The following is a 72,089-nucleotide window of genomic DNA, read 5'->3' on the forward strand; positions in this document are numbered from 1 at the left end:
AATATGTTAATTGTGTTATACTTTTTTATTTCTATTAACTTTTAATTGTTGTCTGTTATGTTTGTGGCAATAGACTGTGGTATTTTAATTACATTAATAAATATTTGTTTTCATTAATAATTGAAATTGTCAAAATGATGTAATTTGTTTCATTTTTGTTAAAATTTAGACATATATAATTTTATATTTAGAATTTTATATTGGGGTATTTTATATTTAATAGAGTTTTTAAAATATGTTATTTGTTTGAAGTGAGCTATTCTCTTTCTACTGTTGCACAGACTGGAATGGGAATAGTTAATTTTACCCCTTTGGTGTCCAATGCTTTCCTTACGCCTGAACTGAATGAAGAGAGAAAATTACATTTTACCCCTCCTGAGCCCAACGCTTTCCCTGCTGTTGCAAAGACTGGAGTTGGAATAGTAAATTGCACCCCTCCTGAGTTCAACGCTTCCCCTACTGTTGCACAGATTGGAGTGGGAAAAGTAATTTCAACCCTCCTGAGTCCAACACTTTCCCAACTGTTGCACAGACCGGAGTGGGAATAGTAAATTGTAACCCTCCTGAGTTCAACGCTTTCCCTACGATTGCACAGATTGGAGTGGGAATAGTAAATTCAACCCTCCTGAGTCTAACACTTTCCCTACTGTTGCACAGACCGGAGTGGGAATAGTAAATTGTATCCCTCCTGAGTCCAACGCTTTTCCTACACAGACTGGAGTGGGAGTAGTAAATTGTACCCCTCCTGAGTGCAACACTTTCCCTACTGTTGTATAGATTGGAGTGGAAATAGTTTATTTATTACTCCTTGGGTTTAATGGTTTTATTAAAATTGTTTAAATACATATTAATGTTATGTGCTTGTGTATTTAATGTTATATTTTGAATATATAAGTTTATGTAATCGTTAAGATAGATTTAGTAAAACGTATTTTCGTTTATTATTTACATTTTATGTATAATTAAATTGCAACTATTTTAAATGTTTTTTCAGTACATTTGTTACATTTTGTACTTTTTTTGTATGTGTGTGTAAATATACATATATGTATATATATACACATATATACACATATATATATAAATGTATAAATATGCTTGTTATTTTAGTAAATTTCAAAACAAAATAGAAAATTATAAATTAAACAAAATATGTTTTTAAACAGTTTTACATGATATATGTGCATATAAACATGCACACACACATATATGTGTGTGTGTGTTTGTTTAAATTAGTGTATTTGATATATATGTTTAAATATTACCTAAATATATTTAAGTTATATTATATTAATTTTAAATGTTAAAATATTTAAGATTTACTTATTTTAACTATGTTTAAGTTAATTAATGATATTTTTGTATATATGTTTTCAATATTAGTGTACAACATAATTTTTTTTGTTACTTACCTGTATATGTATAGGAAAACGATATTTTTGTACTCAATATTTTTGACACAATATTTCTGGTTTGGATATTATGTCAGTGAACCCAGAAAATGTGTCTTTTCAGCCAACATTTGAGTTTTGGAAGGCCTTATGTGTAAGAAATCATTGTGGCATCCATACGAGTCACACGATCCTGGACTCACCCAGTCTGGGATTGGTAGATTTCCCTAGGTCACTGCGGAGCCCAGGCCCACAATCCACAGCTGGCCACTTTGGGGTCTTTCCTTTTGAGGGCACTGAGCCAACTCACACAAGTGGGGTACCATCTAGATTGGAACAAATATGGGAACGCATGGTGGTAGAAAATGTGTGTATCCATCCATATCTCGGAGCTTTCTTTCACAGAAATCTGAGGAAGATGCATATTTTCTAGCACATTTTGAGGTTTGAAGGGCATTTTGGTTAAGAAAAGGTAGGGGTATACAAGCCTAACCTCCGTAGACTCTGCAGGGTGTCTTAGTGTCAGAGAGGCCAGAATTGTTTCCTGAGTGACAGCTGAGTCCATACCCAAAATCCATAGCTACCCACATTGCAAAAAAAAGAGTTGGTTTTGAGTGGGAAAGTTTGATCTGTCCATATTCGGTTTGGTGCTTTTCCTTTCAAGGGTGCCGGGACAACCAACACAATTGGGGTACCAATTATATTGGGACAAGTCTGGAACTTTCTATTTCAGAAATGTGATGAAGATCAGCTTTTTTTGCTAAAGTTTGAGGTTTGAAGGGCATTGAGGGTAAGAAGATATAGACGGATCCATGCATGGTCTCTCCTGGGTATCTGTTATGTTATGCTGATTTGTACAGTGCAGCTTATCACCTATAAGGGTATCCAGACACTTGGAGCAGGAGTCTAGGTCCAGCTGTGCTCTTAGTTGAACAGCCAGGTCTTCAGTTACTTGTGAAAGTTGAGAAGTGGAGTGGCAGTCCTGATGTGTAGAGGGAGTTCATTCCATCTTTTGGGAGGGGTGAAGGAGAATGCACGCCCTTCTGTCTTTGCTTTTGTCGATGCCAGGGATTCACGGGAGAGAGATGGAGGTGAAGCATAGCTGTCTGGAGGGTTAGTAGAGTTGGAGTTGTTCGTTGATGTAGGCTGGCCTTGCATTTGCAGGATTTTGTAGGCGTTGATGTGCAGCTTGAATTTGCAGTGTTTCTGGATAGGTAGACAGTGCAGTTCTGTGCGGGAAGAAGTGATACAAGCGCTTCTGTGGATGTCCAGGATGAGTCTGGCGGCATTTTTTGGATGGCTTGGAATCTTTGCATTTGTAGTTTTTTTAAATGCTTTCTGGTATCTAGTTTTAAAAAAATGTCTGGGTTTAATAGGTTTCTCTTTGTGGTGGCAGACGTAAGGCCCAAAATACACAGCTATCTAAATTGCAAAAATGGCTGGTTTTGAGTGGAAAACATTTTCTGTCCAGTTTAGCATTTTAGTGCCTTTCCTTTCACCAGCTCTGGGACCAATGGTTGAACATCTGTGGAGTCCTTAATCTTCTGAAACTTTCTCTCACAGAAATGTGAGGAAGATGCCTGTTTTTATCCTAAAATTTGAGGTTTGAATACATTTCATTGTGAGTGAGAAAAGTTAGAGGGATTCATGCAAACCAGACCACCCTGGACTCCCATGGGTATCTAGGTTTCATAAAAGTATGGTGTGGTAGGTTTCCCTTGGTGGGCTGAGGTAGGGCTCATAATCCACAGCTATCCACATAGTAAAAAAGTTATTTTTTTCACTGTGCGAAATGTGCTGTCTCCAGGTCCGATTTTAGGGTGTTTTGTGTCACAGGACTTAGGTCCAGCCGCACAAGGGGGGTACCATTTTTTGGGGGAGACATGCGAAAACCCAGAATAATAGAACATTTTCTATTACCAATGGATTGCTCTGCATTTTCGGCTTCCAAATATAAGCCAGTGTGCAAGATGTAAACAAGCTTGTAAAATGCCATCTGAATAACAGTAGTATGGGTAACCCCAAATTCATAGGTGTACAAATAACTACTGTATCTAATCTCAGGATCTTGTGCACACTGCAGAAATAGATAGGTTTTCTTCAAACACATTTTCATTCATCAGATTTTACCATAGGAATTGCTCCATGGCCAGCACATAATGAAAAATGTATAGAAGTGGCAGCTCAGTTGTTGATTCTGGGTGTTGCTTGCTTTGGAAAACCTAAAACCACTATGTATAGAAGTGTCTGACTAACATAGAGCAATATTGGTTTTGTAAATCGGTCATTGTGACAAAAAAGAAATATGAAAACTAGGCTGCGGCAAACATTTTAATTACACCAGAGTAATTTGCGTAATTTGGGGAATTTTGTATGATGCTTGCTACGTGAAATTCCCTAAATTATGCCATTACACCACTTTTTGTAATTATGTGGCATTTGTGGAAAATATTTACAGTAAAAGGTACAGTAAGTAGCTGTTGTTCTTGATACTTTTGTTAGATGCGTCCTTGTGCCAAACATTGACGTGAAGATGCATTTGACACTGAAATATGGCACAAAATGATGCATTGCCAAAATATGCAGGAGTTGGAATCACAACTGGAAAAAAATAAAACAGTGGAAAGTTCTATGAATGGATGTCCTCAGCCTTTGACATATTAATCCCCAAAACAACTTTGAAACAATGCAAAAGGAAGAAGAAGGCACCTTTCATGAATGAAGAGCTGAAAAAAATGAAAGGACAACTATCAACAGCTAAAGAGTCCAATAACCCATAAGACAAAGTATGTCTACACAGGCACAAAAGAATGCATAAATCATACATAAAGAAGGCCAAGAAAATCCTCAACTCAAGCACTATTGACAATGCCAAATGCCCATGGAAGGAAATCCATAACCTTTTATCAGGGTTTGGCAATCCAGATAGCTGTCAAACTTCCACACCACTTTCAGAAGAGTTCTGCAATAAACTAGTAACACATTATTTAAACAAAGCATATAAAATGATTTGGATTTGTATCTAACAGCCAAGATAAACTACTACTCCCATAACGTTCTGCCAACAACATTCAAGACAGTTACTCAACTCCTATCTACGTCAGATTTCCATGAAATTGCAACCTCAGAATTTGAAGACCTGCTAAAACTAGCAGTCTAGGTATCTTCCCTTCGGACCGCTGCCATCCACACATTTTCAAAAAGATCCTTCACTCAATATTGCATCTATTCCATTCAGAAATATTATCAATAACTCGTTAAAAAAAGTCAATTTCCCAGACATATAAAGGAAGACATACATATTCTCACTACTTAAGAAGAATAAGTTGGACCCTCAAGACCCCAACAAGTGCAACTCAATCTCCATGTACCTTTCCTTATCAAACTTATGGAAGGAGAATCAGGGAGAGGAACATAATATGCCCTAATTGCAATTTTGGAAGACCTAAAAAACATTATTTGACAAACTTGTTGCTGCATTACTACTCCTGTACCTTTCAGCAACTTTTCACATAATACATCATGGTATATTACTTATTAGGGCCTGATTCCGATGCGGTTAACAAGGCCTCCTAACGGTATTTGCTCTGTCCAAGTCGGATCAAGAATGTGTCTTTCCGACCGACATGGAAAGGTTTCCGACTGGCTGAGTATGAGGCGAATTAGGCATTAAGAATATCCCAATCTGAACCGACGGCATTTGGAGTGACCGAGCCGTACAGAGCAGAATCGTACATCTCTACGAACCGCATTTCCGAATGACTAAGTATGATGCTCGATTTGGACAACCTTTCTGAATCGTGCTGTCCGACTTGAATCGACAGTCAGAATTTGACTTTGGGGGCCCGTAGTGGCCCCTGCTGGTACGGAGCCTTCCCAATCGGGCCCGTGGGGATACCCATGGGTGCCCCCTTACCAGCCATGCACAGTGTAGCAGGCACCAGAGGGTGCCCGACACGAGGGCCTGATTTTCCCCAGTCACCTCTCTCTTCAATGGGAGCCTATGCATTCAGTTGGAACAAAAGCTCCCATTGAAGTCAATGGGAGTCCAACCAAATCTTATCTGGATGCATCGTACTCGGTCGGTTGGACTCTCCCGAACCAAATCGCTCAGAAACCAGTCGCAAACCCATTCGGTTGGGAATCTTTCTAAACTGCATCAGAATTGGGACCTTAGACTGAAAACATTGCTTTATAATCTGGACTCCCACGAAGAGCAAAAGTCACACAGATGATGGACAGAATGCAGAGCAAATCAAACAATCACCCGCAGTCAATAGATCTGAGTTAAATCCATCATTCTTTGCTCACCATTCCACCCCAGTTTAAACCCAGCCATATGCAAATCAGTCTTGATCCTGTGCCTGATGGGAACAGTCCAGACTGAAATACCATCCTGGCATCAGTCAGGCTAGCTTGAATTCAGTGACACAGTGAACCCAGGACCCACGTCTGGGCATACCCGGCACACTTAGGGTGAGAAAGCAAAAGTCACACAGATGATGGATGGAATGCAGAGCAAATAAAACATTCACTCCTAGTCAATAGATCTGGGTTAATTCCATCGTTCTTGTGCTCACCATGCCATTCCAGTTTAGACACAATCATATGCAAATCAGTCTTGACCCTGTACTTCATGGGAACAGTCCAGCCTCAGCCTCCAAGCCAGGTCCTCCCTGGACCGGAAACAAGCATCCTGGGACTGGTTTTGGGGCATCACCCCTCATCAACCAGGCTAGCTTGAATCCAGTGACACAGTGAGCCCGGGACCCACAGATGGGCATACCCGGCGCACTTCGGGCAAGAAAGCAAAAGACACACAAATGATGAACAGAATGCCGAGCAAATGAAACATTCACCCCCAGTCAATAGATTTGGCTTAAATCCATTGTTCTTTTGCTCAACATGCCACCCCAGTTTAGACCCAGCCTACACAGAGCAGCAGGGGGTTTAGGTTTCTAACCTCCTGGTGCAATGACAAAGCTTAATGCACAATACAAATTAGAAATCCAGTTGGACTGCAACCCATACACAGCCCACTCTGCAGAACTGTGCATGAGGTGTTTTCTGATTACGATTAGTCCCACTAGATAGGTTCAGTGATACAGTGGAACTCCAAACTCTCTCTCGGAAATGAACAGCACACTCAAAATTATACTAATAAATGGGATATAATTTGAAAGGTTGATTTCTAAACCCCAAGTCTAGTTCATAAAATATGAATGATAACCCCACAGAGTGCAAATATTATTGTAGCAATGCATGACATGGCCAGTGTAAACAATATGAGCATTCCTAACTTGGTTAGCAAATATACTTTTGCTGATTCTAAGCAATATGCTTAAATTTAGTGAAAGCAGTAAATCGCTAGCTTATAAATCAAGCTTCTTAAAATGGATCATGCAGCATAACTTGTATTGATATAGCTTCTCTATCACAGTTTTTTGTACTGGAATGATAAGCTATGCAAGACTGAAGGCCACTTTTCTGCACTACTCCCATACCCTCCTTTGGCTGAGGATGGTTGCTGCGGCAAACCGGTGTGATATCTAGATGGATAATCCTAGTTCCAAACTTCTCCAATTTATGGTCAGATACCTGGGGTTTCATAGTATCTATTGGAAGATTTTATCTTTTGTGTATATAAGACAACAATGCTTGTGGACACTAAAGTATCAACAATAACCAGTAAATAGGACAATAAATTTGTCACCTCAATTCACATGTAGATGAAATGTTTTTAAAACTAAAAACAATAAAAGCATGTCAGCCTATACTGTATGCAGCTATGATGTAATTGTAGAGTGCATAACAAAAATAATAAAATATTTCGGCCTAGAAAGGAAGCAGACATGACGCTAACATTTCTGTGTGTATCTAAACCTTCACCTTTTCTATTAAAAGAGTTACAAGAATCTGTAAGCAGGCACATAATGAAAGTAAAAGAATCATAATCAGGTATTGTCACAGTATTCACAACAGTTGGTATAGATAGCTTCACCAATTTTTTCCTAAACAACAAAGCATACTAGATTCACACACCGTCTTTCTCTTTAAAGCCTGACAGCTTAAAAACAGAAGTTCCACAAGGATCTATCGATTCAGCTCTATACTTTAACAAGTACTTGAAACCACTACTAAGGTGCCGATTCCGATCCTGGGAAAATTTCCCCTGTACGAATCGTATCCGGATTTTTTTCCGTACGAATCGTACAAGTAGCATACAAACTGCCAAGTACGATTCGCATGGGAAAAACTCCATACGAATTACATCCGGAACATTTCCCCACACATCCTCGGGTCAGAAAATGTGTCCGACACATCCCCGGACGGTTCACCGTACGATTCAGAAAAATGAAGTCCGACCGCGCAAGTACGATCACTCCCGTCCTTTCGATTTTACAACTGTATGGAGAAAACACCGTACAGACCGAACTCCTATAGCAACCATAGAGACATGTGCCCGCATACGCGCCGAACACCCCACCCCAGACCCCGTATGTACGCGCAGAACATCCCCCCAGCCCTCGTATGTACGCACCGAACCCAGGGAGGGAGAGGGGGAGAGAGAGGGACGGAGACAGAGGTGGACACAGGGAGACAGACAGAGGGAGGGAAGAGGCTGACAGAGGGAGGGAGAATGGGAGACAGAGGGAGACGGACAGAGGGAGGAGGCTGACAGGGGGAGGGAGAAAGGGAGACAGAGGGAGATGGACAGTGGGAGGAGGGTGACAGAGGGAGGGAGAAAGGGAGACGGGACAGTGGGAGGAGGCTGACAGAGGGAGGGAGAAAGGGAGACGGGACAGTGGGAGTAGGCTGACAGAGGGAGGGAGAAAGGGAGACAGAGGTAGATGGACAGAGGGAGGAGGCTGACAGGGGGAGGGAGAAAGGGAGACAGAGGGAGACGGACAGTGGGAGGAGGGTGACAGAGGGAGGGAGAAAGGGAGACGGGACAGTGGGAGGAGGCTGACATAGGGAGGGAGAAAGGGAGACAGAGGGAGACGGACAGAGGAAGGAGGCTGATAGGGGGAGGGAGAAAGGGAGACAGAGGGAGACGGGACAGTGGGAGGAGGCTGACAGAGGGAGGGAGAAAGGGAGACAGAGGGAGACGGACAGTGGGAGGAGGGTGACAGAGGGAAGGAGAAAGGGAGACGGACAGTGGGAGGAGGCAGACAGAAGGAGGGAGAAAGGGAGACAGAGGGAGAACAAATAACCCTTGGGTGGTGTGGCCATGTCCGCTCGTCAGCGGGTGGACTGTGTGCATGTAGACAAGGTTTGGCAGTGCGTGAACCCCCCCCTTCAACCTTTGATAAACACTGGGCCATGTGTCAATCTGTGTACGAGTACATCCGTGCTGCAGGCACAAACATAACCTTACACCCAGTATACCCACCCACTGTGTTTGTCAGAACCCTGTCACAAATGCTTAAGTTACCTACCTGCATTCTCAAATAGCATGGAAAAAACACCATTTGGCCACGTACAGTGCAACACGTAAGGCGGCTCTGCATGGCTTGCTACGCCCGCTCACTACACTGCTGACTGCGTTCCCAAAAGATGCATCAACTAAGATTGTGTCACACATAGGTAAAGTGTCGAAAGCTGTGGCCAAGGGACATACCCATGCACAAGTGCACTGTGAGAGGAATGCTAGCCAAATCCAACCACCCAGAGGAACAGTGCCAACTCAAAAATGAATGAAACATGGATGTCGCATGTAACACAATTAACACTGTCTCTCTCACACACAGGTCAACGTCGTCGATCTCCCCCCAACACTGGGGGGGAAGACTCACAGGACCAGGCTCTGCGTGAAGAGGACCCCACCGGCAGCGACGACTCTCACCACTCCGTGGATGACCCAGACCAACCTGGCCCCTCTGGTGTCCAACCACCTGCAGCACCTGCGTCAGGTACAACTGTGCCAACCACCACCCCCATGCCTGCCACATCCCAGGAGACACCCAGGAGCCCTGCCCGCACACAACAACACAGCCAGTCTGTCCAGGAGGGACAAGGTTCTCCGGGCACCCAGGAGGAGGCAGGCCACACCGCAAATGCCATCCCTCAGGGGTCCCGGAGACCCGATGTGCCCACAACGGCAGGCCAGGCGCAAGTGGGCAGGGGTGGTGGGAGTGGAAGACGACGGAGGTGCGAACCTGACCAGTTGGCTCAGGAACCGGTAATGTCACACGTCAGCAACATCCTGGACACATACTGGCGTGACGCCAGGGGCATGGTCCAGATTGCATCCACCCTCACAGACATCAAGGGGACCCTCGAGGAGATGAAGACCCTGCAGGCCGAGCAACATGCCTGTCAACAGCGACACCAAGGACGGATGGAGGCAAGACAGGCTGAGCTCGTGGCGGTGCAAACGGACATGACCCGTGTACTCCGTCGGATTGCCGAAAACATGGGCAACCCTCCCTGTGCCACCAGGCGAAGAACATCACCACCCACAGGGAGGGATCAGGAGGAGGAGGATTCATCTGACGGAGCATCACAAGCATCGTCACGGCCTGCTTCTGAGGGTCCCCGCAGGAGGGTGGGTCGTCCACGCAAAAGACCGTGAGAGTCAGCGGAACATCACCATCTCCCAGGTCACCTGGCCTGGCACCTGGCCCTCTGGCTCAACAGCAGCACATCAGCAAATGACATTCCCTGCCACATGGCCTTGCTGGTCACTGTCTGACCAATGTTGACAAAGACTGTGGCATAGACTCTGATGACTTTCAATGGCAAGGATACCAACTCCCCCTGTGAACTTTGGATTCTACACTCCCGCCAAGCACCTCTTGTCATCCCCCCCAAACACGTGCACCACCACAAATAAAATTCATCACAATCACGAGATAATGCCATCATTTTGCATTATTCCACTACATGTGTGTGTTGTAAAGTCAAACCATGCCTGATTTCAGAAGTTAATCCAACCATCCATACCCTGGGGTCTGAGTCTGGCACAGGACACACATGGGTCACAATGTATCATCCAATACAGACATGGAGCACCATACTCACCCGTGATGGGCCCAACCAGCTGAGGGGGTGCCCGCACAACTGTGCCTACAGACCTATTTAGAAGAGCAACAGTCATGCGCAGAGGTCAGGGATCATGTGGAGTGTCCTGGGGTGGGAGTCCCAGGTATGTGTAGACACGTGGCAGAACCATGTCCTGCATGCTTGAGTCAGGTGGATGTGGAGAATGGTGGGCCGGCCAAGGTTGGATGCATGGAGATGGCACAATGGGGTGTTGGATCACAGTGCCACAAGGTTGTGTTGTGGTTGTGGGCTGCATCCTGAGTGTGTGCATGGATTGAGAAGGTCATCCTGCAGCTGGCAGTGATCCATTCCCCCCATCTCTGTTGGACGTTGATGTGGCCTGGTCGCCGGATGTAGAAGCAGAGCTGTGCAGATGCACCCTGGATGTGGACAAGTATCATGGGAGTTGTAAAGCACATGTCCGTAGAGTGCAGGGTAGGATTAGACACGGATGTCGTAGTTGACCTGGGGGATGGTCTCCATCTTGCCTTGAGGTGGATGGAACTGGGGATCTTGTGCATAATGCAGAGTGTGCTGCAGCATGAGGCACAGATGCTGCTGAACAGCATAGCACATGTCAGCAAGCAATCCATGATGGACACCAGCTCGTTTGTGTGGACACTGGGTGCCCTTGCTGCAGGGCCTGGAGCAGCATGCGCCATGTCAAGAAAACAATGCCACAAGTAGCACACAAAGACAAGGATCTCAGGAAGGAACTATGCAAAAGGTGTATGTCAAGGAAGGAATGTCTGGTTCAACATGGCACACACACACACAATGGATTCACATGCAGCACAGTGGCCGTCGTGGATACTGACATGCCACAATACCTACACAGCCATGGACATCATGCACAATACAGATTCTAATCCCTGACAAACAGCTTGCATCTTGCTACTCTACACATAGACTCATATGCACCAGCTCTGAGAACAATGCCAGACATGCCGCATGCACAGTGGCAACAGACAACCATTGACAGAGATGAGGCACCTTGGAGGCAGGGGGACACCTTTATTACTCATGTGTGTCGGAATGCTAATGCAACTCTGTCAACACATACAGAGGTCATGTGGATGAACACGTGGGACCAACACTGGCACCCCCCTTTGCACCACAGATGCTGGAAATCCATAGAACTGGCACACAAGTGACGGGTTACAACTAAACACCCCCTGCTGCTCAAGGAGAGGCTGCTATACACCATTGAGCCCCTAATGGGGAATTCACACACCATGTCAACCCGGTGCAACCCGTATGTTTCCGAGGGCAGTGTTACACACATTGATGGCTTCATCACAATCCACAATACCATTACAGATGACTGTCACCAAGTCTGACCATCAATTCAGGTGAATTCAGCTCCATGTCATGTGCCCCATGTTGATTCTACATGTATGTAAAGTATCCAAACATGAACAGGAGCAGTGCACACACATTCAAAACAAATACCACTCCCAAAAAGCCGTGCTGCATCCCTTACCCTAAGGAGATTTTCAAACTTGTCCGTGCATGTAACGCTGATTCAGCACATGTTGCTGTGTTCATGAGGAATAGCAGGAGCACAACAATGCCACTAGCAGACAGCATGCGCAAGTACCTGTGGATGAGAGACACACCAGAGGTCAGCCAAAAGAAGCACATCCGCATGCATGTGCATGTACTCGACACGTATAAGGTTGTCAACATGCTAGGTGACAATGATGACTCTGGAAAAACATTCTTCCATTGCACCATCACTCGAGTGACACATCCAAACACACCTCTGACTCACTTGGCAGACATGCAGATGGACACACACATTGCAACACATGCCACACATGGCCCAATGCGTGCACACTCAGACACTGGAACTCACCACTAAGCAAAGAAGTTGCGTATGAGCTGACTCTAGATGTCCTCTACCGCCTCCTCCTCCTCCACATCACTTGCCTCGTGACCAAGCCCTTTATCCTCCACGGGTGGATGGTCCTGCTCATCTGGATCCAGGATGAGTGGCACAGCTTTCTCCACTGCCATGTTGGGCAGCATGCAGCACAGGAGGAAGATCTTGCAGGCCTTCACCGGTGTATATGGGAGTGCGCCACCGGTCTTGTGGAGGCAACGGAATCGACTCTTCAGGAGGCCAAACGTTCTCTCTATCACTCGCCTGGTCCGCCCATGGGCGTTGTTGTAGCGGTGATCGGCAGCCGTGCTGGGGTTGCGGAGAGGCGTGATCAGCCATGGCATGTTGGGATAGCCAGCGTCCCCTACATGGAAACATCATGGACAACAGTGGGTCAGGAGAAGCAGTAAGACAGGAAGATGACGTTAAATACAGGACTGCCAGAGTACACCCACCAACAATACATGCTCGTTTGTTGCGCAGCTGCAGCATCATTTCAGGCACCCTGCTACGCCTCATGATGTAGGCATCGCGTGCTGATCCTGGAAAACGAGCACAGACATGTGAAATCACCATGTTGGCAAGACACACCACAAGGGCATTAATGGAGTGGTAATGCTTGCGGTTCCTATACGATACCTCCTGTGCCTGTGGTGGTACCAAAGCCACATGTGTTCCATCTGTGGACCCAATGACATGGGGCATCCCTCCCAGGGCATAGAACTCACGCTTGACACCTGTCAACTGCTCAGGAGTTGGGAATTTTATGAACTCATCCAGGTGATCCAACATGGCCTCTAAAAAATCATGCAGAACACGGCTGAACATGGTTTGGGACATGCCACCAACATGGGCAATGGTATGTTGAAAGGTACCCGTGGCAAAAAAATGTAGGGCTGCCATCACCTTCATCTTGGGTGTCAGTGCAGTAGGATACCTGTGTAGCGGTTGGAGGTGTGGTGCCAGCCGTGTCGTCAAGTCCTCAATCAAATGTTGGGGGAAGCGGTAGCGGCGTCTACAGTCATGTTCCCTCAGGTCAGCCAAGTCCGGAATTGGTCGAGGGAGAGGCGGAGCCCTGCAGTGAATTAGAAGGGACAACGAAGAGTGAGTACAGTACACCACCAATGTCAATGTACTGAGCACATGTTCAACAGGCAATACACATATGCTACATACAGAGTCAGGTCTGTGCAATATGCCCTGGACACGTAAGCCATCTACAAAGGTTGATTCTCAACCTTAATATGCCATGCCATGAAACTAACTGTGGGCCAGTGTAAGTGAACAGGCAGACGCATTGCAGGAGTTACAGACATCCACACATGTGCAGAAGAAGGATGTTTATTGTACAGACAGGTTGCGGAACACTAGAGGCACAGGTCACATGTCATAGAAGAAGGACAGACCACACACCTTGCCATGAAGGATTACATGTCAAGACTGATCACACATACATTGAGAGTATGCAGATATGTCCTTGTTTTGAAACTCCGTGTCGATGCATACATACACACCTTACGTCGGATTACACATGTGGGCTGGTGTGCGTAACAGTGTGCCATGGCCATCTACACACAGACACATGTTGGTTGCAGCAACTGCAGATGCATTTGACCAAACACCTACAGCAAACCTATGGGAACACATGACACACACATGACATAGTTACAGCGCGCAACGCGGGCATTCACATGTCAGGGGTAATATTCCGTGTACCTGGCATCAGGGGACAGTTGCGGGTGTCGGTGACTGTGCCATGCCAGTGACGCATGGCTCAACAAGTCTGTACTACATGCACACATGTCAAAGGAGTGAAGGGGATGTGTGGCACATAGGGCACCATCACACATGACATGTGTACACAGCTCATCATACTTTTATTAGCTTCACACCTCAGGAGTATAGTGCCACATCACAGCCTGACCCACCTGTGCCCGACACAGGTAGTACTGCACAGACAATGCCTTGATGTCCAGCCTTGGCCAAGTATAACAGCTCAATTCCTTTCTGTGTGCCGCCTGTCACCACTGTCAGGTGTGAAACGCACCGTACATACGCTCTGAGGGCGTGTGTAGGGTCCCTATCAGTATGGGAGTGCTGGCGTATGCGTACGCCACAGTGATACGGACCGTACACGCGTGTGTAGGGTCACTATCAGTATGGGAGTGCTGGTGTATGCGTACACCACAGTGATACGGACCGTACACGCGTGTGTAGGGTCCCTATCAGTATTGGAGTGCTGGCGTATGCGTACGCCACAGTGATATGGACCGTACACGCGTGAGTAGGGTCCCTATCACTATGGGAGTGCTGGCGTATGCGTACGCCATAGTGATATGGACCGTACACGCATGTGTAGGGTCCCTATCAGTATGGGAGTGCTGGCGAATGCGTACGCCACAGTGATACGGACCGTACACGCGTGTGTAGGGTCCCTATCACTATGGGAGTGCCGGCGTATGCGTACGCCACAGTGATACGGACCGTACACTCGTGTGTAGGGTCCCTATCACTATGGGAGTGCTGGCGTATGCGTACGCCATAGTGATACAGACCGACCCTACACACGCGTGTACGGTCCGTATCACTGTGGCGTACGCATACGCCAGCACTCCCATAGTGATAGGGACCCTACACACGCGTGTACGGTCCGTATCACTGTGGCGTACGCATACGCCAGCACTCCCATACTGATAGGGACCCTACACACGCGTGTACGGTCCGTATCACTGCCTTTGGGATGCCCTAGGGCCATGGAACGGACCGTACCTGTGTGTAAATATTGAAATAACATAGGGGACACATGAGGGACAAGTATAAGGGCCTAAATGTATGCTGGTTGTCATGGAGACCCAGTTTAAAGTTTGAATTATTGCATCAGGTGGCCAGCAGAAGTCGGTTGGAAACAATATACTTTGTTGCAAAGTGGTTGTTGACTTGGCATCATGCTCAATTTTTAAACCATGCAAAGCCACTCACTGGGGTAGGTTTAAAGGGATTGGAGGAAACGTAGGATGCTAATGTGACTGACCAATCACTCTGTACTCCTGTAAATGAAACAGGCCAGCAAGGCAGATATAAGGCAGCGAGGTCCCATGAGAGAGCACTTGCCTGCACATCCTTTCATTCCACAACACTGCTGCTGCTCGTGATTCCTCTGGCACCATGTCCAGGTCTGTGGAGAGGGCCCAGCCATTCACCATGGAGAAAAATATGGTGTTGGTGGATGTGATCCTCCCACAGTACACCATGCTGTATGGTCGACCAGGGGAGCAGGTGAGTGCAGACTCCACTAGCTTAGACTGTGCCCCTTTTTTGTGACTGTGACTTCTGGCATTGTGTCCCTGTGTGACAGACATGCAATGTTGTTTCGAGTGGGTCCCAGGGTGGGGAAGGCCTCATGTCTCCCATGCAGAGCATGCTGTGGTTCCTGTGTGCACTCCTCACTTGCATTGTGCTTACTGTGACAATCAATGCATGGTGCATGCCACATTCTGCCTGGCTACTCCTCCTGGGAATGTTGTTGCTACAGTCCTGATGTGATTCTGTGGTCCCCCCAGTGTGACAGGTGACAGTACCCATAGATGTGTGTTTGTTTAGTGTACCTGTGCTGTGAGTGTCCAAATGATGTGTTCGTCCCCTGGACATTGGTGTGTGTGTAAGTCCCCTGTCATGTGGGTGAGTGCATATGGGGAGTGTTGCACACCAGCTGCATGAGGGATGGATATAGCCTGCCCATGTGATGTGAGCAGGGAGCAGTGCTGTGTGACTGCCGTGCTGAGTAAGCCCCACACCTGTGACACCCCCCAGTCTAGTGGCACATGGGCAGAGTGAGGTTTGTACTCGCAGTTGGCAATGGCAGGTGATTGTTCTGTGCCTGTGTGTGTCTGTGTACTCTGCTGAGGTAGCGTCAGTGGGCTGGGGCATGTGACTGCTTTGAGGTGCTGTACATAATCCTCGTGTAGCTTGTGATGCACAGTGTGATCCAGGATCATTGATTGTGTAGCACCCCTCATGCCACCTGTGTACTTTCAATGCCACGTAGTGCATTTTGCCTTCCACAGTGGATTATGTCCCTATGACAAATGTGCAATGAGTTGCTTGCATACCATGGCCTATTCAAAGAAGACAAATTGTTAATATGTGTGTCTCTGTGTCATTGCTCAGATAAATTAAAGTATTCTCACTTTTGCATCCTCACAGGAAGGCGTCCATGCCAAGGGGGAGATATGGAAGCAAGCTGTCAGTGCCGTGAGGAATACGGAGGGTCGGAAGCGGCGCCTAGCCCAGCTGAGGAAACGCTGGCAGGATATCCGGTGCTGGACGAGGAGGATTGCACGGGTCCTGCTGGGGGACTCACCTGAGAGCCGGAAGAACCGTGGGCGCCGGCGTCTGACCCACATCCATAAGCGTGTTCTGGCGGTGGTCTTCCCCGACTTGGATAGGCGCTTACAGGAGAAGCAGCAGCAGGAAGGGGGTAGGTACATGTGTGTTTGTTGTGTGTCACCAGCTTTTGGAAGTGCACAGTTGCATGGATACACTGCCAGGGTTTACATGTGCAGTGCATAACCAGTTCCCCAAAGTAAACCGGTGCTGTTCTTCCTCCCTTCCCCTCCTTGCCATGTGTTCCCTGGTCTGTGTGTAGTCACTCTTGCACAAGGTAATCTAGGCTGGCAGTTAATCCAAGTGCCCAATGCTTGCAGCATCATGTGTGGGGGTGGAGTGTAACAGGTTTTGGGACCTTGGCTGTGCCCTGGCCAGTTCAGTCATTGTGGGGTCAATGTCAGTTGGCACTGATGCTGAGTCCCAACATAGGAGTGTGTCTTTAAAGTGTACTGCCTTCCAGCATGCATGTCCAATGTTGTGCCCTCTGACATGATGTCCATGAATGAGAGTAATGCATAGTGCAGGAACGGTTGCTTCAGTTGCAGTCATATCCATCCAGGACCATGGAGGTTTGTGGCCACTACCGTGCCCTGGGGCACCTTTTCCTAGGTATCATGTGTGTCATCCAACTATGTGGACATTCTCTGTGTCTACGGCATAGGTTGGGCTCTGTGGCATTGTACCCTGGCCTCATCTGTATTGACGTAAACTGTGCTACATGTGTCCACTGTACAGTGTGACCCAATTTTGCTTGTGCATACTCACAGTGGGCAGTGCCTGTGTGTCTTGGGACGACAATCTGATGATGGTTGATTGTCAATGATATATGTGGACAGGCGCACCAGGGGTAGTTTGTGTACAATTAGGATTTAGTGCAGGCCATGTGTTTTTATCCCAGAGTAAGAGGTGTAAGTACTTCCTCTGTCTCAATCACATTGTCTCGGGTAGGGGGTGCTTTGTGCGGGAAAGGCCTACATGTCCAAATCTGAAGTCTCCCTGCTAGGTCTGGCCTGTGTGTGATGTTTGTCTGGACATACACTCAAGGTGCAGTGACCCAGTCATGTTGTGCATGTTTTAATGTATTAGCTTTGCAGCATGTGCAAAAAGTTAATAGACATGGTTCCTGCTCATCCCTTTTTTGTCAACGCTGTGTGGTACAGATGCTGTGCACGATTGTCCCCAGAGCCTGGCTCCTCTGTCCTATTTGATATCAAGTAATTTGCTGTTGGGTCATGCTCTCCATTGTTTCTCAGTGGCATGGTGGGTCAACCAGCTGTGTGTTGCAGGGCCTACATATGTACCTTGTGTTGTAGATGTTACTCATGTTGCTTTTCAGGCTATGCACTGTGACCTATGTAGATTTGACTCATGTGACATATGTATACAGGTGTCTGATTATTTCCTGTCTCTTCACCTTGCCCACAGCATCGTCGGGGGACTCCGAGGGAGACACTGGCACGGACCGTGAGGAGGGAGCAGGCACCAGTGGCAGCAGTGCTGTCTTGTCTGGCGCATCGAGTGGCACGGAGGCCGAGGGGAGTGAGGCGGAGGACCTGTCCAGTAACACCACCGACTATGATGCAGACGGGTCCGAGGCTGATCTCCCAGAGGGGGCGGAGGCTGCTCCCACAGCTGACAGCAGCACTCGATCTCTACCCGCCCCCTCGATTCCCATCACCGGCCTTCCACTTGCTCTGGTCCCTTCCCGCCGTGCTAGGTCACCACGTGTCTCCTTCTTGCCAGGAACCGCACCCCCTGCCCCTGTCTCCACTGCTGCCGCGAATGCCGAGTCTGTGGACATCCTGTGCCAGTTGCAGGTTGGTCAAACTGCGATGCTTAATGTCCTCCATGGCCACACACGAGTGCTCACCCAGATGGAGGCATACATTGAGGGCATCTCAGCTGCGCAGTCTGACCAACGCCAGTTGCTGAGGTCCATTGACTCGACACTGACTGCAGCAGTGGGTCTCCTGCAGCGCTACGTCCCCCCCTACCCCTGCACCATCCACACTTCCCACTCCCATGCCTGTCCAAAGCACACCCAGACGTACCCATGCACGCACCCCACCAGACACAGGCACCACACCACCAGGGAAGGCCAAGCGCACACCTCCTGTCACGCACACAGGGTGAAGTAGGCACACCCACTGGGTCGGGGGGCAAACGGAAGACACGCAGCCACAGTGGGAGTCCACATTCATCACAACCCACTACCTCCAAATCCACTCCCCTCAGCTCTCCTGATCAGGATTCCACCAAAGAATCCTTCATGGCCGCTCTGTGCCTGAGCCCCAAAGTGACACCACCCCGCAAGCGGTCAAAGGAGTCCCCGGTCAGGGTGGTTGAGTACCCCCCCTGTCCACACCCTCCCCCAGTAGCGCTGCGACCCATCCCTCCGACCCCCCCCCTCCTTGGGGCCTGTGGTTCCTTCGGGTGCAGGGGAGACGCTGGAGGACCTTGCAACCGTGTGCAGCGCCATTCTCACCTCCACCTTTGGCGCTGCCCCACCCCCTGTGGTGGAGTCCTCCGTCCCTGCACACACAACACCTACCCTTGCCCCTCCTGTCCCTGCGGTGCCTGGTCCTTCCCCCCCACATGATGCCCCCCCGTGGAAGCAAAGGAGGTATGAACTGTGCAGGCAAGCTAGGGGACACGCATCCCTATGTGTCCCCCACCAGGAATTGGACTATGGACTGCCCTATGGGCCTTGTACATATTCAACTTTTAATAACAATTCTTTTTTTAATGCTGAATAAAGCTATGTTTTTTCCCTTTGCACAATACTGCTTTTCTGGTATTGCTGTTGGTGGTGCTGCTCCATGTTTGGGGTGGGGATAATGTGTTAGGTGTCTGGCAAATGTAGTAGTATGCTGCTCATGTGATGGACCCTGGTATCTGTGTGCCATCACAAGGTATTTGCGAAATAACTTTGTTCATGTATGCTCTTACTGCATGGTGACATTGTCCCAAGGTGTGTTCCTTCCTCTGTGGACCCTGACATCTTCCCTGCAGGGTGTTTCCTAAATGTTGTGCTGAGCTGTGTCTACATATCCTTGGTGTGTGACGGATCCGTTCTACTTTGGCCATGCATGCTGGGCAATGTCTCCACCTGCATCATTTGTGGCATCCTTGGTGGTCACTGTACTTGTGTGTGGAGTATATTGAAGTTACTTCATGTGGACATGTTCCTTTTTACAGATTATGCATGTGTGTACTCCCAGCCTCACACACATGTTACGTGTTCTGCAGGGTCTTTGAGCACCTGACTGACAATTGTGGGCATTGTATCTGTGGGTACTGCACCCTTTTCTTTCCATGGGCACTGCTGGGAGGACTCTGCACCCACCCCTCCTATGTCTGGGCACTGCGGGGAGGACTCTGCACCCACCCCTCCTGTGTCTGGGCACTGCTGGGAGGACTCTGCACCCACCCCTCCTGTGTCTGGGCACTGCTGGGAGTGATAGGCACCCACCCCTCCTATGTCTGGGCACTGCTGGGAGGACTCTGCACCCACCCCTCCTATGTCTGGGCACTGCTGGGAGGACTCTGCACCCACCCCTCCTGTGTCTGGGCACTGCTGGGAGGACTCTGCACCCACCCCTCCTATGTCTGGGCACTGCTGGGAGGACTCTGCACCCACCCATCCTGTGTCTAGGCACTGCTGGGAGGCCTCTGCACCCACCCCTCCTGTGTCTGGGCACTGCTGGGAGGACTCCACCCCTCCTGTGTCTGGGCACTGCTGGGAGGACTCTGCACCCACCCCTCCTGTGTCTGGACACTGCTGGGAGTGATAGGCACCCACCCCTCCTATGTCTGGGCACTGCTTGGAGGACTCTGCACCCACCCCTCCTGTGTCTGGGCACTGCTGGGAGTGATAGGCACCCACCCCTCCTGTGTCTGGGCACTGCTGGGAGGACTCTGCACCCACCCCTCCTGTGTCTGGGCACTGCTGGGAGGACTCTGCACCCACCCCTCCTATGTCTGGGCACTGCTGGGAGGACTCTGCACCCACCCCTCCTGTGCCTGGGCATGTACGCTCGGGACATACACGGGTGTGGGTACGCTCCATTCATACACGGGTGGGGGTACGCTCCGTACATACACTGGTGGGGTGTGGGTACGCTCCATTCATACACGGGTGTGGGTACGCTCCGTACATACACTGGTGGGGTGTGGGTACGCTCCATTCATACAGGGGTGTGGGTGCGCTCCATTCATACACGGGTGTGGGTACGCTCCGTACATACACTGGTAGGGAGTGGGTACGCTCCATTCATACACGGGTGGGGGTACGCTCCATTCATACACGGGTGGGGGTACGCTCCGTACATACACTGGTGGGGTGTGGGTACGCTCCATTCATGCACGGGTGTGGGTACGCTCCATTCATACACGGGTGTGGGTGCGCTCCATTCATACACGGGTGGGGGTACGCTCCGTACATACACTGGTGGGGTGTGGGTACGCTCCATTCATACACGGGTGGGGGTACGCTCCGTACATTCCCATACCCACGATCTGCAGGCCTGGGTACGTACCGTACCCATGCCTTAGGAGCGTGTGTACGGGTCGTACCACGCCCACCCCTACGTCACCCCAACAATGGCGGTACGGCCCGTACCCACGTTCTAAAGGCCTGGGTACGGGCCGTACCAGCATTGTTGGGGTGATGTAGGTGTACGCGTGGTACGACCCGTACCCACGCTCTGAAGGGCTGGGTACGGTGCGTACCCCTACGGCACCCCATTGGGGGTCTGCACCGTACCCAGGCCTTCAGAGCGTGGGTACGGGTCGTACCACGCGTACCCCTACATCACCCGAACAATGCTGGTACGGCCCGTACCCAGGCCTTTAGAACGTGGGTACGGGCTGTACCGCCATTGTTGGGGTGACGTAGGGGTGGGCGTGGTACGACCCATACCCACGCTCTTAAGGCGTGGGTACGGTACGTACCGGTATTGTTGTGTTGCCGGTTCACGTCAACATCCACTTCCGTTGTGGCGGACGCTTGCGTTGCTGGACACGCCCCCACCCCCTCGAGGTGACCAGGTCCTGCAGGTCAGGTATGTCCAGGGCATGTGTGATTTGTGACTTGGGTGGGGGTTATGTGTCCTGCCCCTGCCTCCCCCTTTGCCCCTGGGTGTTGTTCTGACCTTCTGCGGCGTCTGCGTCGGTTCCTGTAGAGCAGGTGGACTGCTATGAGTGCTGGGATGACACGTAGGTTCGGGTCCATGGCTGTCTGTCGCGTACAGGTGCTCCTTATGCGCGTCGTCCTGATTTCCCGCCAGTTTTTGGCAGCCGGAGAATTTTATCCGTGCGGGGTGACGTCGGTGCGGATCGTACTTCCTGGTTCGTGAAACCAGGAATATTTAAAAGGCCACGTAAAGCCACCTTATGTGACTTTTCATGGCCTTATAAATATGTGCCCCTTTCACGCAGAAAACTGAATGAGTGGGGCTTTCCTTGGGTGTTGATGTTGGTGTTCCCACGCAACACCCATGGAACCTAACACATTCCCAGATTTACGAGGCATCGTAAAGCTGGGAATGTGTCAGAACCCAATGCCACCCAAAGGGTGGTGTTAGGGAGGCGCAACGAAGAGAAATGAAAACATTTCTGCTCGTGCTTTCATTTTTAGGTCTCGCTTAGGCAGCGCATATGCGCTGTTCTAGGAGATGACCTTTAGAAATTGGTCTGCTCCTTTTCAAGCACACTCGTGCTTGTGCTGGCATCCACCTTGCGGGAGCGAGCAGCGGTGCACGTGCTAATTGAAAACATATGGCTCTCGCACTGCCGCTGCTCGCTCCCACAAGGCGGAGGCCAGCACAAACACGAGTGCTTCAAAACAGCTGCTGCTTGTTTGAGTTCCAGCTGGCAGACACAGCACACCTCCCCCACTTGGGATCAGGTTACTGCAGCCGTGTCATTAAACACAGCACGGGCCGCTCTTTCTTTTTTATCCCCCTCACTCTCTCTTTCACTCACACTCTCTCTCTCTTTCGCTCGCTCGTACTCTCTCTCTCTCTCTTTCGCTCGCACTCTCTCTCACTCTCTCTCTCTTTCGCTTGCACTCTCTCTCTCTTTCAAGGTGGATTACGTTTTTAAAGAAAAAATATATTTATTATACATACAGATAAGGGATTTTTGCCGGACCGTTTGCCCACTGGTCTATTCACTTGTCGATCATACTTCACTTCTGCCCGCCCGAGCATGCAGCATTGGGCAATGATAACCCCACGTCAGCCACGGTGAGGGACAGCAGTTTGTTTCTGGGCTCATGCTCTTCCAGCTACAAAGCGGGCACCTCAGAGCCCGGCTGCTGCTTTGTCCCACAGTTACGTCTTCCGAAAGAACGACCTCAGACTGAAGCTAGTCACTGCCTGCTCCCCAGCTGCTCTTCGCTGCTGCTGCGGCTGTGTGCACTTCCCTATCCCACACAGTTGCTGCTCACCCACCTGGAGACACTCGGCCGTGTGCTGGAACCTCGGCGGCGCAGGAATTCTGGGGCCCAGCAGGTCTGCGCCACCTTTGTCGCCGTCTACAGCTGGTTCGTGCATGGGCCCCACCCGCTCCCGTATTGGTCACTTCCTAACCAGAGCTGGGCTGTTGTGAAAAGCATGTATGCTCTGCACAAGAGCCAATGGGCCATAACCGTCCCGTTTTGTGCCCTTCCCCACACCACTGGCATTTTCATATAGTTTTTGTTTGTTAAGAACCAGGTGGTTGCTGCAAAGATTTTGCGCACTGCACAGGCCTCACACTTTCTTTTTTTCTCCCACGCCAGGGATGCTCAATTATTTATCTATTTTTTTTTATGTTTTCCAGTTCCAAAAACGAATAGACTGCAGCAGTGGTGTGCAAATAACTGGGTGAACACTGACGTCACTGCACCCGCAGAGTAGGTTTCTTCCCATAAGTCGCAGGATCGTTGCAAGAGGCAGAGCCAAGCTCACCTGAATTCAGCCTTGCTGCAGATTCCTCACCGTGCAGTATCCACCGGCAGCAGACGGGATCCGGGCTTTTCTTAGCTCTACAAATACCACCTTGCCACAGGAACAGACACCGCAAAGTCGTCACTGGCGCCTTATAGAGCCCACTATAGCACACTCACACGTCAATCCCCTGTACATTTTTACCATGCACTTTGAGGCATTGAAGGGTGGGCATCAATCGTGGCAGGGTAGTGAAACAATCTAAACTAGGAGCTTTTCAATGTGGCCCAGCCACCCCTAAAACAAGCATTTGCAATGCAATAGGTCTCGCATTTACGAGAGTTTGAGCTATTGGCATTGTGAATGACAATGCCTTTTATTTATGTGTTCTTTTTAAAACAGATTAATAAAAGGCATTGATATTAACAATGCCAATAGTTTAAACTCTCACAAATGCAAGACCTATTGCATTGCAAATGCGTTTAGCGCCTATGCTATAATTTTTTTTTAAAGTGTTAGGAAAGAGCGTGTCCTGCCTGCAAGAGCAGGCAGGACACAGCTACTTGAGAAAATAATTCTCGGAGGCTGTAATTAAAGACAACCGTGTAACAACACACGTAACCGGGTGTGTCGCCATGGGAGGTTACAAAATGAGACAAGGCGGTACTGAGTAGGGACTACTAAGCCTATTGACCTATGAACAGCCACAGTTTACAGTTGACAATGACACAAGCCAATGAAAAATATGGGTAGAGAGTGGGCGGAGCTTCAAGTCCATACCTAAATACAGCCATGGCTCAACCTAAAAAAAATGCAGTTTCCTCGGAGTAGTTACACACAGAATTTGGAGATTTGTTTCTTTTAAGTTCCTTCAGTATGGGACGCTAATGAAACCTTGTGTATCTGCCTTCACTTACCGAGCAGGATCGATGGGGTATCCTGAAACTGGCTTCAAAGAAAGGAGACACCTTTCAAGCAACCAAGAGGCTCGGGAATCCCTTGGACAAGAGATGACATGATGCCAGCAGACTGTCTACTCTGATAGTGTGGGGAAAGAGAAGCCATTCATTCATTTATGAATGGCTCATTTCATATGCAAGCAAAGAATCTTCCGGCTGAAGCGGTTTGCCCTTAGATGTGCTCGTTTTATCCGAAGCCTGAAGACGTAGGGGAAGAGCTGGGGTTTCAGAAACATCATGTATGTGAAGTGATTTGAGTTGTGTGTGTAATGGAAGGGCTGCGCATAGCTTGGAAGGTCTCAGACCTTTGGCATTGAGGGCTGTATTTGGAGTAGGGAGGGAGCTGCGGATCTGTGCTGAGAGGCTTATGTTATCTACTGCAGATTTCAGAGAAGCACATTCCATCTCAAACTGCAAGCTAGGAGAAGTGTGTCACGGGACATACTTTGCTTCACCGGGAAGTCATTTGTTTTTTAGGTCTCGCGAGCCAAAGGCTCGAAGAGACATTTTATATCTGGGCTTTGAAAGTGCTGCCGTGGCCTAAAGCTACAGTGCATGTGCGCGGGCGAGCGCGCCGCGCTTACTTTCACTTTCGCGGCCGCTTTGATCGCGATCGCGATCACTTTCAATTTCGCGCAGACCCAGCCTCCTCTGCCGGCACACCCACAACTGGCAACATTACTAGCGCTTGTTTTGTAATGTCACGCTTCCAGTAAAATGCATCAGTCCGATGAAGGATTTGTTAAACAGGGCGTCTGCAATAGAGCTCTTCAATTGAAGACGTGAAAAACTCCAAGCTCCCACCTACCATAACACATACAGGCACTGTGAGTGCAGCTCGGCCCCGATTCTAGGGCTTAATGACCACCACTGTTTGCCCGCGCCACAGACGAGGTGTATACTGGAGTCTGGGAGCGGACACTGCAGGCCTGCGCCAAGCTTCGCCTTCTGACATCTCTTGTGTGTGAGCTTGTCGTTCCCAACTCGGACTCCGCTTTCAAGCTGCGGATCTTGATGTGCTTGGCTGCTGGTAGGAGCGGGTCTGCTCAGGAGGGTGACAGCATGATGTATAATGTACACCGTAGTTGCAGCAGCACATGCTGCTTCAGCCGAGAACTGTTCCTTTAGATGGATGCCTCGGTGTTTGTGGAGATGTTGTTGATTGCTCCGTGTGAAGATGCGCAGCAGTCGGGACAGCTCCTCGGGGTCTAGTGCGTTGTTCACAGCCAGTCCATCTTGCATCAAGCCGTGCTCTTACACGAATATTTCTTAATGTAGACTTTAGGCTACCACGAGAGGTAAGCCTGTAGTCAAAGGTAAGCCTGTAGTTAAATGTTGGACTGAAACAAAATATTCGGCCGGGCACCAAAATGAAAGTGGCCCCCATTTGGCAGCAGCACATGCTGCTTCAGCCGAGAACTGTTCCTTTAGATGGATGCCTCGGTGTTTGTGGAGATGTTGTTGATTGCTCCGTGTGAAGATGCGCAGCAGTCGGGACAGCTCCTCGGGGTCTAGTGCGTTGTTCACAGCCAGTCCATCTTGCATCAAGCCGTGCTCTTACACGAATATTTCTTAATGTAGACTTTAGGCTACCACGAGAGGTAAGCCTGTAGTCAAAGGTAAGCCTGTAGTTAAATGTTGGACTGAAACAAAATATTCGGCCGGGCACCAAAATGAAAGTGGCCCCCATTTGGCAGCAGCACATGCTGCTTCAGCCGAGAACTGTTCCTTTAGATGGATGCCTCGGTGTTTGTGGAGATGTTGTTGATTGCTCCGTGTGAAGATGCGCAGCAGTCGGGACAGCTCCTCGGGGTCTAGTGCGTTGTTCACAGCCAGTCCATCTTGCATCAAGCCGTGCTCTTACACGAATATTTCTTAATGTAGACTTTAGGCTACCACGAGAGGTAAGCCTGTAGTCAAAGGTAAGCCTGTAGTTAAATGTTGGACTGAAACAAAATATTCGGCCGGGCACCAAAATGAAAGTGGCCCCCATTTGGCAGCAGCACATGCTGCTTCAGCCGAGAACTGTTCCTTTAGATGGATGCCTCGGTGTTTGTGGAGATGTTGTTGATTGCTCCGTGTGAAGATGCGCAGCAGTCGGGACAGCTCCTCGGGGTCTAGTGCGTTGTTCACAGCCAGTCCATCTTGCATCAAGCCGTGCTCTTACACGAATATTTCTTAATGTAGACTTTAGGCTACCACGAGAGGTAAGCCTGTAGTCAAAGGTAAGCCTGTAGTTAAATGTTGGACTGAAACAAAATATTCGGCCGGGCACCAAAATGAAAGTGGCCCCCATTTGGCAGCAGCACATGCTGCTTCAGCCGAGAACTGTTCCTTTAGATGGATGCCTCGGTGTTTGTGGAGATGTTGTTGATTGCTCCGTGTGAAGATGCGCAGCAGTCGGGACAGCTCCTCGGGGTCTAGTGCGTTGTTCACAGCCAGTCCATCTTGCATCAAGCCGTGCTCTTACACGAATATTTCTTAATGTAGACTTTAGGCTACCACGAGAGGTAAGCCTGTAGTCAAAGGTAAGCCTGTAGTTAAATGTTGGACTGAAACAAAATATTCGGCCGGGCACCAAAATGAAAGTGACCCCCATTTGCAAATCAGGCCACTTTTGAACTTGTAAAAATACACGCTGTATGGGTATTTTGTACGGTGTGGGAGACTCCGTGTTTGCTGCAAGCATGTTTGTAGTAACAGGTAAATCGGCATTACAAACCCAGCCCACTTGACCATAAAATAGGCACACAACTAGCTAAAAAAATAAATTCGGCCCACGTCCGGATCTGTCGGCGCAGCCCTTCAGGGGCTGCGTGCTTGCCCTTTAGGCCAGTCCGTTCATGATGTAGGGTGCTGCTGTAGAGTGGAGCTAAAACTTACACTTGAGCCTTGAATCTTTGGTAAAAAGTCTTTGGTTTGAGACATAGTGTATCACTTTTTAGAGAACAGCACGGAGAGCTACACCTTTCTCGATTCCCGCCGAAATAGCCTCTTGCTAGCCCTGGACTTACTGTGGCACTAGATTCAAGTGAGCCTGGCTGATGAGGGGTGAAATCCCGAAACCGGTCCAAAGATGCTCGTTTCTGGTCCAGGGAGGACCTGGCTTGGCAGTTCGGGCTAGACTGTACCCATGAGGAGCAGGGTCATGACTGATTTGCATATGACTGGATCTAAACTGGGGTGTCATGGTGATCAAAAGAATGATGAATTTAACCCAGATCTCTTGACCAGGGGTGAATGTTTGATTTGTTCTCCATTCCGTCCATTTGTGTGTCTTTTGCTTTCTTGCTAGCAGCAACCCCATATGCGGGCACCAAGACGGTTGCCACAGCTACTTGAAAGTACAATCCGACTGAGTATTAGTCTTGCCGGGAGTTAGTCATTCCTGTCGTTCCTACTGTAGGCCTTTTACCCTAGCTAACGGTGAGAAGCGGGGTGGGGCCAGGCCCCCATTGCCAGTGAGTGCATGTTCCCCTTCACCTAACCTGCTACGTACGGTACCTTATAGTTGCCCGATTTGACCATGTTCTACTGTGCAGTGAACTGTGTGGTAGATTGGTCAGCTTGCATTCTTGGAATGGGGTTTATTTAATAAAAAACACAATTCCAAGATTGCCAGCCGGGCGTGAGCATGCTTCTTGATGCAGGCAAATAGCGAGCGAACCTATCACGGAGGGAAACACGAATGTTTATCAGAAGCCCCGCAAATGTCACTGTCGTGTTTTCTCATCGTGTAATAAAGAAACGCCAAGAAGAGCCGTAGGGATGAGCAATGTGAGTCTTTGACGATATCTGGCGATGCAAACTGGGGCGAACGTTGAAATATTATCCTTAAAAGGATTGGCTTTAATGTTATGAGATATGATTCACTGCAGACGTTCACGCATATAAAAAGTGATATTTTCAGGCAGCTTATATCAGCGCCGAAATGTCAAGTCAGAGCTTCTTTTGTGTACCTCCTCTGGATCTTTTATGCTCCTATATTTAAATTACTCACTCCTGCGCTCTCTCTTTCTGTTGTCTTTTTTCTCATCTAGCCAGTCCTCCTCTTCACTAGGTTTCCTACTTATGTTCCACTTTCATTTTCATTGACCGCCATTGTCTCTGTGCCACAAAATGACTACTCCCCCATGTTTTCCCACTGCTCCTCTACATATTGTTGTTTTGCTCCTGAAGCAGGCATACACCAAGGCTTCTTGGCGCTAAGGGATATTTAACAGTACAACAGACTTTACTCACCCCCTCTAAACATTACTAAAAAGCCAGATTTTCAGAGTGTGCTCACTTCTGCCCGGAATTCCTAATTTCACAGCGGAAACTCAGGGTTTCGTTTTTAATCTTCAGCAACTCCACACCTATCGAGTTACTGGTACACCTGGCACTATCATGGGTGGGGTGGGGAGGGTCAAAGTTACCAGTTATATATATGGGCACTAGTAATAAGAAGACTGCCACCCTATAAGATTTTAGTTTACCGAACTTAAGACCAGGGATGGAAAACATCACCTCATTTTAGAAGGCTAAACTATGGGTTATTCCATATTTAAACCTGTGGCATGTATAACTCTGTGTGCCAAGTTCATGGCTTTCAGGCACACGTATTTTATGAATGGATGCCAGAGGAATTTACGAAGCAAGGCTAATATATTGTCATCGTTTTCAGGCCCACAATCAGGTCGATTGCTGCATCTTTGAACCAACTGTAGTTTTCTTTTAGATCTCGCTCAGACGAAGCCAAGTACATGTTATTTCCATAATCTAACTGTGACTAAACTCAGGCCCTTACGGCCACAGTATGAAATGCAGGTTAAGGCAGGACAGGATTATTTCAAGCATTTAGAGATAGAAAAAAATGTGCTTTTAACATTAATTACCAGCACATCAAAGGAAAATGTATGAAAATATGAACAGCCAGATTTTGTACAGATTTAGATGGAGTTTGTGTTTTTTTACATTAACGCGGGTCAAATAGTGATGCATCCTGGTGAATATTCCAGGATAGTAAAGAGAATTTGGTGAGATTTCATTTTCCTGTGTCAAAAATCACCATGCACCACAGAATCAAAGCGACTTCGGGGCAGGTGGGTCATTAAATACAGATCGCGCCACTTGTCCTCATAGCCGCCTACGGCAGCAGCATACCTAAACAAGCATTTGCAATGCAATAGTTCTCGCATTTGCAAAAGTTTAAGCTATTGGCATTGTTCATGACAATGCCTTTTTTATCTATTTTATAAAACAAACACATAAATAAGTGCCATTATCATTTACAATGCCAATAGCTAGTGTTGCATTATTATTAGCAATGCGAACTGCTCACACTTTTATAATGCGAGACCTATTGCATTGCAAATGCTTGTTTAACTTTGGCTGGCAGACCCAGGCTTAGGCCTGGGGAGTCCTGCCCTAGGGTTGGCAAGTTCACTTTGTGGTGGTCCTATTATGGTACGAATCATTCCAGCTCTTTTAGGTAATTTTCATTTTTATTTGCCATAATCTGAGAAGTCCCGGATGTGGGTAATTTGCATATATAAAGTTTCTTGTACAGACTGAATCAATGCTTCAAGTTTGAGTCGTCATTTGTTTTCTTCCACTGGCGGAGTAAGCACCAATGCCGAATGAATATTCGCAGACTGCCAAGTTTCATACCTAGTCCTTGGAGGTAAAGCAGCGTCAGCGCACGAGCAGGACGTTCTTTCTAATGCTCACGAGAGGCTCGTCTAGTGTACAAATGTCAAGTTAGGAATAAGTCACATAGACTACAAAAGAAAAATACGACACTTAAAAACAGAAAAGTGTTGTTAAAAGTGACTTAAGATTATACAAAAAAACAAGTCAACAAGAGCAACTTATGTCCATGCGAACAGGGCTATCAAGCATAACTTTGTGAATATCACAGATACTTCTGTGCAGGTTGAATCCAAAACACATCAATGATAACTCAATCATTATGCAACACAGATCAGCCGAACTGACTTTATTCCAAAGCAAACATAAATTCTGCAAATAACTGTAGATAATGGGCAGTGTTAAGTGAAAGAATAGTAGTAACAGACCCCAGGTGTGTCATCAACCAAGACCAAGGAAATTATGGAAAAAGTGAAAACAAATATTTACAAGAATCAACACAACCCAAAGGTGATTGGCTGATACAAATGTGAGACAGCAGTTTCAGGTAAAGACAGTCATGGATACAATTATTATATTATATTCTTTCACTTAGTACTGCCTATTCTCTACAGTTATTGTCAGAATTTATGTTTGCTTTGGAATAAACTCTCTTCAGCTAAACCTTGTTACATAATGATTGAGTTATCATTGCTCCTTCTAAATGTTTGAAATGCTGCATTGATATGTTTTGGATTCAGCCTGCACAGACATATCTGTGATATTCAGAAATGTATGTTTAAATGAGTTCCATTGGAATGTACTTCTCAAGGAGTAAGATTATGCTAGACACAGTTTTGTAGCATTTAATGTGCGAAATCTAAGAATTTTTAAAAAATAATGATGCCCGCATTAAGTATAAGGCTAAAACAAATGCTAGCAGACTCTAAAGTTAATCCTTTTTTTGCATCAATAAAAAGTTGTTTGCGAGTATAGTCTTCTTAGGTGCAAGAGACTTGAACAAATTCATAGTACGTGCATGATGGCTTTTATGTTTTAGAACATAAAGGCTGCAGGCAATCTTCCAAGATCCCTCAGATTCATAGATGGGTATGTAGACCAGTCGAAATCTTAAATATTTCATTTATACTGCATGGTGCAAACTGGAGCTGATGTAATCTTGAGGTGGCAGCAGAGAGGATTCAGATACCAGGTCCATATATTTATACTTATTTAGTGATCATTCTCCCTCTGGGTAGTAAGTATTGCATTTTTACGTGCCACTCAACTAAACTTAACCAGGGTCTCTAAGTCCAGTAAATGATGAGCTTCAATTAGCTTATTTAATGTTGGGATGTTCAGTTCCATAACCTCGTTTGAGTTTTTTTTAAGTTCCGTATAAATTAGAGATTTTAGAGTTGTTGAATCGGACCCCGCGCAGTCCCAAATGTAGTCAAGTAGAGCTCTGTTGTGATGTGGAGATCTGAAATTCAACTCCAACCTGATAACAGATGTAAGAATTGTCGAGTACTCTGTGTGTCATTTTTTTCAAGATTATTTATGGTCTCGCCATTTAAAACAGGTGAGTCATAAATAGAGCGAATAACTTTACTCTTAATTCCTTTCAAGGTGATGCAATTGCTCTGCCACCAAATAATATAGACTTGGTGGTGGTGACTGATGGGAGCTTCCTGCTCAACAGGTGGTTACACCAAGATAACCCAGTGTCCACTGAGACTCTGAGAGAGTCATATTGATTGACTGTTTCAAGTATGGCTTCACTCAGTACCCAGGCCATATAACAGTGCAGATCATAAACAAAGGACCAGCTGGGCTGACAACGACAGGAGCCTACCTTGCATATGGAGAGAGATGCCCAAAAGGCACAAGGTGCTAATTCTTTGCTTGTAGTTCTTACTATAAATGAAATCTAAATTCTGTTAAGATGCCTTGCTTGAATGAATAAGTCTCACTGATGAACACATTAAAACATCCGCCTACTATTTTTCTAGCTTAATCAGTGGCACGAGCTGAGGGGAAAAAGACTGGGGCAATTAATGACAAACAAAGATTTCACCCATAGAGGGCTTTGGAAGCTTAAGAGTGCAGAACTCAGAAGAAAGTGTGGGCACCCAACCACGGGTACTCCTCTTTTCGATGGAAGAGGGCAGGACAGGGGAAGCTGTAGTAGTCATGGAGAAGGATTCAGCGCCATTCTCCACTGTACTGCATATTCAGTCATAACTCACTTTTATTTGGTTCTGTGGTGCATTTTTTTTTTCTTGTGTGTGTTAAACAATTTGGGAATATCACAATGTAATGTGTCTTGCTTGCTGTTGCCCCTTCACTTGTGACCTCCATTACCTTCAGCTAGGTTTGCGACGGACACATTTCCCATACAGACCTACATCTTTCCTCTCTCTGCACATGTAGAGTTTTGTCAGCAGGATCCTGCCATGGGCGTTTTGCAACACCAGCACAAATTCAGCTACAACCTCCTGTTTGCATCTGAATCGGGGTTTTCACAGGTATCGCAAGTTTTAACCTGCACAACTTTCATTGGGTAAAACTGGTGCAAATCATTGCAGCCAAATATGTCCTCTTTGGAGTTACGGAAACTGCAGAACTTTTAGAACCTGTGCTATTATTGTGGTATGACTCATTCTAAGGACTGAAACTTGGAATAGCGGTAGTAGCGCACCCAGTAAATACCACACCCAACGATATTGCATTTTTCAAAGGTGTGCTGTGATCACCCAGGATTGGCTGTTCACATGACCCTGAAACAGTGGTGACCAGCACCACGAGTCAAGATAACTCTCTAAAGTGGATGTCTTTGCAAACCTTACAATTCCACTGCCTTTGAATCCCACGCACCGCAGGGCATGGAGTTTCTCGTTCACCACAATTTCACGGCACGAACTCCAATTACTGTCCACGATTACCCCGTGCTAATTGTGAATAAAACATGTCACGGCGCTCCAGCATTTGGAAGCGTGGTCTGGTATTCTCAGACGTGCTTGTGGCCCTCTTGTTTTTATTCTAAGAAGCCCCCGCCCTCTCCTTTCTTTCTTTGAAGGTTCAAGCAGGGCTTTATGCGCGAAAAATATGCGCGGGTTGTGCTGTTTCGAAAGTTCATTGTGACTGTGAACATAGCAGGGTCAACATGGAGAGGCAGAGGTGGGGTGTGGGGGCAGAGGTGGAACGGAGCCCTGCTGCTGACAGAAGCTTGGGAGGGAATCAAATAAACCTGCTGGTGGTGGCGACCCTCCCCTGACACCAGACAGAGGAGGTGCCGCAAAGAAAAGCCAAAACCTCACTTGGGAACCTAACAAACATTTTTAGCCTTTTTAATGGCTACACAGTGCCATCAAACAAATGGGTATACCGAGCATTCTTTGTGTCCGAAAAGGGGAAAAAACATGTATTGGAGAGATGGAGTCCAAATGGCACTTTTTGCCCAACGGTTGGGTCCAAGGTTATTTATGCGTCACAAAAAAATTGCGCTAAAGACAATAAACCAATAAATGGCAAAAGGGCTCTTATGCAGCTGACGTGCCACAGCGATGTGCCCTATTTACATTTGCAAGCTGCTGAAGAGGAGGAAAGAAGAAGAGAACACGTTTTGTACTCGAACGAAAGTGGTCGAGCTGTTCAACAACTCATCAGTTCATTGAGTACGAGCGGTGCCAGCCATGCGACACTGAAGCCAGCCTCAAACTATGAGACAGGGCCATTGACATCACTGTAAGGGCTCCATTGTAGGTTTGCCAGGCCGCAATAAAACAGGAGAGATGGGGTGTTGTTGAAAACACTACTTTAAGAATCAAAATACACGCCTCTAAGTATAACGAGCGGCCGTGCAGCCGCGAAAGTGATCGCGATCATACATCAAAGCGGCTGTGCGGCCACGAAAGTGAAAGTAATTGCGGTCAAGCGAGGCGCGTGCACCCGTGCACATGCACTGTAGCTCTAGGCTGGCCTGGTAGCACTTTTTGGAGCCCTCTCAAAAAGTCTCGCCAGACCAGCCCATGCGCTGGGTCAGGCGAGACCTAAACAGAGAGGTGGGTAGAATTTGTGTGAAAACTGCAGGTAGACTGAGCATCCACCGGAAGGAAAATGTTACAATATAAGCAACTGTTAATAGTGATGTAGGTTTACATGCTCTGCCCACTTCTGCTATCTAGTGTAGGGTTCTGATATTTGCAAGTTGTTTTCCTTCAAAGAAGTATTTCAAGTCACGGGATGCACTGCAACGCCTCCCTTATTGGGCAATGTTCTTAGACTGTTTTTTGCACACAAGGTGAGTATGGTGCACTATGTATAATTCAAGTGTAAAATAGGTGCCACGTCGTTTAAAAAAAATTAATATTATGAGGGATACACATGCCCGAGTATGCCCCTTATTCCATTCATTGGCAAAGGAGTACCGCGCGGATTCGGTATTCAGTCCATGCAATGGTGGAGAGCTGCACAAGCTGAAGCGCCACAACGCATGCAAAAGGATGCTACTAAGGGGATTCTTGGGGATATCCAGCTCTCCAAAACCAAACAAACCATGTCTTCTCTCTTTCCTGCTTCCTATCCCTGATCCATAAAACCTTTTAGGGCTTCTTTCCACCTGTTCTTATCCGGTATCTTTAGCAGTGCACAGGTTGTTGGGCCACCCATCACCGATCCACACACACATGCACTTTGACTTGCCAGGCTCCATGAGGGCTGAGGCCACCCAGCAGCCTCCATACTCTCCAGATTGGCAAAGGGATCTCTTCTGTTCTGGTTGGTTACCTGTTTGTTCCATACTTTGCAAGCCAACCTGGTTTACCGGGCACCTGTACTTGGTTTGCAATCCCGTTGAGCAGAGCTCACGGTTCTCTGCTACAGATGCAACTGTAAAAGCTGTACTTAGCCCTCCTTACCAATGGGTTGTTACTTCAGCTATACCTACAGCTTTGGCCAGGAGGTGTCACTGTGACGGCCGTAACGTGGTCTCTTTCTCCATTTGATCAGCCTCTCACCCATGACGAGCAAGTGCCAGTGTAAGAATTGGATTTTTGTTTTTGTTATCCCAAGCACCCAAATGGTTTCTTTTATCTTTGTCTGCTACACGGGCTGTGCCACTCCTGCGAAAAACCCGGATAATTGTGTTGATCTTCACAGTGATTATGCCATACCTGGGCTACTTTAACATCCTATGTATAGGATGCTTCAATAAATTCCTTTACTAACTGTCTAGAGAGCCAGAAACACCCACGCGGTCCCACTCCCGTGCATCCTCTTTGACAGTGCCCGCACTGAAAACCACATCCAGTCTAAACAAGCATTAGCATAGCCAATAGGTCTCGCTTTTGGGACCTTATAAGTATTTAGTTATGCAGCACAATATCCTTGGTGCAACAACATCAACTGTTGCATGGCTAAACACTTATAAGGTCCCAAAGGTGAGACCTATTGGCTATGCCAATGCTTGTTCTATGTGTGCTGCATTCGGCCACACACATAGAAAAAAGACAGCGCCTGAAAGGATTGAATTTGTGCAGGAAGGATCCCTTCCTGCACACAAGAATCATCCCCGCAATGCCTTGCACCATGGTGCAAAGGTGCCTGCATTGGCGCAAGGCAGCCCATTGTGTGCCGGCACAGGGGAAAAGGACCGGAATACACCGTATCATATAGATACAGTGCATTCCTGCCCTTTCCTTTTGCCATAGGACAGTGCAGCAGGGAGGCCTGCAGCGCTGCCCTACGGCAAAAGCCCATAAATAAGGCCCAAAGGGGCATGTGTATCAAGCCTTTTCCCGTTCGCAAACTGGCCGATTCCATTTGTGAACGGGAAAAGGCCTTTTGGGATGTATCACCCCAAAAGGGCATAGCAAAATAGGGAATCGCATAATTTGCGATTCCCTATTTTGCGATTTCATTTAAGGAATCGCAAATTGCTATTCCTTAAATGTGATGCAGGAAGCCCCCAAGTTCTGCGATTTTGGCTTAAGAAATTGCAAATTATCACCAACTTCAAGTTGGTGATAATTTGTGATTTCTTTGAAAAATTTACTTTTTTGCATTTTTCATAGTGACATGTGGCGCACATACATGCCCTTAGGGCATGTATGTGTGCCACATGTGCACACATACATATTTCAGGGGTGCACCAGGGTGTCCTTTTGAGTACCTAATGGGTACTTGCAAATTGCGAATGTCTTCCCATTCATTCACATGGGCCTCTAGGCTCATAGGAATGAATAGGAAGGTATTCCTTAATTGTGAATGGCAATTTGCGATTCGCAATTAAGGAATATTTAGGAATCACAAATCTTATTGCGATTCCTACCTACATAGCATTTTGCCAGTCCTTAATAGCGATTTGCTAAAAATTGCTTTTAAGGACTCGCAAACTGCTACAATGATACCTCTACCCCAAAGTTTCTAAGCAGTTGGAGTCTGGTCATCACTGTGGCTAGTCGCTTACGTCTGCTGCTGGGAAAATCCTTTTATTTTACTTTTATGATCCATCGTGATTGCCACATTTTGGCCACAAGTGACCTGTCCTCAGTTGTACTTGTCACAGCAGAGCAACAACACTGCCTCACTGTGTATCCAGCGGTTGGTTGAAGGATCAACACTGTTCTTGCAGTCACAAAGCCTGTGACCAGTGCAAAGTTCAATTTTCATTGCAGACTTCGAAGCTGATTCGGAGCTGAGTCTTCAAGAACCCCATGGCATCATCAGAGCCAGTAAGCCATGGTGACACTGGCTTTATGCATTTACCCCATGTGACAGCTGTGCACTGCATAACTCTGCTTACATCACCACAGCTACGTGCGAGCATATTGTGCCCGCAATGCCCTGCACCAAATCTAGCTGACAACCATTCAGCGCTCAGGTTGGTTATGTGCCGTCATATTGCATGAACTTCGCAATCACATAGGATATGTTGCCATTTCTTTTACTAATTGCCAATTCATGTACACTCGCCCGTTCCATCATCTGCTTTGCTGCCTTGTATACGTCTGCATGGCAACCTGCAGCTTCACTTTCAAATTGTTTTGCCACCTCAGCATTCTGTAGCAATTGTCTGTTTTGTGTGCTGCTTCAGTGGAAAAGTCAGTTCCCTTTCAATCAGTGTTCTATATTATATCACTACACCGTCTGTTTTCTGGACACTCAGGTATTTACTATTTCATTCATTTTCAATATGCAGCTGGGTCATAATCCACCACCACCATTACTCCAAAATCCAGGAGATTTACCAATGAAATGGATTGATGCTAATTCATTTACTGCCACAAGAAACAAAGGGTGATTGTTGAATGCCATTGGTAGGGAGGTGTAGGAAATATTTTATCATCTACCTCAACAACAAGCGTCTGTTGGAGTAGAAGAATTTTATTAATTTTGTGAAGCTTTAGACAGGTTAAAATCACATTTTACCATTCAGCCAAATGTTGTGAAGGAGCGCTTTATCTTTTACTCAAGACATCAACACGCTGCAGAACCTGTTGAGAGTTATGTTGGTGCACTTCGCATTTTAGCAACAATGTGTGAGTTTGGCATTCTTGCTAATCAATAGTTTAGAGATCAAGTGATCGTGCATTGCTACAATAAGAAAATTTAGGAACAATTATTAAGAAATAAAAATCCCAAAATTGCTGAGATGGTAAAGGTGTTAAAAGGTATTGAGAGATCAGTGCGATCATGCAAGATGCTCAGTGAGGGGAAGGTTCATCATCTTAAGGTTTATTTGGTGTGCAATGTTAACAAAAATACATTAAATAAACAAATTTAAAAAAACAAATACTACAAGGCCAAATGTCTTTGATGTGGATCTGGAGTGCACACTAACAAGTCTTCATGCCCTGCTTAGGCTAAAGAATGTGTCAAGTAAGGGACTTCTGCTTGCTGGGCACAGCGTAGTGTTAATTCCATAGCAGAGAGTAAAACCGACTATGGTCCAATTCTAACAATAGGCCGCGAGGCAAACAGTCATGATGAAATCTTGAGCACCTGTATTGACAATGATCCTTGCAAGACACCTAATTGTAAGTTTTATATTGATGGAGTTAAACCCATCATGTTGATGGATTCAAGAGCACCATACTCTTTAATTTCTGAAGTGTTTTTACGTATTGATTTACGTTGTAGCTTCCATTTTGTAAATGTCTCGCACTATTCTAGGAAAAGTGTACCTTGTCAAAAATGGTCAACATGTTTTAGGATGGAAACATCAAGGGAACCTAGGACTTGCCCTGGATCTGGTTTCTGATATTGCTGTGTACTGCATGACTATTCATGAAGGTATTGATGGTGTTATTTTCCAATACAAAGATGTTTTCAGAAGTGAATTGGGCATGGTTAAAGGTTTTCCTCACAAGATTAAACTTAAAGTAGGGGTGTCTCCTGTTAGACACAAACTCAGGGATGTACCTGTTAGTGTAAGACAGGATCTTAGTTAATTGTTACAACAGTTTTTGGCAGAAGGGGTAATTGAACCCGTTGAGTCATCCGAATGGGTGTCTCTGATTGTTTTGGTTAAGAAAAAGTCTGTCTCTCTTAGGCTGTGGGCTGATTTGAGGTCTCTAGATATTTGAGGTCTCCATATAAACTGATCATTGTTGACTGCCATCCTCTCCCTAAAATACAGGAACTGTTTGCACACTTTCAAGGGTGCAAAATTCTTAACATCATTAGATCTCAAATCAGCATATCAACAGATTCTGTTTGAAGAGGATTGCAGACACCTGACCACATTTATCACACCTGATGGAGCCTTTAGATATGTCTGCATGCCTTTCGACCTAACGTCAGGTGCATCCGTATTTTAAAAACGTATGTTTACTCTCTTTAAGGATATGGATGGAGTTATTACATTTCAAGATGACATTCTTGTTTTTGCTGACACCATTGAATCACATAATTTATGGTTGTCTAAAGTACTACAGGCTTTATAGGAAAAAGGCATGACATTACAAATGGAGAGTGTGTCACTTAGCAAGTGGATTATTTAGGTCACACCATTTTGGCTAAGGGTATTTCACTGAAGCTGTGTTTGGTTTAGGCTATTGAAAAATTACGTACACCGATGGAAAAAGACTAACCAAAATCCTATCTTGGGTTGTGTGAGTTCTACTCCAGATTTTTTAATATGTTTTCTCAAATAGCAATACCTTTGAGAAACTTACTCAAGAAGCGTGTTGAATTCTGTTGGTCTCTGGAACATCAGGAATCATTTAGAAGACTCAGAAATTCAAATGTAAAGGTTTTACCCCTAACCCCTTTTAACCAAAGAATGTGCTGTTATTTGTATGTTGATGCTAGATCTGAAGGTTTGCATACTATGTTTAATCAGAGATCCCAGGGTTTGGAAAACACAATGGATTTTGCTTCAAGACCTCTTTCTTGTTCTGAAGCCAGATATTCTACCTTTGAGAGGGAGGCTTTAGCCTGTATATGAGCAGCCGAACACTTTAAACATACCTATGGGAAGAGAATTTACCATCAAGACAGATCACAAACCTCTTTTGGTGTTACTTAATAATTGAATTCTTTCTAAAACGTATGAATACAATTTTCGAACAGAGTAAATTCGAGGGGTTTGTAATAGTGTTATGAATTGTTTATCTAGATTACTGAATGGTTCTACAGAGTCCTTTTCTACGAGTATTGAAGAATGTGTGATTGCGATTGTGGATGACGTGTTGTCTGTATGTGGCGGTGAGTTATCTAGAGAGGTATGGGTGGAGGGTTGTCAAGAAGATGAGGAGTTAAAAAAGAAGAGAAATTCAGCATCAAAGCATGGCCTCGTAAGAAAAGTTTGACTCCATTGCTGAAGATTGCTTGGAAAGTTAGAGAGTTCCAAAAGATTTTCAGGTTTTATGACCTTATATTCCCAATGTGATCCAGCAAAGAATCCTAATTTTCTGCCTACAGACAGATGCCCTCTAGGACCTTCAAAGATCAAGGAAGTGCTAAATGAGCAGAATACCTTAACAAACAACCCTTATTATCAGAGACAACCACGTCCCAATACAAACTCAACACCCATGCATCTTTTTCAAACAAAACAAACACATAAATGTATGGTTAATGCAAACCTCAATAATTGTATCCACTACTCAGTATCTCCACAGACAAACCTTAGCAGCTCACTATCCGGACGTACCACATAACTCAGTACTCCATGATAACAAATAAGTTAAGTCAAACAACTTCAATAATATTCATTTTCTGTGTAAAAATAACTCTGCTCAGAAGCCCGTGGCCGATGCAATCAAATGTCAGCATGCCGAATACCAAGGATGATAGTCTAAAATCCACCTTATATCTCTTTAGTCCACTCCTGGACCAACCCTGCCTCTTTACATCACTCTTCCAGGTTCCTGTTTGCTTTCAATCTTTGTGTCGTTATCTTCTGCCTTGCTCTTCCTCCATGATTCCACTTTGTATATTTTTTCCTCTCTTGCTCTCTGATGAGGAACAATAAGTGCAGCTCTCCAAAAATAAGTGCTGGTGGCCCCCATAGGTGGCAACCAACAGCTCAAATAAAGCACTGAAATTAAGGCATGACAACTCATGTTACCTGCCCACAGGTAACCCACGTTAAGACTTTCTTTCTACTCTTCAACTTCCTCCATTTGCATCCAACCTCAACATTCCAAAAGCCCTGCATTAAAATAACCTTTTTATAACTAGGGTTTACTCTCTCTCTCTTGCCGTTCTCTTTGAATGATACTCTTGTTACACTCCTTCCTCTGCATGCCTCAGGCCCTCCGAGTTTGCACTGTACTTTCACCTGCCTACTGCCTTGTTCTAAACTATGCTACAGTAAAGTAACTACAACCCTCCTTACAAATCATAAACTCTGCTCCCGAGGAAAGATTCCTGCAAGCCAAAAAACATTGTACCCTATTCACTCATCACGCTGTAATGGCAATGGGTTTGCATCTGGCAAAGAGAGTATCACTTATCCACTGGAAGCAAGAAAGGGGCCTGTGGTTCAAAGATCTATGAGAATGGTTATTAGCAGATGATGTTCATCTGGCCGCTGTCTGAACAGACAATGAAGTACCCGGACTTCAGGGGCATAACAAACACCCCCGCAGCCCCCGCGGTGCGGGGGGGCCCCACTCTCCCGTAAATTAAGGGGGCCCCCTCAGCTCTTTGGTAGAGAGCTGTGAGAGAGAGGCTTGCTCTAAATCAAGCCTCTCTCTCTAACTAAAGCAGCCTGCACGGAGCTCCTGCGCTGACCCAGGACTGAAGACAAACAATGTAACAAGTTACATTGTTTCTCTTCAGCCCCAGAGAGAGCAGGAGGCAGCACAGCATTCCCCACAGGGCACTGCCTCTGAGAAGGGAGAGGACAAGGATGGGGGTGGGGGCCCCAGAGACAGCAGGCAGGAGGCAGCACAGAGGAGAGCTGACAGGGGAATGGATGGGGGTGGGGGCCCCAGAGACAGCATTCACCACAGGGCACTGCTCCTCTGAGGCAGCACAAAGCTGACTTCAGCCAGCAAGTTGGCAGCTCCAGAAACAGGATCTGCTGGGACACATCAGAAGGTGAGAGTTAGAGCTATTGATGTTGTAATGGACAATGTATTTTACCTATGCGTGTTCTGTTTGGAGTGGAGGGAATGTGTGTGGTGTCAATTGGACATATATGGTTTGGATTGGAATTGTTGGTTGTGGAATTGTGTTTCGTGGATTGGATCTGTGTAGTGAAATAATGTGGCATGGTGTGCAGTGCAATTATGTGGTATTGAGTGGAGTGGGATTGTGTGTCTTGGAGTGGGATTATCTGGAATGGTATTTTGTGTTGTGGAGTGGTATGTAGTGAGTTTCCTTATGTGGTGTGCTGTTAAATATTATACCTATATACATATATGTGTGCCTCTGAGCCCATAAATCACCACATTGTTTAGTCTATCAGTCCTTTTTATTGACTGAGAATATCAATCTTATTTATCTTTTTTACATTTGCTTTGAACAGAGTAAACTCTTCATCATTAGACTTCTTTTTATCTTACATTATTCACACGTTTATCCTGTACATCATATTTACACATTTCTACAAAAACATAAACATAAAACAAATAATGTGACGTTTGTGTAACTTAAATCTCCACTGGTTAGTTTTTCTTCACAATACTTTACGAAATTGTCCAATACTTTACATCTTAGGGACCTTAAACAAAATTGTCCTCTAATTTCTTAGCCTTTTTTGTGGAGTGTTATTATGCTGTGTGATAAATTGCGTGGGGATGAATTGTGGAATTCTGTGATGTGTGGAATTATGTGGCATGGTGTGGTGTATAATTATGCGCAGTGGAATTATGCAACATGTTGCAGAGTTGTATTTTGTGGAGGGTAATTATGTGTTTTAGAGTTGAGTGTAAATATGTTGTGTGGAGTGTAATTATGTGGTTGGGAGTGGTATTAAGTTGTGTGGAATGTGATTCTGTGATGTGGAATTATGTGGTATGGAGTGAAGTGGAAATATGTGTATTTTTTGGATTGTAATTATGTGGTATGGAATGTTGTAGGGTTAAATTATTTATAGTTGAATTGTGCAATGTGGATTTATAAGCAGGGGCGTAACACAGGCCCCAGGGGCGTAACACAGGCCCCCACAGCTCCCGTGTTGCGGGGGGGCCCCAGCGCTCCAGAGGCCCCCTCAGCGGTGCCAGCAAGCACCACAAATCCGTGACTCTCTGGGATAGGTAATTAATTAATATAGGTAGGTTATGTAACTTACGCTTGCTCTAGACTTTTCTTTATAAATTAAATGGTTAGATTTAAAAAAATGGTAATGGTGCACACTGCGCAGCGTGCAGATGTCTCCGTCACAGCGTCTGCGCGGTCCTACTCTTCACCCTTAGGGTGGGGCTGGTGACCAATTGTCATGCGCATTGCTGACTGGTGAAGCGAGGATGCATCCCAGAGGCCAGAGTGGAGACAATTGAGAGGTAACGTGCGGCGGCGACTACCTGCCATAATTTAATTATTTCTCTGGCTAGCCTTGTTTGCCCTGTCTTCTGCGGCTCGCGCAGGTGAGTCTGTCTGTTCGCCCAGTCTATGCCACCGCCCCGCAGACAAGTGCACCCCACCCAAAATTAATTGCGACGACCACTTGTGTGCGTAAGGTCTCCAGTTTAGTGTGAAGGCATTTAGTAAAAGAATGGCGCCTTTGGTACATGAAGGTTGTTTGGAAAATATGGGGGGGGGGGTTATGTTACACTTTAAAGATTAAAAGTGCGTATCATCAGTTTCACCTGCGATTTATATTGATTTGCGGATTTTACAGAAAACACAAAAATCGTCATTGAAGTTTGTGGGCGCAAGAAAATATACCCTTCACCTATGAATTTACACCTTAGTCTGTGACTTTGGGAGAAGTTTCCCGGTTTCGCCTGACTTTGTCAAGGCAAAGTGATATCCACTGTGTGTGCCTTTCATCGCTAAAGACCTGCTTGGACGCTCTGCTGCTCGAAGGGGGACGGTTGCTGCACTGCCCTGCTGCGGGACTGCGAGGACCACGGTGCTCAGCGCCTAGCTGACTGGACTCACCTGGTTCCTCTTCCCGCTCCCGCCCCCACCATCTGCATCCATCCACACAGCTCCTCGCGGCCCCCGCTTCGCGGGCGCCGCTCGTTGGTACAACGCCATAAATACCTTGGCAGACAAACATTCTGCGTGTGCCTTTCATCGCTAAAGACCTGCTTGGACGCTCTGCTGCTCGGAGGGGGACGGTTGCTGCACTGCCCTGCTGCGGGACTGCGAGGACCACGGTGCTCAGCGCCTAGCTGACTGGACTCACCTGGTTCCTCTTCCCGCTCCCGCCCCCACCATCTGCATCCATCCACACAGCTCCTCGCGGCCCCCGCTTCGCGGGAGCCGCTCGTTGGTACAACGCCATAAATACCTTGGCAGACAAACATTCTGCGTGTGCCTTTCATCGCTAAAGACCTGCTTGGACGCTCTGCTGATCGAAGGGGGACGGTTGCTGCACTGCCCTGCTGCGGGACTGCGAGGACCACGGTGCTCAGCGCCTAGCTGACTGGACTCACCTGGTTCCTCTTCCCGCTCCCGCCCCCACCATCTGCATCCATCCACACAGCTCCTCGCGGCCCCCGCTTCGCGGGAGCCGTTCGTTGGTACAACGCCATAAATACCTTGGCAGACAAACATTCTGTGTGTGCCTTTCATCGCTAAAGACCTGCTTGGACGCTCTGCTGCTCAAAGGGGGACGGTTGCTGCACTGCCCTGCTGCGGGACTGCGAGGACCACGGTGCTCAGCGCCTAGCTGACTGGACTCACCTGGTTTCTCTTCCCGCTCCCGCCCCCACCATCTGCATCCATCCACACAGCTCCTCGCGGCCCCCGCTTCGCGGGAGCCGCTCGTTGGTACAACGCCATAAATACCTTGGCAGACAAACATTCTGCGTGTGCCTTTCATCGCTAAAGACCTGCTTGGACGCTCTGCTGCTCGAAGGGGGACGGTTGCTGCACTGCCCTGCTGCGGGACTGCGAGGACCACGGTGCTCAGCGCATAGCTGACTGGACTCACCTGGTTCCTCTTCCCGCTCCCGCCCCCTCTCGCCCTTTGGTTCTTCTTGAGACCCCGATAGGACACGCTAGCGGTACGCGCGCGGGACGTAGCTCGGGGCGAAGACCGGGCAAAGAGCGGGCCGTTTGTGGCCGTTCGTGGACGGCCGTGGACGGGACGGGCCACTGCTCTGCCAGGTGTTACCATACATGGACTATATTCATTGTGAGTAGTAGCAAAGTTGCTGATAGGTGGGTCCTGCTTTCTAGTGTTTGATGTTGTTGCTGTGTAAAGTTAACATCTTAGCAATTATTCCCAACTGTGCTCCTTTGTGTATTACATATATTGTCTAGAGTTCCCTACTATCTACTTGGGTAGCCTCCCAATAGTCTGACCCTCAACCACCAGTATGACCTCCCTAAGGTCTGGTAGGAAGGTCGTACAGGCCACTAAAGGGGGTCAAGTATTAGGGATTTTATTACAAGAGCGGCTCGTGTTCTAGAACAGGAGATTATCTTAACCGAGAAAAGATTGTCCCTAGAAATTCAAGAGAAAAGATCATCACTGGGTAATATAATGACGGCTATGTCCCCAGAAAGTAGACTGCCGCAAACTGTTCTCGCTATATCGCCCAGTCCTACTGAAGCGCAGTCGGACCAAACAGATCTGGGCTCAGTGGATATATTACAAGAGCCAACGCCTATCCCCGAACCCAATGCTCATCCCACAACTGCTAGCACCTCCCACTCACAGTCTACCTCTGAGCAATCGTGCACTGTTGCTCAGATTGTGAGTAATAAGTCCAAGCCTACTTTTGGCAAAAGAAAGCGTAGGGGAGTATTTCTCAGGGGTAAATGTGCAAAAAAGTCTAAAATGTTCAAACCGCATAATTCTGTTGTTAATCGAGATGCTCCCTACCCCATTGCACCCAGCAGTACTACTCCTGATATAGGGAGCCCCGGGTCTTTACATACTGCTATCACCCAAACTAATGCAGACCCTTTATCTTCCGGTCTTCTCCAGCACTTAGAGAAACTATTTAAATCTCTTTTATTACCTTTATATGAGAGAGTTAACCGGCTCTCCACCTCACTGGAGAAAATAGAGGGCATGGTGCTTACAAACACGTCCATGTTGGAGAAATTCACACTGTCCCCCATTGGTTCTAAGTCTTTAACAACCCTTGAAATAGTTGATATAACTAGGCCTGATTCCAATATTAAGACCCGTAGGGGTGGAGCTCCACCCAACTTCCCTGCCCGTAATGACCCTGTATTAGAAGCACCTTGTCCCCCTGTTAGTGTAGATGTGCCGACTGATCCAGGGTGTAACAATAATACTACTACTACAGTTACTAACAAGAGTGTTACTATTAACAAGCCTAGTATGGAGAGTGTTGATCTCTTTCAAAAGCTCCCATGCATTAATCTTCCCCCGGAGTCAAAACCATATACCGTTATATTGGTTGGTGTCCCAAGGCCCCCCCAGGTTAAGCTTGAGTCTCACAGTGAGCTGAAAAACAAAGTTATACACTGGCTAAATAGTAACAGGCCACTACCTTCTAGATTAAGTGCTGAGATCATGACTGTCCGCAGGGTGTGCTGGCTGGGAAGTAGAGTTAAGAAAGTGGAGGGTGATTGTGTGATCATTAACTTTCGGGACCCTAGGGTGGTTAGCCATATTTGTTCCTACCCTAATAATTCGAGTGGTACTGGAATATCTACCTTGGACATGTCCTATTTTTATTCAAATCACTCTCCTGTCCTACCTTTTGACATGTCCATTCCCTGGGAAAGGGTCACCAAGAGTTCCCATCGACAGACTGGATGGGATTTCCATCTCCCACTGTCTAATTCTTATGCTCCATTGAATGCTCTAGACGGGGTTGACTGACTCCCATCAACCCCAAATAATAGGGCCAGCTCTGGCGTGGACAACTTGGGACTAGTAGGGAGGGGTGGGATAAGGAGGGCACCTCTGGGTTTGAGCTTATTGCCAGTTACTCCTGCTAGGGTCACACCTAATGGTTCATCTATTACTCACTGTTATTCCGGTATTCCCAAGAGCGTGAACAACGGTATGGGACACACCTTTATTCAACCCGCCACACTAGGAGTTGCTCCCGTACCTTTGCTGCCTAGCCCCACCGGCCCTCCTTTAATATCTATGGTTTCATGGAACATTGCTGGTTTGCGCAGTAAAATAACCCTGGAAGACTGGTCTGCATGGGTGAACACCCAGGACATTCTGGTCTTCCAGGAAACATGGGCAGTGGATCCCATTTACATCTCCGGGTATTTAAACTTTTTCAAGGGTGCTACACGTGGAGCAAAGGGACGCCCATCTGGTGGCCTCTGCATTTGGGTCAAGCAAACCCTTGGGTATAGTATAAGGGAATTGGTCATAGATAGCCCAGATTTATTGATCATCTCATTACAGCTCAACGACGATCCTGAAATCCTGATTGTAAATGTTTATAACAGGGGCCTTCCTGGTGGTCGTGGCACAAATACTTTCTCACAATTGGAAGGGTTTTTGGACACAGTGAATCTGCGCTCCAATGTTTTAATAGTAGGAGACCTAAACTGTTGTTTTGAGCCTCTGCCCATTGCCCCCGAGTCACTCACAGGGGATGTGGATGTAATTTTCAATATTCCACCTCTTGATCTTCCTCCCATTAAGAGGTGGACTGAATCCACTACCCAGTGGATGAGTCTATGTATGGAGCGGGGCTACAGAGCTGCCAATGGACGGACCCCCTCGATAAAGGAGGAAGGGCAACATTCTCTGATGGTCGACGCTGTAAAAGTCGAATCGACTACGCCTTAATCAAAGTGGAGTATTGGTCCATACTATGTGATATGGTGGTCTTAGACCGTCCCGAGAGCGATCATAATCCACTGGTTCTGAACCTATCACTCTGTCCTGCACACAGAAACAAACCCACAGAAATAGCGACCGCCGAAACATTACTAACTAACAATTAACGGCGAGTTCGATGGGATAAGGTAGCTATCGACAGCGTTTTATTATCTGAGATTAGTCAGAAGGTTTCCTGTGCTCTGGTGGATTTACAGCTCCTACAGAGCACAGAAGATACAATTACAGGGGCCACCCAAATACACGATCATTTATTTTCTGATCTTAAGTCCATATTCTCCAAGCCAAGCAAGGCTAAGAAATCTTCTATGTTAAACCCGAAATCTTGGTATAACAAAGCTTGCCGAGCTTCTTATAGCAAATTGAAACTTGCCATTACTACTAAAAACCCGGCTGTTATTAGACAATCTAGAAAAGACTATAGCAAGGCTAAAATAACGGCCAAACGAGATTGGGACAATAACCACTGGAATGACCTCCTGGCTGCTAGCAAAAAAAGGAATTCAACCCTGTTTTGGCATATTGTTAAGTGGGGTAACTCACCCAGTACCCAGGTCCCAACCAACCATGTTCCCCCGGATATCTGGGTCTCGCATTTCGAGTCCCAGTTTTCGGACGGAAACCGGGTTGAGGGGTTTGTCCCCATAGAAAGCAGGGACCTGTCCATTTCCCCTATATTCAACTTTGACTGTGCTGAGGTCACGGCGGCGCTGAGAAAGGTGCCCAGCGGCAAAGCACCCGGAATAGATTGTGTCCCTGCTGATCTTTTTAAATCTGAGCCTGGTATTTGGGTACCTTATATTGCACATCTTGCCAATGCTTTAGCTAGGGGGGCAGCTATCCCTGACTCCTGGAGGGGCGCAGAGATTCTCCCGATTTTTAAGAAAGGTGATCGTTCCTGTCCGGGGAACTATCGCCCTATTAGTCTTATTGATTCTGTTCAAAAGATCATTGCTAGAATGACACTGGCAAGAATCCAGACCTGGATTGATAAGGAGGATATCATCTCTCCCCTACAGGCCGGTTTTAGACCTTGCACCAGTACCATAGACCAGGCATTCAAATTCCAACTGATTGTCTGGAAAACAGTTTATCTGTGTGGTGGTTCCATATATGCTGCCTTTGTAGACCTTCGGTCAGCATTTGACTTGGTCAATAGGACCAAGCTATGGGATGCTTTGGTGGAGCTAGGTATTCCGGGAGATCTCTTGAACATTATCATTAAGTTGTATGACAACAACTTTGCCCAAGTTCGTTGGGGGAAACAGGGTCAGGTCACAAAAAGATTTAGGGTAAACAGGGGTGTCAGGCAGGGGTGCGTACTTGCGCCCACACTATTTTTACTGTTTATCAACAGAGTGGTTCAGTACTTTTCTTCAACCCCTACGGATGCCCCCACGTTGGGTGGTACTAAAATTCCACTCCTTATGTTTGCTGACGATACCCTTCTTCTTTCCCAGACCCTTTCAGGGCTACAGTCAGCTTTGAATGTTTTTTCTAATTTCTGTAATGATTTCGATTTGTCAGTGAATGTATCTAAGACCAAATATATGGTGTTTAACAAAGGGAAATGTGTGAAGGGTCATATATACATGAATAATGATCTGCTTGAAAGAACTAATGTTATGACCTATTTGGGGGTAGTATTCGAAAATAAGCTGGATTGGAGACCGCAAATTGATGTGCTTACCCTTAAATTTTCCCAGCTTTCTGGATGCCTTGTTAAAGATCAGAAATTATCCCAGTCGAAAATAATTGGCCCCCCCATTAAAATATTTAATGTAAGGATAAATTCAGCGATTCTTTATGGAGCCGAACTCTGGGGCTTTGCCAATCTTTCCTCTCTGGTCAAGGCACAACATAAATTCTTCAGATTGCTTACGGGCCTGCCCAGTTCTACCCCATAGAAACCGTTGTTACTGGATCTTGGCTGCCACTCTTTCGATGACATTGCTAGGTTTAAGCCTTTGGCCTATTGGAGGCGACTATGGACAGTACCTGAATTAGACCCCTATGCTAAAGCCTTTCTTGATGTCCGTTCCATCATGGGAGCAGGTAACATTCCCTGGTTCCGACAGGTTAGGCAACTACTGGATTCCATGGGTTTGGGAATTTTGTGGTCAGACCCAGGTAACAACTCTTTTCCCTCTAAAAAAGATTTTAAAAGCCTGTATTGGTCAACGGTACTACAAAGACAACTATCCTCAGTTGCAGCCGATTCTCTGACAGGCAGATTTCTTGTTCAAGAGAAAACCCCACTTCTTGAACCCTATTGGGATACCATCACCAGACCCAAAGACAGGAAACTTTATCACCAGTTTAGAGTTGGTACTTTACCAACTAATCTTTTTACAAAAAAATGGAAGGGTGCATCACGCGATTCCTGTAACTGGTGTATGGATTGTGTTGACTCAGTGGGTCATGTTTTCTTTGTCTGCCCAGCTTACGCTGCTCCACGGGCTAAATGGCTTAAACCCCTATGTCGAACACTTGGAACAAGACAAAGCCTAGAAGCAATTGATATTTTGCGTTTTGATACAAGTGAACTTATCGTAATTGCAGTCGCTAAATTCTTAGCTTGGGCCTGGCTCATTAGAATTAGGAAACACCAAAATTAATGAACCTTGGTTTCTTGTGATTTTATTGTGAATTGCTGTAATAGTTTTAATATTTGTTAGGTTGCATTTTTATTTTGTAAAACGTCCTTTTTGATGAAATCATCGACAATAAAGACTTATGAATGAATCAATCAATCAATCAATCAATGACATTTATAGAGCGCGCTACATACCCGTAGGGTCTCAAGGCGCTGGGGGGGGGGGGGTGCTGCTACTGCTCGAACAGCCAGGTCTTCAGCTTCTTCCTGAAGGAGAGGTGGTCTTGGGTCAGGCGCAGGTCAATCGGGAGGGAGTTCCAGGTCTTGGCGGCCAGGTAGGAGAAGGACCTTCCTCCTGTAGTCGCTCTTCGGATGCGGGGGACGTCGGCGAGGGCGTGGTTGGTTGATCGGAGGTGGCGTTTGGGAGCGTAGAAGTTGACTCGGCTGTTGAGGTAGCTCGGGCCTTGGTCGTGTAGGGCTTTGTGTGCGTGGGTGAGGAGGCGGAAGGTGATTATTTTGTTGACGGGGAGCCAGTGAAGGTCTCTCAGATGTCCGGAGATGTGGCTGGTTCGTGGGATGTCGAGGATGAGTCTGGCTGAGGCGTTCTGGATCCGCTGGAGTCTCTTCTGGAGCTTGGCGGTGGTACCGGCGTAGAGGGCGTTGCCGTAGTCCAGTCGGCTGGTGACGAGGGCCTGGGTGACGGTCTTCCTGGTCTCGGTGGGGATCCACGAGAAGATCTTCCGTAGCATGCGAAGGATGTTGAAGCATGCCGATGAGACGTTGTTGACTTGCCTGGTCATGGAGAGGGAGGAGTCCAGGATGAAGCCCAGGTTGCGTGCATGGTCTGTCGGTTTGGGTGCGGTGCCCAGGGCGGGAGGCCACCAGGAGTCGTCCCAGGCGGAGGGTGAGGAGCCCAGGATGAGGACCTCCGTCTTGTCCGAGTTCAGTTTCAGGCGGCTGGTCGTCATCCATTCGGCTACCTCTTTCATCCCTTCGTGCAGGTTGGCTCTGGCGGCGGCGGGGTCGTTGGTCAGGGAGAGGATCAGCTGGGTGTCGTCGGCGTAGGAGATTATGTTGAGGTTGTGCTGGCGTGCGATGGCCGCGAGGGGGCTCATGTAGACGTTGAAGAGGGTGGGGCTCAGAGAGGATCCTTGAGGGACGCCGCAGATGACTTCGGTGGCCTCTGACTTGTACGGTGATAGACGGACTCTCTGTGTTCTTCCGTTGAGGAAGGAGATGATCCATTCCAGCGCCTTGTCCTGGATTCCGACGTTGCTGAGGCGCTGTACTAGGGTGCGGTGGCAGACAGTGTCGAATGCCGCGGAGAGGTCTAGGAGGATGAGGGCCGCTGTTTCTCCGTTGTCCATCAGGGCTCGGATGTCATCTGTGGCGGCGATGAGGGCGGTCTCGGTGCTGTGATTGGCTCGGAAGCCGGACTGTGAGGGGTCGAGGGATCCATTCGTCTCGAGGAAGGCGGCCATCTGCTTGTTGACGGTCTTCTCGATGACTTTGGCTGGAAACGGGAGGAGCGAGATGGGGCGGTAGTTCTTGAGTTCGGTGGGGTCCGCTGTGGGTTTCTTGAGAAGAGCGCTGAGTTCGGCGTGCTTCCAGCTCTCAGGGAAGGTGGCGGTGTCGAAGGATGTGTTGATGATGTCTCGCAGGTGGGGTGCGATGACAGCGTCAGCCTTGTTGAAGATGTGGTGAGGGCAGGGGTCAGTCGGTGATCCGGAGTGGATGGAGTTCATCGTGCGGGTGGTGTCTTCGGTGCTGATCGGGGTCCAGGCGTGGAGGGTGGTGGTGGGGGGTGGTTGTTCGGTCTTGGTGTTCGTTGGTTGGTTGTTGAAGCTGTTGTGTATGTCCGCGATCTTGTTGTGGAAGTAGGAAGCGAGGGAGTTGCCGAGGTCTTGCGATGGGGTGATGTCGTTGTTTCCTGCGCTGGGGTTGGATAGCTCTTGCACGATGTTGAAGAGTTCCTTGCAGTTGTGTGCGTTGTTGTCCAGCCGGTCCTTGAAAGCAGTTTTCTTGGCGGCGCGGATCAGCTGGTGGTGCTTCCGGGTGGCCAGCTTGAGGGTGGACCTGTTGTCTGGTGTAGGATCCCTTCTCCAGACTTTCTCCAGGGCTCGGCAGTTCTTCTTGGAGCTCTTGAGTTCGTCGGTGAACCACGGGGCTTTCTTGCTGCCGGATCTGCAGGGCGGGGTTCTCAGCGGGGCGAGTTCGTCCGCGCAGTTGCTGATCCACTTCGTGAGGTTGTCGGCGGCCTGGCTGGGGTTCGCTGAGCTGGCGGGAGGGTGCTGGCTCAGGGAAGCGGCGAGCTGGTCTGCTGTGATCTTGTTCCAGCTTCTGCGGGTGGCCTGATGCTGGTGGTGGTGGGTCGTCGTTCTCTTGAAGGTGAAGTGGACGCAGCTGTGGTCCGTCCATTGAAGCTCTGTGGCGTGGCTGAAGTCGATGGCTGTGCTGGAGGAGAAGACTGCGTCGAGTGTGTGTCCGGTGAGGTGGGTGGGGGTGGACACCAGCTGCTTCAGTCCAAGATTGGCGAGGTTGTCGAGCAGGGTGCTGGTGTTGCGGTCGTTGTTGTTCTCCAGGTGGAAGTTGAGGTCCCCCAGGAGGATGTAGTCAGCGGAGGGGAGGGCGTGCGGGTTGACGAAGTCGGCGATGTTCTCGCTGAATTGGGTGCGTGGTCCCGGAGGTCGGTAGATCAGGGTGCCTCTGAGGGTGGTGTTCGGGTTGGTGTGAATCTGGAAATGCAGATGTTCGGCGGTGGTCAGGGTGTTGTCGGTGCTGGTCGTGAGACGGATGGTGTTCCTGTGGATGATGGCGATGCCTCCTCCCATCTGGTTGGCGTTGCGGTCCCTCCGGACGATCTTGTAGCCCTCTGGGATAGCGATGGCGATGTCGGGAGCTGAAGAGGTGTTCATCCAGGTCTCTGTGAGGAAGGCGACGTCCGGGGCAGTGGTGTCTAGGAGGTTCCAGAGCTCGATGGCGTGTCTGTGGACGGAGCGGGTGTTGAGCAGGATGCACTTGAGGTGGGTGCTGCTGGTGTTCGACTTGGCGGGTGCTGGTGCGAGGCAGGTCAGGATGCAGGAGAACTTGCAGGCGTGGCAGCTGAAGGGTCCGTGGGTGCGTCGTGGTGTGGCTTGGTGGCACTCTGGGCGTCGGCCGGTGTTGAGAGCGGTGAGGGTGGCGGCGGAGTACGTCAGACGGGCCGGTCGGGGTCTTCGTGGGCCAGGGGTCCTGGCACTGGGCGCGGTCCAGGCGCGGACGGGCGTAGACGGGCTTGCCTTTTGCGCGCCTTCGGCGCACAATCGGCGCGCCCGCTGCGCGTGACCGCTGCGCGTTCGCACGGTCGCCATTTAAGGCCAAGTGCGCGGGTGGGCGGGGCAGCTGGGAGGCGGGAGCGGGGAGGGAACAGAAGGGAAAAAGGGCGTGGTCAGCGGTGGTGGCGGGAAGCGGGGAGCGGGGAGGGAAGGCGGGGGGCGGCGAGGTAGGCGGGCAGGCAGGAAGGAGGACGAAAGTACGGGCAACAAGTGACCAAAACAACAGGCACTGATGCTTAGACAAGACGCTAACACGGGAGGAAAATACAGTGAAAAAAAACAGTGAAAAAAAACAAGCACAAATGAATTACAGAAACAAAACAAAACAGACGGCAGCGGCGTCAGCCGGTAACGAGGCAGGCAGCGAGGCAGAGGGCAAAGCGATGTGGCACACGCAGCAGCTGGTGGCCGTGCGGCGCGGGGGTGTCCCACAAGTGGGTCACACTCACCTGTGTCGCACGGTCGCCATTTAAGGCCAAGTGCGCGGGTGGGCGGGGCAGCTGGGAGGCGGGAGCGGGGAGGGAACAGAAGGGAAAAAGGGCGTGGTCAGCGGTGGTGGCGGGGAGCGGGGAGGGAAGGCGGGGGGCGGCGAGGTAGGCGGGCAGGCAGGAAGGAGGACGAAAGTACGGGCAACAAGTGACCAAAACAACAGGTACTGATGCTTAGACAAGACGCTAACACGGGAGGAAAATACAGTGAAAAAAAACAGTGAAAAAAAACAAGCACAAGCACAAGCACAAATGAATTACAGAAACAAAACAATGAATGAATGATATCCACTTCCCCCCAAAACTGACCCGATTTCTTGTCACTGATTTCTATTTGTCAAGTGATGTCGGTTCTGAAGGGGCAGGTCCAGCTGAACTGGACATCTGGGTGTGAGTGGGGCAGAGAGGGGGAGGATTGGGGCTGTGGTGGCAGTGGTGCTACATAAATTGCAGCTTGCAGATAAAATGGTTTCTAGCTGAAACAGTTAAAAGTTACTAAAATACAGCAACATGCATTGCTGCACAGTCAAATGCCCTTCGCTAAAATTGACAGGCCATCTTTCAGTTACTCTTTGTTGCTTGGTTGTTAAACTGAGACAGGTGAAACATTTGCCAGAACAGTCTTAAAAGGTGCAAAAATTACAAACAATTAAGTATAAGTATCACAAAATGTGCGGCATTAGACCGCATAATTCGCCTTTTCCTGCTGCATAATTAGGTACCTGCAGCATAATTCTCATGGCACTGCATACCATGTACTTCCCCTCTGTTTACTGCTGTCGCAAACAGCCACCAATCCTACACCATTGATATGAAAGGAAAAAAATAACATTTACAGCCTTTCTATGTTACGAAGCATGTTCTACCAGAGGTTGCACGTGACTTTCGTGGAAACAGGCACCAGCGTGTGTAACTCTCTTCTCTTTCTGGACTTTTTTTTTAACACCAGCACAACCTACCTCTTTTGCGACCTTTGAACTGTGGGGCGCTCCATGCACTTTCCCGCCCTGAAGCCGTCGTACTCCACTCAGTAGCAGTAAAAGGATCAATGTTTCTGGTCCATAAATGGCTCCAAATCCCTGACTCTGTGGGTGTGACAAGATCACCCAGCATCCTGCCCCAAACACCTGCCAGCCGCACAGAGTTCTCCAGGCAGAGAAACCTGCCAGCCCCACAGACCTCTCCGGCCACAGAAACCTGTCAGCCCCACAGACCTCTCCGGGCACAGAAACCTGCCAGCCCTACTGACCTCTCCGGGCACAGAAACCTGCCAGACTCACAGACCTCCCCAAGCAGAGCAACCAGACAGCCCCACAGACCTCCCCAGGCACAGAGACCTGCCAGCCCCAGAGACGTCCCCGAGCACAGAAACCTGCCAGTCCCACAGACCTCCACAGGCACAGAATCTGCCATCTCCACAGACCACTCCAGGCAGAGAAACCTGCCAGCCCCACAGACCTCCCCAAGCACAGAATCTTGCCAGTCCCACAGACCTCCCCAGGCAGAGAAACCTGTCAGTCCCACAGACCTCCACAGGCAGAGAACCCTGCCAGCCCCACAGACCTCCCCAGGCAGAGAAACCTGCTAGACCCACAGACCTCCCCAGGCAGAGAAACCTGCCAGTCCCACAGACCTCTCCGGGCACAGAAACCTGCCAGTCCCACAGACCTCTCTGGGCACAGATACCTGCCAGTCCCACAAACCTCCCCAGGCACAGAAACATGCCAGTCTCACAGACCTCTCTGGGCACAGAAACCTGCCAGTCCCAAAGACCTCCCCAGGCAGAGAAACCTGCCAGTCCCCACAGACCTCCCCGGGCACAGAAAGCAGCCAGTCCCACTGACCTCCCCAAGCACAGACTCCTACCAGTCCCACTGTCCTCTCCAGGCAGAGAAACCTGTTAGCCCCACAGACCTCCCAGGGCACAGAAACCTGCCAGTCCCACTGACCTCCCCAGGCACAGAAACCTGTTAGCCCCACAGACCTCCCAGGGCACAGAAACCTGCCAGTCCCACAGACATCCCCGGGCACAGAAATCTACCAGCCCCACAGACCACACCAAGCAGAAAAACCTGCCAGCCCCACAGACATCCCCAAGCACAGACACCTGCCAGTCCCACAGACCTCCACAGGCACAGAATCTTCCAGCCCCACAGACCTCCCCAGCACAGAAACCTGGCAGTCCCACAGACCTCCACAGGCACAGAATCTGCCAGCCCCACAGACCTCACCTAGCACAGAAACCTGCCAGCCCCACAGACCTCTCCAGGCAGAGAAACCTGCCAGCCCCACAGACCTCCCCAAGCACAGAATCCTGCCAGCCCCACAGACCTCCCCAGGCAGAGAAACGTGCCAGTCCCACAGACCTCCCCAGGCAGAGAAACCTGACAGTGCCATAGACCTCCCCATGCACAAAAAACAGCCAGTCCCACAGATCTCCCCAGGCACAGAAACCTGTTAGCCCCACAGACCTCCCAGGGTACAGAAACCTGCCAGTCCCATAGACCTCCCTTGGGCACAGAAACCTGCCAGCCCCAGAGACCTCCCCAAGCTCAGAAACCTGCCAGTCCCACAGACCTCCACAGGCACAGAATCTGCCATCTCCACAGACCACTCCAGGCAGAGAAACCTGCCAGCCCCACAGACCTCCCCAAGCACAGAATCTTGCCAGTCCCACAGACCTCCCCAGGCAGAGAAACCTGCCAGTCCCACAGACCTCCACAGGCAGAGAAACCTGCCAACCCCACATACCTCCCCAGGCAGAGAAACCTGCTAGACCCACAGACCTCCCCAGGCAGAGAAACCTGCCAGTCCCACAGACCTCTCCGGGCACAGAAACCTGCCAGTCCCACAGACCTCTCTGGGCACAGATACCTGCCAGTCCCACAAACCTCCCCAGGCACAGAAACATGCCAGTCTCACAGACCTCTCTGGGCACAGAAACCTGCCAGTCCCCACAGACCTCCCCGGGCACAGAAACCAGCCAGTCCCACTGACCTCCCCAAGCACAGAATCCTGCCAGACCCACTGACCTCTCCCGGCAGAGAAACCTGTTAGCCCCACAGACCTCCCAGGGCACAGAAACCTGCCAGTCCCACTGACCTCCCCAGGCACAGAAACCTGTTAGCCCCACAGACCTCCCAGGGCACAGAAACCTGCCAGTCCCACAGACCTCCCCGGGCACAGAAACCTACCAGCCCCACAGACCACACCAAGCAGAAAAACCTGCCAGCCCCACAGACATCCCCAAGCACAGACAACTGCCAGTCCCCCCACAGACCTCCACAGGCACAGAATCTGCCAGCCCCACAGACCTCCCCCAGCACAGAAACCTGGCAGTCCCACAGACCTCCACAGGTACAGAATCTGCCAGCCCCACAGACCTCACCAAGCATAGAAACCTGCCATCCCCACAGACCTCCCCAGGCACAGAAACCTGCAGCCCCACAGACCTCACCTAGCACAGAAACCTGCCAGCCCCACAGACCTCTCCAGGCAGAGAAACCTGCCAGCCCCACAGACCTCCCCAAGCACAGAATCCTGCCAGCCCCACAGACCTCCCCAGGCAGAGAAACCTGCCAGTCCCACAGACCTCCCCAGGCAGAGAAACCTGCCAGTGCCAAAGACCTCCCCATGCACAAAAACCAGCCAGTCCCACAGACCTCCCCAGGCACAGAAACCTGTTAGCCCCACAGACCTCCCAGGGTACAGAAACCTGCCAGTCCCACAGACCTCCCCGGGCACAGAAACCTGCCAGCCCCAGAGACCTCCCCGAGCACAGAAACCTGCCAGTCCCACAGACCTCCACAGGCACAGAATCTGCCATCTCCACAGATCACTCCAGGCAGAGAAACCTGCCAGCCCCACAGACCTCCCCAAGCACAGAATCTTGCCAGCCCCACAGACCTCCCCAGGCAGATAAACCTGCCAGTCCCACAGACCTCCACAGGCAGAGAAACCTGCCAGCCACACAGACCTCCCCAGGCACAGAATCCTGCCAGTCCCACAGACCTCCCCAAGCACAGAAACCTGCCAGCCCCACAGACCTCCCCAAGCACAGAAACCTGGCAGTCCCACAGACCTCCCCAGGCAGAGAAACCTGCCAGCCCCACAGACCTCCCCAGGCAGAGAAATCTGCTAGACCCACAGACCTCCCCAGGCAGAGAAACCTGCCAGTCCCACAGACCTCTCCGGGCACAGATACCTGCCAGTCCCACAGACCCCTCTGGGCACAGATACCTGCCAGTCCCACAAACCTCCCCGGGCACAGAAACATGCCAGTCTCACAGACCTCTCTGGGCACAGAAACCTGTCAGTCCCAAAGACCTCCCCAGGCAGAGAAACCTGCCAGTCCCCACAGACCTCCCCGGGCACAGAAACCTGCTAGTCCCACAGACCTCACTGCCGGGGCATATGAGAACGTTTTTCTATTTTTGGGCTGTGGCCAAAATAGAATAATCTTACTATGGGCTAATTATTGTTGCTATGTCAGTGCAAAATGAATTTGTTCTGTTTTTTACCTGGTGTTAAAGTGGATGTCTTATGGCCCGAAGTTGTAGGTCTGTGGTTTTTCTAATGAGATAGGTCCATTACTGAAATAAGAGGCATGTTTGGCATCTTCACAGTGGCGTAAGATAAGCCCCCACAGCCCCCTCGGTGCAGGGTGGGCCCTCAAGCTCCAGGGGACCTCCTCTGCAAAAGTGGTAGGTGGTGGCCCAGGGAGGGGCCCCCTCCGTGTACTTTGCAGGGGGGCCCCCTCAACTTTCGTTACGCCACTGCCGGACTTGAAATGTTTGAAAGAAATGTGCAGAAAAATATGTACTCATCCTGACATTGCTGATTAGTAGTGAGCGTACCTGCCCTCTGAATGTATCTTCACACAAGATGAGCTGTTCCTGCCGCCTATCGTTCCTCAACATAGTGAAACATGGTTGAGTGCTGTGCAATTGATGCTATTCACTATTCCTTATCTAACTTCAGTAATGTTTGATCAACAAAACCAATAAAACAATTTTAAAATAAAAGAAACTGGATTCCCTCCAGGTGTAGATGCCTGTCACTTCTTCACAGCGATGCTAGGCACCTGCCGAGCCCTCTCAGACATCAGGTAAGATGAAAGGAGCGTTATTACAAACACTTGTTGATCCACATTAGAACAGAGGCTGGCCTGAATGCAAGGATGTGCCAGTCTCTTGGCGGCACGGTGGCACAAAGCCCACCACTACCCTGGAAGGTTGCTATCCTCCCCCAGAATCCTTGGCTGCAGCATGATTGTAGGTCCCATTCCTACAGAAAGAGAGTTCTGGAAAATGTGCCTGAGTCCCAAGTCACAGAGTTATTGAGACCCCCTCCATACCTCATGTGACCGAACTCACAGCAAAGAAAGGCTACCTGATGCAAAGAGTCACACATTCAAAGCAGGATGATTGCGTGGAGTTCATTTGTTATGCCAATATATTCATCTAACAGGTCTAGCCAATCAGGGTCTACTTTCCTGTTTCATTTCTCACTCCATGTGTTAAAGGTTGAGGGCTACTCTATTGGTTCCTGCACCCGCATTAGTTCTGGATTATGAAAGCCACCTGGCCAGGACACTACCTTCTCAGGTGGCATGGTTCTTTCAGGCATTGAAAAGCTCCTGCCTACCAAGTGCAGGAGTGGGTCATACTTCCTGTGTAGTCTGATCAATGGCACCTCTTTCAGCAGCGGTCCATGCAGGTAAGAATGGTGGGACAGTGAGACCGAGTTCGGGGGAAATTTAGACAGACGACTATGAGGGAAAATTAATTATTTATTTAATTTTCCCTCGTGGTTGTCTGTCAAATTGCTCCCCCCCCAACACGGCACACCGCTCATACCTGCATGCGCCGCTCCTGACCACTTTAGCCCGTTGGGGAGGCTTATCCACCTGGCCATTACAAAGTTTGATTAGGAACCTAACTGTTGCTTCCCACTCTGCACAGGCCACATGTTGCCTACAGTATCCTGCATGGGCTTACCTGAGCCTTCCTTGTTAGAAATATACTGTTGGGAACCTGGGAGTGTTGACAATGGTAGTTGCCAACTGCCCTAGCTTCTCCAGCTTCCAGGCAATTGGTGCTTAAAACCTCCTTCATTTTTAAATGACAACATTTTTATAGACATTAGGGGCTGATTACGATGCGTCCCATAAAGGCACCAACCTGCAGTTGGAGCCTTTAGGGCTGCATCATAATGAGCCGCTCGGTTTACTTTCCAATTGTCTCATTATGATAGAAGCGGTCGGACAGTAAACCGGCCTGTCATTCCGGCTGACTTCTGACGGGCTCGGAGAACCCGTCCACAGTTAGAATCCAGCTAGTAATCTTAAGGGCGGGCCTTTCCTCCCTTGAGATTTCTCTTTCTGACATGGATTCCATGCCGGCCTGTCTGGCATGGAAACCATGTTAGAAAGTTGTTTGGGAGCCCCCAGCAGGGCCCCTATGGTGCACAGCCTCTGGTTGGAGACCGAGGGGGCACCGATGTTGCCCCTCTGTCAATCCCTGCAACTTGTGGCAGGCACCTTGAGGTGCCTGCCACAGGGTGCAGGGATGAACTGCACCTCCCTTTCCTCAATGGATCTTGTGTTATGGACGGTTTAAGGCCGTAATACGAGCTCCCATCGAGGAAAGGGAGTATGCGACCGAACTGTGTTCGGTCGATGAGTCGGTCGGGACCGCCGATCAAGTGTAGGTCGGTCCCAGGACCGAGTTGGTGTCAGGCAGAAGTAATTCCGCCCGACATCAAAATAATCCCCATAATGTTTCAATCTTAAATATGTGGGATTCGAATTTTTGAGAGCAACAGGAAACTGTTTGCTGAAAGATCTCATATTTAGAAAGGATAGATCTCAGCTCCTATGGGCTGTAAGACACTCCAAATGAGTTGCTGTTTGGACATAACAATTTCTTTACTTTTTTTTTTCTGTCTTTTTCTCCCACATCCTTTTTTGTCAGTAGTTGCATCTTGCTCCAAGGACATCCACAGAGTTCAAAATCCTTGTATTGAGAGCTAAATTGTGGAAATTTAGCTTGTAACTGAACATTATCTGCGCCATCTTGCCTCTCCCCAGCGCCACGCACAGCAAATGCACGGCCGCCATTTTAGGCACCCCACTCTCTCCCCGCTCATTCTCGATCGCCAGCGCTTTCCCCTGGCGCTGCGAGCATCCCCCGCGCGCCGGCCACCCCCGCTCTCTCATACACGGGCCATAAACCCTCTCCTTCTGCGCGACCCTGCCATGGAACCACATCCCACGCCCGACCGACATCCCATACATGGTCATGCATCTCTTTGATAACCCCCTTCCTCTGCGCCCCATTATCCGAACCGGTCCCAGGCCATCACCTAGCCCTGCGGATGCAGTTTATTGCCCCTACAGTAAGGGAAACACCCCACATCAAAGGGATTACAGTGGATCAAAGCCCCTACCCCCTGAGACCCGGCCGGTTGCACACACCCCCGGGAATTGGCGGAATGTCCAGCTGCGTGATAGCCATCTCCTACTGTAGATGGGGTGGGGACTTCCACTGTAGATATGTGTGGGAACGAGTTCGAAGTGGGGATTCCGAAGACGTTCTTTTATACATCAAAGTAATCTCAAGAATGTGCCATGTACAATAAAGTCATAAACCTGTGTATAAGAGGCCAGGCCTCAGAGATGCAGTTATAGCAACTCGTGACGATACCTTGCTGTCTGATCTGATGTGTTCTGCTCCGACGGAATAAAACTTTGTTTCCTGCCTTCCAGTCTCCGGCGCCTGCCTCTGTCATTGCTAAATTATCGAATGGTATGAGAGGCGATTACCGCCGGGCAATACTTGAAGGGTTATCGACTGAAACTGCCGCTACCATTTAACAATTGGCGTCCCAAGCGTGGGGCCCATCAGAGACATGTGGATCCAGTGGGAGAGGTCCTGACGACAGAGTGAACGACTGCAACGATCGGGAGAGCTCCTGCCCAATAGACCCTCGTCTGGCAGCCGATCATCCGAACTTCACTGGTTCCGAGCAGACCTCTCTCGAGTGATCTACGGTCCTGACTGGGAACCATCAGGAGTGCCGCAGCAATAACGGAGAGTAGAGGACGATCGGGCGCTGGAGGCGGAAGACGAGAAACTGTCCACGCGGTCCGGGTAAGGTCGTGATACACGACAAATTGCGAAATAATTGACTGATTGTTTGAAGTTTTGAAAATACTAGTATTGCTCATTGATTGTTCTCTTTGAGATATTCGCTGTCTACAAACGGGGAGGAGTAGAAATACTCTCTCTCTCTCTCCCTTTGCAGATAGTGAAGGGTAGGTAACGCAGACTTTTGTCCCCGTTGAAACCCGTCGTGCCTATCTTTATCTCCCCACTGATTGATTGTCCGAACATTGATTGTTTAGAAGAATAGTGCTCTTTGAGATATTCTCTGTTTGCAAATAACATAGAATAGAAATATTCTGTCTAGTCTTTGCAAATAGTGAAGGGTAGGTAACGCAGACTTTTGTCCCCGTTGTAACCCGTCGTGCCTATCTTTATCTCCCCATTGATTGATTGATTGATTGTCCGAACACTAGTTGTTCGATATTGGTTCTTTGGAGGTATTCTCTGCTTACAAATAACGAGGAATAGAGATATTCTGTCTAGTCTTTGCAAGCAGTGAAAAGATAGGTAGTGCTGACTTTTGTCCCCATTGAAACCCGTCATGCCTATCTTCTCCCCACTGATTGGTAGTTGGTTCTGCCCGGACCGCTTATTAGAGGTGGACCATCCGGCTCCACTGGAAGGCACCCCTAATAAGGACATGTTCACTAAATATGGACTAGTCGCCGTAGCTTATAGCAAGCTATGGCATAAATATACCAGGAAGGACCCCGAGAGTCAGTGGCCACTGATGGGATCCTTCGACGACCATAAGATAGAAGTGCTAGAAATGGCTCTGCGTAGCAATAAGACGACGCCTACTATGCTTGACAGCATCGGCATGTGGCGCAAAGAAGCAACGCAACGGAAAAAGAGGGAAGAAGTAAAGGCAGAAAAGGAATTACGAAAGGCAGCTCACCTTGCCGCTAGAAAGTTAGAAGAAGAAATAAAGGAGAGAAGGGAAACTAAACTAAGACAGGAGCCCGAAACCTCAGGCCAGTACGCTGTTAGGACCCTCTCTATGCTCTACCCTGAGTTGTCCTCTAAGCAACGAACGAATGACGAATTACTATTAGGTCCCCCAATCATTTTCATGCCCCCTCCATACGCACCCTCCCAATCGGTAGTGCAACACCCACAACCCCCAAACACGAGCGAAAGCAGTACAGGGGCCTCGGTCCTCACGGCCTCCGCGCCGGCCGAGCCTCTTGTACTGAACACAACGTCGGCAACGACGTTGGATGACCCTGAGATAAGAAAGAAAGATTCCACCAGAATGAATCGACTAACAAAGGATGAACGAGCAGGAATCGACAAGATAGTAGGGACACTGGTGGAGCGAAAGGAAAGTGAGGAGTATATAACAGATGTGTATAACTCGTATGCCGACAGCCGTAGACGACACTTTGTCATACGACTTTGTTACCACGCCCTGAATGCATATGAGGATAGGTACCGCGATAAAGGTCCCGAAGGCTTAGCGGCCCTATATAGGAAGGTAGACATTGGGGAAGAAGGAGAGGGCGATGTGACGAACCTCTTCACTCGTACACTCGAGGTCTATCGACACCTTAAAGAACACAGGCAGACAACCAAAACAGAAACCCCCATAGCGGCTAAGCCCCAGGAAGGAAGGACTGATACCATGATGCCCATCAAAGAGGCCGCCCCCTACTGGGTCCCCCCACGAGGTCAGGGAACACATGACGACATCAACCACCAAGATGCGAAGGGGAGGGTTGTATATAATTGGGTCTACCAGCCATGGGACCGACAAGATATTTTGACCTTTAGAAAAACTCTACCCGACTTAAGAAAGAACCCGACTGCCTTCTACACCGAACTAGGTACAGCCTTAGGCTCAACAATAATGACTTTAGCAGATATCGACTTGTTCTTCGGATTATGTCTGCCGGCTGATGTGTGGAAACAAATCCGGAAAGTTGACCACGCTGAGCCGTTCGGATATACCTGGGTACAACTCGATACCATAGATAAACAGCGAGAACCGGGACAGAAACCCCCGAAAGCCATATTAGAGCTCCCAGACAAGATTGTACTTAAGTTGAAGACTCTAATCCCAGAAAGAAAGGTAGATTGGTCAATAGTGACGGCTTGTCGCCAGAAACCCCAGGAGGATGTGTCTGAATACTTCTCTCGGTTCGAGACTGTGTTTTCCGATTATAGTGGCCAGGACATGACCACTGCAACCGGACATCACCTCTTTGTCCAGAATTATGTGAAGGGTCTATCACAAGAAGTTTCTCAGAAGCTGCAGACCAGCGAGAGTAGTTGGGCAGCCTCCAAACCCGCAGCTATCCTCCAGATGGCCCAATACTACGAAAACCAAAAGAATGAGAACGATAGGGCGTCAGAAAGGAAGAAAAAGGAACTAAAGGAGAGGGTAATGATAGCACAGTTGCAAGGGGTGACCATAGGAAGAGAACCCCCGAAAGGGAATTACCAACCAACCGCCCCTAGAAAGCTACCCCCTAGAGACCATACCCCTGCACCCTACAACGGACGGAGAGACTTAGATGGGAATCAATGTGCGTTCTGTAGAGGGTTCAGACACTGTGAATCCCAGTGCCCGGTCCTTCTGGACATGAACAAAAATAGGGACCCCAGAGACACAGCATATGACCCCAGAAATAGAGGACAGAGACGAGGGTACATGAACGACGCCATCAACGACAGGCCAGGCAGACCAAACACCTTTGATCGCCCCCGACAAAACCAGTGTCAACAGTCCGACTATGAAAGCACCCATGACTTCGCATAGGACCGCCAGGGGCAAGGGAGGGATCCAGTCGAACTCCGTGTTGACCAGCAAGGTCCTTACGTCACTGCTAAGGTCTTGGGCACAAAATCTCCATTCCTGGTAGACACTGGGGCGACACGTAGTGCGTTATCCAAACGACTGATTCCTAGGGCACCCTTGTCTGGCTCACATGTAACCTCAATAGGCTTCGATGGAACGCCCTCCACTAACCCCTTATCAGCACCAATCTCCTTTGACTTAGAAGATAACACCACTGACACGACCTTTCTGCTCTCCTCCAACACCCCCGATGCTATTATGGGACTTGATTTGCTAAAACATTTTCGAGCTACCATCAGATGCTCCCCAGACGGAGTTCGAGTCATCCTACACGATAACCCAGATCTGTCCAGACCCTGTCACACACGGCGTATGCTCTCTATAACCGATGCTGACATGTCCCTACTCGACACATTACCTTCACATCTATGGGCTAAAACCGACTCAGATGTAGGGCGCATGGTGATCGACCCGGTACACATAACTGTCCGACCGGACGCAGTGCTCCCAAAGCTTCCACAGTATCGGATATCACCCGAAGGCGAGAAGGCATTGGTGGAAATCATCGAGTCCCTAGTCGAGGCAGGAGTGGTAGAAGAAGTAGTCAGTAATGTTTGCAACAGCCCTATCCTACCCATTGTAAAGAAGCAAGGCGAGGGAGATGAGAAAGCCTACCGTTTCATTGTTGATTTGCGAGAGGTTAACAAAGTAGTCATACCCCAGTACCCCGTGGTCTCAGACATCACCACCATCCTCACCCTGATTCCATCCACTGCCACCACCTTTACTGTTATTGATCTCAAGAACGCATTCTTTTCCATCCCCATCCACCCAGACAGCCGCTACCTGTTCGGCTTCACTTTAAAAGCCCGTTCGTACAGATTCTGCAGGGCACCCCAAGGCTACACTGAGAGTCCCAGTATTTATAGCCAAGCCATCAAGAGGCAACTAGATGCAGTCCAACTACCCGATGGAGTGGTGTTGATACAGTACGTCGATGACATTCTTTTGGCGGCCGACACCACTCCACTTGCCGTCACAGCCACCATTCACCTCCTCCGCTTCCTCGCGGAGAACGGTCACAAGGTCTCCAGGAAGAAATTGCAATTCTGCCAACCACAAGTAACATATCTAGGCCACCTACTATCCAAAGACGGGAGAAAACTTACCCCTGACCGAATTCAGACCATCCTAGAAACCCCTGTTCCCAAGACTCAGAAGCAAGTACGGTCCCTAGTAGGCCTCACCTCCTTTTGTCGACAATGGTTGCCAAATTTCAGTCTTATCATAAAACCTCTGCTTTCCCTGCTGGCTAAAGATGTCCCCTTCCCCCTCCCCTGGACACCCGAATGTCAATCCTCCTTCAAAGAATTACGAGACGCCCTCTGCTCGGCCCCAGTCCTAGGAACCCCAGACTACACTAAACCTTTCTCCCTCTACACCCACGAAAGGGAGGGATGTGCGTTGTCTGTCCTAACCCAGTCCATAGGCCCTAAGCAACGCCCTTGTGCCTACTTCTCTGCCACTCTTGACCCTGTAGCCAGAGCTTTGCCCGCCTGCCTTCGAGCAGTAGCCGCCGCGGCTATCTCTATCCGGCAAAGCGAGGGGATCGTGCTCTCAAACCCCCTCACAGTATTGGTACCCCATGCGGTTGACACCCTCCTGAACCAAACCAAGACTCAACACCTGACTAGCGCACGACTGACTGGTTATGAACTGACTCTGCTTGCACCCCACATCACATTGAAACGATGCACCACTCTGAATCCAGCTACTCTACTGCCTCTCCCTGACGCTGACCCCAATGCGTCCCCTATACATGATTGCGTGACCCTCACCGACGAACAAACCAAGAGTAGGGTTGACCTCCGGGATACTGCCTTCCCAGACCCTGATGGAGAACTGTGGGTGGATGGCTCATGCATCAAGCTCCCCGATGGCACCACCTCAGCTGCCTATGCAGTCACCACAGCCCGAACAGTTGTTGAGACAGCCCGCATCACACAGCGATCCGCACAGGCGGCGGAACTAATTGCTCTCACACGAGCCTGCATCCTGGCAGCAGGGACAACCGCAAACATTTACACAGACAGTCAGTACGCCTTCGGGGTAGTTCACCACTTTGGGCTCTTATGGAAAGAGAGGGGATTCTTGACTTCTCATGGCACACCCATCCTGCATGGAGATCTAGTCTCTGCCCTGACCGAAGCAGTCCTCCTCCCCACACGGTTAGCTGTGATCAAATGCCAGGCACACAAGAAGGTGACAGACATTATAGGACAGGGAAATGCACTGGCTGACATTACTGCCCGAACCACAGCCGAGAATAGGTCCACGACCCGTATGTACGTGACCAGGTCACAAACTGAGAAATGGAAGGATGCTAGGGAAACAATTAGGGATATCCAACTAGCCAGCACACCACACGAATTAACTGAATGGGCCCGGGTGGGATTGAAGGACGATGACGGTTGCTGGCGAACTAAAGACTTGAACAAATGGTTGCTACCAGATTCATACTTGATCCCCATGCTGACCATGGCACACTCCCCCGCACACATAGGGTCTGCCCCCATGATCGAGCTCATCTCCAAAGTCTGGCACAACGACAAAATCCCAGACTCAGCCAAACGTCTGGTCCAACAATGCCTAGTATGCCTCCAACACAACCCTGGGAAAGGAACTGCTGTACCCCGGGGAGGGTTTGGGGTCCCCAATCACCCCTTTGAAGTCCTACAAATGGACTATGTCCAGTTAGAAAGGTGCCAAGGTTTGAAGTACGTACTTGTCGTTGTGTGTGCCTTCAGCAAGTGGGTGGAAGCCTACCCAACCCATGACAACACCGCGATGACTACCGCAAAAGTACTACTGAAGGAATTCTTCCCCCGATACGGCCTTTGTCGAATTTTGTGGAGCGACAACGGCCCCCACTTCGTAGCCGAAGTTATCCAACTCATCTTAAAAGGGTTGGGTGTAAAACAGAAATTCCATGCGGTCTTCCATCCCCAATCTGCAGGCTTGGTTGAGCGACACAACGCCACATTGAAGCTTAAGATAGCAAAAATAGTCGCCACCACAGGACTGAGATGGCCAGACGCTCTCCCGCTAGCATTGCTATCAATGCGTTCCACCCCCACTAAACACCACTTAACCCCCTACGAGGTCGTTTTCGGGTGGCCCATGAACCTTTGGGCTGCTCCAAAGCCAACATCCATCCACGACGTCCCGGACGTCCTCATGTCTGACTATTTGTATAACCTAACTAAAACGTTGTCTGTTATCCATCAGCAGGTGCTGCACGCCATTCCCGATGTTTCCAGGGGCCCCGGACACGACATCCAACCCGGTGACTTCGTCTTAGTGCGTAACTTCCAGCGCACCAAGAGTCTGGAGCCCCGGTGGACGGGCCCCCTGCAAGTCCTGATCACCACCCGAACAGCTCTTCGAGTGGAGGGGAAACGCAATTGGCTGCATGCACACCACTGCAAGAAGGTATCACCGACCCTGACAACCACGGACAACATCACCGCCCAAGAAGAACTTCTGGACAAAGACCGACCATCCCTGAGCCGCTGCCCAGATACAGAGACACTTGAGTTAGTAAGATATCCTGATCCCACCGTGCCATCCAAGGAAGGGTATAACTTGCGACGAAAGGAGAGAACTTCGGCTAAGCAGACCACAGGCTAAGTGGAAATCTCAGAGCGGTAGCCTAGTCACCTCAAAGGCCACCAGGAGAGAAACTAAACAAAGTCTGTGGTTCTGCCCGCTACCGAGTCTCTTGAAGGTGATGGAAGCGCCCGACATGAAGATGATGGAAGCAACCGGACGTCCGAAGATCCACTACAAAAACCCAAAGACTGACCGAATGCACAGCTTAAAGACTATTGCACTTTTCATTACCCTTCTCTTTTGCCTTCTCCTCGTGGTCACCTTCTGGATCATGGAGGAGAGCACACCCGCTCATAAGACATTGCTGACCACCGTTCAACCTACCACCACGAAAGAACACCATCTGATCTCACTTTCACCCCAACTCCGAGAAAGGCGTAAGGAGTTCTGGAATAACTCTTTTGTGCAGTTGCTCCACCAACACAATCTTGCCGCCAACGCCACTAATTGCTGGATCTGTGGGTTGCTACCACATGCTACTGGACACTCTATCCCTTTCATCCCTTCACCTTTTTCTGTCCATGGTTCCTGCCTCGCCTGGCTAATCCTCCTGCAAGAAAGCTACAAGGACAATGCCACTTCCGGCAGAACCATGTCACACTTCTACCATGGGTTCTGGCTGAACAAAACTGGAAGAACTTCTGCCCTCTTCTGCCCTCTGAGATCGAACACTTCCTTTCACATGGACATCCCTGCCAAAGAACGAGTTGAAATGCAAGTGTTCAACAACCCAGCCAGACCCACCTTCTCTTACCTCCGGAAACGGACGGCCGCCACCCTAACAGTGGCCCTGTCCGTCATCAACATCACTGGATTTGTGTGCCTCGAAGGCCTGGGGGCGCAGCTGGTGGGCCACAGCTCCTGCCTCATCACCCGAACATTGGACTCAGTTGACCCACCCTCCTTTGTTGCCTCCCCGAATATGTACTTCGTCTGTGGTACTAAGGCCTACACCTGGCTTCCGAAAGGTTGGGGAGGCACCTGCTACATCGCCTTTGTCCTTCCTCCGACATATGTGGCTCCAGCAAACCATCACCGACAGAAACGGGCCAAAGACATTGTGCAAGCCAACTCCGCCGGAGCACAGTTCATGGACGCAGTAAAAGGCCTTGTTCCACTCTGGGGTCCAATGGCAAACAGCCGTGCCATCCGCCACTTAACCCAGGCATTCGAAACGGCGATGAACATTACGGCTGGTGCCCTCGCCAACAACACCGCCGAGCTCCAGGCCGTCCGCTTAGTGGCCCTTCAGAACCGCCTCGTTCTAGATGTGGTTCTGGCTGATCGTGGAGGAGCATGCCGCATCATTGGGTCCAGCTGTTGTACCTACGTACCGGATAACTCACCCTCAGTCTACAAAGCAATTGAACACCTCCACAGACTATCCGCAGAGGTCCATCAAGAGCAAGAAGAATGGTCACTGGGGAGTTGGTTTTGGGACACTATTAAAAGTTGGGGATGGAGGCTGTTTTCATTTATCCTAATACCGATTGTGATACTATGTGGATGTTGCTTGGGGATTCAGTGTCTGTCACCTTTATGTTCGCTTTTTATGAACTGCATCTGCCCTAAGACTTTGGACTTTGAAACAGAGCGAATGAAAGCTCTGTATGAGGTGGAAATTCGTAGTATTATGGGGATATATCCGAACTAGACAAGCTGGCGAGATATGTTAAAAGGGAGGACTGTGGAAATTTAGCTTGTAACTGAACATTATCTGCGCCATCTTGCCTCTCCCCAGCGCCACGCACAGCGAATGCACGGCCGCCATTTTAGGCACCCCACTCTCTCCCCGCTCATTCTCGATCGCCAGCGCTTTCCCCTGGCGCTGCGAGCATCCCCCGCGTGCCGGCCACCCCCGCTCTCTCATACACGGGCCATAAACCCTCTCCTTCTGCGCGACCCTGCCATGGAACCACATCCCACGCCCGACCGACATCCCATACATGGTCATGCATCTCTTTGATAACCCCCTTCCTCTGCGCCCCATTATCCGAACCGGTCCCAGGCCATCACCTAGCCCTGCGGATGCAGTTTATTGCCCCTACTGTAAGGGAAACACCCCACATCAAAGGGATTACAGTGGATCAAAGCCCCTACCCCCTGAGACCCGGCCGGTTGCACACACCCCCGGGAATTGGCGGAATGTCCAGCTGCGTGATAGCCATCTCCTACTGTAGATGGGGTGGGGACTTCCACTGTAGATATGTGTGGGAACGAGTTCGAAGTGGGGATTCCGAAGACGTTCTTTTATACATCAAAGTAATCTCAAGAATGTGCCATGTACAATAAAGTCATAAACCTGTGTATAAGAGGCCAGGCCTCAGAGATGCAGTTAGAGCACCTCGTGACGATACCTTGCTGTCTGATCTGATGTGTTCTGCTCCGACGGAATAAAACTTTGTTTCCCGCCTTCCAGTCTCCGGCGCCTGCCTCTGTCATTGGTAAATTATCGAATGGTATGAGAGGCGATTACCGCCGGGCAATACTTGAAGGGTTATCGACTGAAACTGCCGCTACCATTTAACAAAATAATACAAAAAGCATGCTTAAAATATATTTTTATTGTCTAGTAAAAGGGTTCTACTTATAAACAACGATATTTAACCTTCAAAGATAAATAAATATATTTATTATTTATAAAATAATATTGGAAATGAAACAGAACAGAGGCATACATCATGAAACCCAGTGAAAGCTCTCATGCACTACTCAATTTTCGCAGACTGGGAACACTTTGGAATGTAATACAAACACATAAAGAAGAATGTTTTAGGGACTCATTCATTTCCAAAATATGCAGCAAGAGAGACTAGAACCATTTACATGTACGTATTCAACATTCTGTCCAGAAAACTGAATGATTTTAAAACTGTTTTCTCCGGCAGCATGCCTCCCAGTGCAGGAACATTCTGTAAGCTAGGTGAACAACACTCAAATTCTTTATTTGAACTCTTTGATCTTCACAGTCAGCTGTTAGGGGAACATGGTGTGGTGAAATGAGGGTCCATAGTGTAATGAGACTTTTTTCAAATTATAGTTCTAAAATTCCCCTAGATAGATATCAATCAGCTGTCAGGTGTAATAGGGCCCTTTGATAAAATAGATATTGTAAATGGGCCCTTAATAGTTGGGCAGAAATTCACAAAATTGGTTGTTAGCTGCTGTATTATTTTCATTTACTGCAGAGCAGCCACGGCCCGTGCAGGTAAGAGCGGCGGGCCGGGGGGAGGGGGAGGGTGGGGGGGAACGGGATTTCCCAGGGCCGTTTCTAGGTGTTTTGCTGCCCTAGGTGAGAACTGAAAAAGCCACCCCCTCCCTTTTACTATCATCACTCTCTCCCCCTGTCATCCAGGCTAGAAGAATTAATGCCTTAGATATTCCCAACCTCATGCTTTTTGCCGCCCTCCCCCTTTTGCTGCCC

Source organism: Triturus cristatus, chromosome 1_2, assembly GCF_964204655.1.
Source record: "Triturus cristatus chromosome 1_2, aTriCri1.1, whole genome shotgun sequence".
In the NCBI taxonomy this organism is placed as follows: Eukaryota; Metazoa; Chordata; class Amphibia; order Caudata; family Salamandridae; genus Triturus; species Triturus cristatus.